The 65,151-nt window shown below is 33.4% G+C and overlaps 1 protein-coding gene, 2 long non-coding RNA genes and 1 other non-coding gene across 5 annotated transcripts; 2 read left to right on the plus strand and 2 right to left on the minus strand.

The window, feature by feature from the left end:
• The first annotated feature begins 3,779 nt into the window (after positions 1-3,779).
• Positions 3,780-5,643, plus strand: LOC112098314. Its single transcript, XR_002905428.1, has 3 exons — positions 3,780-4,599; positions 5,013-5,143; positions 5,387-5,643. It is a non-coding gene; the product is annotated as an uncharacterized LOC112098314 (long non-coding RNA).
• Positions 5,644-23,624: 17,981 nt separating this feature from the next.
• LOC112098093 lies at positions 23,625-25,376 on the minus strand. Its single transcript, XM_024183705.1, has 3 exons — positions 25,142-25,376; positions 24,270-24,664; positions 23,625-23,996 (listed from the first exon to the last, which is right to left on the minus strand). Exons 1-3 carry the CDS (start codon positions 25,374-25,376, stop codon positions 23,625-23,627), a joined length of 1,002 nt encoding a protein of 333 aa, XP_024039473.1.
• Positions 25,377-34,685: 9,309 nt separating this feature from the next.
• LOC112098697 lies at positions 34,686-34,789 on the minus strand. The gene has a single exon (XR_002905806.1). It is a non-coding gene; the product is annotated as a small nucleolar RNA R71 (small nucleolar RNA).
• Positions 34,790-61,792: 27,003 nt separating this feature from the next.
• LOC112098568 lies at positions 61,793-63,708 on the plus strand. Of its 2 annotated transcripts, XR_002905677.1 has the most exons (6): positions 61,793-61,885; positions 61,977-62,110; positions 62,561-62,615; positions 62,777-62,869; positions 63,218-63,355; positions 63,452-63,708. It is a non-coding gene; the product is annotated as an uncharacterized LOC112098568 (long non-coding RNA). The 2 variants fall into 2 exon arrangements; XR_002905678.1 differs by lacking the exon at positions 62,561-62,615.
• Positions 63,709-65,151: the final 1,443 nt, after the last annotated feature.

The raw sequence follows: 65,151 nt of genomic DNA on the forward strand, positions 1-65,151 counted from the left end.
TCCACAGAGCAACACCCAAAATACAGGGTCATTTTTCATCTCTCTCAATCATCCCCATGTTCTTAAGATCGTATTAGATCAAATTCTTTAACTCAAATTCAAAAAAATGATTCCATAAATTGTTAGGGACCAATTTAAGCGACACCTATCAAACGATATCACAATCCATGAACACATGAATGTGGTATGTTCAAGGTGGTGGCCACGTTGGTAGAAAATAGCATTTGAGGTAATGTATCTTCAAGAGAGCTCAGACTTAGTTTTTAGCCTATTACTTATAGCGAGCCACATCAAGGTTCTGATACTTTGAGGTCCATTGCATTTCTAACCACATTCTATAAAGAGTTTTTGGCCATAATACTCGTGAATTGCTCTGTATTGGAGTAAGCCTAGTCACATTGATCTTCACCACTATTAGTACAAAGAGCTTTAGCAAAGTTTAGTTCATGATTTGCAATAAAACAGTAACAAAAATCATTATAATTATCAAATACATTCCCATAAATAAATAAAAACAAGAAAATAAGATGAGAAATTGAGTTACAGCTACTTCAAATTTATTAATTAGTTAACTTACTCAGGAAGGTAAATTTTGGCGGTTTCTTTTAAGATAAATAAAAAAGCTTAAAATTGACAAGCATGTTCCCTCTATAAACTGTAAGTAATAACGCTAGGATTACGAAGTTAGGATTAGGAAAAAAATTTTGTACTCAAAATGAAGTGTCACCATTTAACGACCGTCATGTGCTAGTTAAAAATAATAATTTTTGGATTATCATTAATAAAAATAATTTCATAACACTAATTAATGTATGACACATCAATTAGGATGTAAATTTTGTATCTCAACTTTATAAATCTAATATAATTTTGTTCAAATATAGTACTCACTCCACCATCTAACCTCAATCGGACTAAATTTATTTAAATTCTTTATATTGACTTTTTTTTTTTAATTTATTTTGGTCTGGGTGTGGTTCGGATGGATGTTAGTGGTTAGATAAGTAACATTACAATTTTTTCTTTCTTTTTTTATGAACTCAATCTACTCTGATTTTCTTGCACTTTCTTACTGATTACCAATTAGGTTCGATAAAAATGTTGTGAACTTTTATATAGGTATAATATAAATAATAACAACTCAATTCTCAATTCGTACATGTGAACGAAGTTCGCAACTAGTAAATCTTACATCCCCTCTAGAGATTTTGCTAATAGAACTACCCGCTAATAATATAGTTGCTCACTCATCAATACCACAATAGTTTGTATAAGAATGCGAGTTGATATATTACTCAGGTTTCGCAAAAGCATTCAAAGTAAATGCTACCATTTTTTATGACATGCAACTGGAAAATTAAGAAATATTTCAAACCTAATAGCAAAACATATGTAAAATGTAATGTGCCTCTGGAATAACTCAATTTGCAAAATAACTTCAACAGACTTCACATAAAACGTATAACACCTATAAGAATCCACCAATATCTTGATAACATTAAACTGTTCTGTTTTTAATAAAATTATCAATTAACTACTTCCTCTTATTTTGTACACTATTGCACAATAATAAAGAGGTGTTAGCAAGTTCAGAATTCTATTGTCTGTACAGCTACATTATCACCACTACCCATCCTGTTTTCCATTTAACCCACTATTTGTTTCAATGCAGTAGCATCGCCAGTTAAAACACTTAGTGCAGCAGCATTGCCACTTAAAACACTTAGTGCAGCAGCATTGCCAGTTAAAACAATTAGTGCAGCAGCAAGGTCTCAAACATTTTGGAATGCAGCAGCAGGGTCTCAAACATTTTGGACATTTAGGCCACCGGCAACAGTTGACATAGCTTGGTATCCAACATTTTGGCCATTTAGGTTTCCAGCAACATTTCGTGCAACTAAGTTTTGGACATTCTTGGCATTTGGGTTGGCAGCATTTAATTCTACAGCACCTGTTCGCAGACCCTGTGTTGGTGTTGGACCTTATACTTAGTTTTTGTAATCTCTCTTCTTTTTTCCTTGCATCCTCTGTTGCGGCCCTCAAATCTCTCTTCTTCTCTCTGTTTTCCTTTTTGTTTTTCTCTATTATTTTTTTTGAATGACGGCCACCTCTTTTTTTTTCCCATTTGTGCTATTTTTATATCTTGAAATTAGGGCAACCAAAAGCATGTGGTTGCTTGTCTCCCATTTTTGGAAACCTTGGATCGCAATTTTTCAATTAACACGCGCAAAATCTCATCTACAATTACTACAGGATTGCTGTAACAACGGCTACGACATCTTCTCTATTCTAGACTTGTCAGCCAAGTTTTTTGCCATCTTTGCAAGTTTGCTGCAGCAGCATTCCATCCATAAAAATTTAGCTTTTTTGATCCCTTGCAATCATGCACATAATCTGAGCACAAAGTGATCTAAAACAAAATTAAATTTAAAAAAATGCTCATGCAAAATGTAATAAAAAATGTAATAAAAACGCATCATTTACTCTCTAAGTAATATTAATTTAAGTCTAAAAATGCCATGATAACTCTCATTTCACAGAGTTATCAATGACCAAGCCTTTTATGAAGCAAATCCACATTGACTAATGAGAAGACACTGTCATAGTACTTGAAGTATAAAACTCATTTTATTTAAAGAACTGAAATGACCAAAATTAGAACAAGTTGACCCGTAAACCAGACAAATAAGTAAGAAAAGGCATTAGTTTATAAAAATTTGAGTAAAACATAATAGTTGTGGATGAATGTTAAGTTGAGACAAATGTTGTTTAAACTTGATATAAGCCTTTCTGAGCAATCCTCTTAAGCAAGATATTCCCTATTTTCCTGGCCTTAATGTAACAAAAATCGGTAACAAATTCAACAAACACATTATTATCAGTGCGTAACTTGGAAACACTCAATAGGTTTTTGGCTATATGAGGAACAAAAAGAATATTTGGCAGCATAATCGGATCATGAGTAAGTAGTAAGCATAATATATTTATTATATGAAATTTGTAATCCACTATCATTAGCAACAAGCAATTGATCAGCACCAATGTAAGGTTATAAATGAAGTAACATACTTGTGTTATTAGTAACATGTGTAGAAGCTCCACTGTTAATATACTAAGAAAGATCTTCTATAGTCTAAGGTGGGGAAAGTGTAAGAGGAGAAGGTGTGACCTGCTTGGCTGCACTAGCAAATGCACTATTGTAGTAATTGAAAGTAGCTAGATTGATAGTTAAAGAAGTAGCTCCAAGATTATAAAGACAACGAGTTAAGACATGATATGAATTTGGATAAATCGTGTTGCTTTGATAGCCATACCTCTGTGATTATACTATTTCACTACAAGAAAACTGTTAATAGATGACAGACAACTTATGATAAATTATGGGTATATCATAAAATTATGATAGACTTGTGACATAATTTTCAATCTATCATAAATTAATGATGGCTTTGTGATACAATTATTTTCTATCACAGATTAATGATGGCTTTGTAATAGAATTATTTTATATCACAGATTAATGATGGTTTTATGATAAAATTATTTTTTTTATCATGGATTAATGATGGATTTGTGATAGAATTATTGTTTATCATGAATTAATGATGGTTTTATGATAGAGTTATTTTTATCACAAATTATTATTTTTTACTTAGCCATGTGTCGACTTATAATTCGTTACTTCATATGTGAACAATTACACTATATAATTTCTAAAGTATAAAATGAAAAAGTGAACCCTAAATCTAACCTAATTAAACACACGTTAAGTTGTTGCTGCTGCTCCCCTGCTGCTCTTCGATTTCATTGCCGCTTCAGGAAGGAACAAGAGGAGTCCCCGTGCGGTTTCAGTGGAGATGCCGGTGATGGCGTTGGGGACGAGAGGGAGCTTGTACGAGGTGCTGAGGGTGGAGCCAAAGGCGACGATTTCAGAGATTAAGACGGCGAAAGTTTATCATCCCGATTTGTCAGGTAACGGTCGGGATTTCACCGAGATCCACAACACTTACGAGACGCTGTTGGATCCAAAGGCCAAGGCCGTTTATGACATGTCTTTGGTGAGTAGGAGGAGGACGAGAACGACATCGTTTGGGTGTTCAGGTAGGTCTGGGTTTCACCCGACCCGTAGATGGGAAACTGACCAGTGTTGGTATGAATTTTCAATTTAGGGCCCGACATTCTTGTTTAGGATCAATACCGTTCCTCAAAGGCTTTCCAGAATTTTCCTCTCACGCTTTCCACGCTCGCTATTCTCCTTCTTCACTAACATCACTTGGGTTTTGCAGTTGTGGTGTTCTGTCACAGTCTAGTTCAGATATGCTTTTCACTGTGATGTTGATACCAATGTTATCTGGCTGTTCTAGAGTGATAAATGATAATCTTGTATGTTTGTTGTATTTAACTTTGAGTTAAAATACATGTCAATGCTATTATTTTTATATATTCATGTGCATTTTCTTTAGGTAGGGACTTTATTGCTCCTTACAAGTGCAAAGGAACATCCAAGTATGTACACCGAGAATGTTTGGATAATTGGCGAGCTGTAAGGGTATTGATGCCATCTCAATTTTCTGATTTAGAAATCTAGAACCTTTTGCAGTAAGCATAGTTTATAGTTTCTGTGTGATCTCAGTGATCTTTGCATAGCTAGCACTTGATTTATTATAGTCTGTAACTGGTTTTATATAAAAGTATACCAAAAAATAACAATGCTGTAATTTATGGACACTCTAAACTTACTTAATGGGATATAGAACATACTGTACTGTTATGCAACCTTTTGAAATGCTATCTTTTATGTTTCTTAGTTTGTCCTTGCAAACAATCTCCATATGGTAATATCATTTTCGTCCATTTAAGAATTACTGCTTTGGCCCTTTTTGGATTTTTCCCAGTAATTTCTTTTCTAGGAAGACTTTTATGATCTTAAGCTGCATTGTGGTTCTTGCTTTTATCTAGAATGGTTCTTTTTATATGTGTCCTATTTTTATTTAATCATTTTTTACTTACAGAAAGGGTTTGCATTTGCTCATTGCACAACCTGTAAAGCCCCTTACCATTTGAGAGTTCATGTTGCTGTTGATAGGCGATGAAGAACCTTGAAATTTTGTTTCTTTGTTATCTCTTCTCTCTTTTAGCACAGGTATGAAAATATTGGTATTATTGGTTATTGCTTATATTCTTCTTTGTTTTTTTAATTTTTAATGTTATCTTTTTTTTTCCTTTTTTTCTCCTGTCTCTGCGAGATGAAACTATTGCTATTACACATACAATTGAAGGTACATTGGCTAGCTTAAATTAGCCGAAGAATTCTTTAAATTCTAGACATAAAATAGTAGCTTAATGTTATTATTCTGGTTGGTGTTTGAATCAATTTTGTTCACAGGAAGCTTGCAGGTCGCTTTGTAAGTTTCAATTTCTATTTAGAGTGCTATCGGAAGATGATATTGTTGCTGGAATTTTTGTAGGACGTCTTGCTAGAAATCTTATTGTTGGAGTACTTGCATTAATTTTTGAAAGTTTTGTTGGGTAACTTGGCTTGGTGGCCAGAATTCTTATTGTTTTTCTTAGAGTTTGATTGGAGTTTGACAGTAATTTTATACTTTGGGAGACTTTTTCAATTTGGGATGTTTTATTATGTATTAGTGGAGATCACATTGGATATTAGATGTATTTATTTTGAAATTAATTTTTGGATTGAATGAATGTTAATTGATATTAATTTTTTATATTTGTTTTATTAATTAATAAAATTTGTAAATAGGAATTCATCAATAAATTATAATTATAATATAATTTAAAAAAATCAAAACTTTATGATGGAAAAAGCCATCATATATTCTATCATAAATAGTTTCCCGCCAAAATTGAATAATAAATTTTCAAATAATAATTGAATTTCCCACCAAAAATTTAAAAAAAAAATCGTACAAAAATTTAAATAAATTCAAATTTTAATTTAATTATTTTTTTACATTAAAATATTGTGTGACAGATATATGACTATGAAATACCATCATGAATTTATGACGGAAAATATTCTGTCATAAATTAATGACAGTGACATAGATGATAGATGAACTGTCTGTCATGCACCCCCTTTTATGATAGTTATTCCCGTCATTTATTGTTTGTTTTCTTGTAGTGTTTATTAAAGCCTCCGATGACATCAGTGAAAGGACTAGGAACAAATCCCCTGCCATGACCATAAGTAGGCCTAAAACCTCCTCTACCTCCTCTAATATAGTGTCTTTGAAGTACAAATGTAGGATTAAACCTATTATTGGACTTATTTATCCCACATCCAGGGATAAACCAAACTTGGCCGATGATGGAGTCAAAATTGCTGTCATTTTTATTATTTTGTCCTAGATTAGACATGTCTCTATTAAATAAATCTAGGTTTCTATTATTTTTCTAATTTCCAAAACCAAGCTTAGAGAAACCTTAATCTTTTTGGGCAAAATTAGTAGCTAAATTGGGATAACATCTGAACCGAGTTTTCCTCTCTTCTGTTCAAACCTCATTTTATGACTTAAGAATAAAGCACACAAGTTATCCAGATTCATACCTTTTTCCTCTAGCCAATAAAATTGTAATAAGTGATTCATGCTTTTGAGATTCTAATCCAGACAAAATATAAGTAAAAAGATTAGCATGTTAAACTAGTTTACCAGTAATAGTAAGTGCATCTGCCAATGTCTTCATCTTAGTAAAATAGGCACTTATAGTCATTGATCCTTTTTTAGTGGTTCTAATTGCTTCTAATAGGCATTATATAAGCTTGATTTTGAGAAAGAAACATACATGTCAAAGAATTCCACAGCCTTTGTGATGAAACAAAATGAATCCACTACAAGAAAACAGACAATAGATGACGGGAAATAAGAGGGGTTCATGACAGACAATTCTTTTGTCATCTATGTCACTGTTATTAATTCATGACGGATAAATTTATGATGGTTTTTTACTGTCATACATCTATCACACAATATTTTAATGTAAAAAAAAATTAAAATTAAAATTAATTTAAATTTTGCCATTTTTAAAAATTTTGGCGGGAAATTCGATTATCATTTGTTAATGTATTATTCAATTTCGCGGGAAATTATTTATGACAGTATTTGTGACGAATATTTTCCATCATAAAATAATAAATTTTTTTATAATTACAATTTGTTTATAAATTCCTGTTTATTAATAAAATGAATACCATTAAAAAAACCTGAAAACAATTAACACATTCATTCAATCCAATAAATTAATTTAAAAAAAATACATATATAAAAGGTCCAATGTGATACATATAATAGAGCATCTCAAAATTTAAAAAACATCTCAAAGTATAGAACAACTATTAAATTCCATTGCATGTACAACAAAAGCAACTAAAATTCCAACCATCAAGCCAAGTTTCTCAACAAAACTTGCAAAGAATAATGCAAGACTTTCAGGAGTTCTAGCACTCTTAACTCCAGTCACAAAGCCAGGTTTGTCAACATTCCAATTCCAGCCATGCTAGCAATACTCCAACCATATCCAGCAACCCACCACCTTCCAACAGCACTTCCAGCCATATATCCAGAAACAATTCAACCCAAACCCAGCAAACCATTCTATGCAAAATCAATCAAAATACCCAAAGTTATCAAATGCATAACATCTACAGTACAATCCTTAATAGCAACCATTATAATTTGATACTACAAATTCATTTCAACAATTTGTAACAGCTAACCATTTTGTTACAAATTTCATACTCAATACTAACCATTTTGCTGACGCAATGAGAATGTCAGAAAAATGGTTAGCCCACTCCAAACGAACCTCATCTAATTCATCCTGAGTGTATGATTTATTTCCATTAAACTGTTAATCGTAAGAAATAATATTGTCAAACTTTAAAAATAATGTCACATGTAGGAAATAAAAGAATGTTGACATATCTCATCATCAACTTACATTGTTGGTTAACAAACTAACATCCACTATTATTTCCTTCATGTACCTTAACACAAAATAACCACACTCTAATTTTGCGATATTTTGTTTTGGAGCCTGTTCATGAAAAAAAAAAGATGAAAATTTACAAAACCCATCCATTTTAGTTAAGGTACATAATCAATAGGCTACAAAAATACTTTTTTTCTTTTTTTTTACCTTCACAATTCTCATCTTGGTATTATAATTCCATTTTTCCTTACCATCCTCTAATGTGAAGAGTGTCATGGCGCTGGAAACAAAACTATACTGTTATCTCTTAATCATATTGAAGAAACTTAAACTATCAATTGCAGGAAATAGACTAGTATACATACATTTTAAGGAGCTGTTCTAAATCAGTTTCAGGTCTGGATTGCATAGGATCCACATAAAATACTTCCTTTTTTACCACATCAAACACAACTAATACCCAATGGTAGCTATAAAAGCCAAAAGCATAACCATTAATTAAGAAACAGCTGTGAACGTAATATGAATTTAACAGCTGTAAAAGTTTTCAATAAAATTTAAACTTACGAAGGATTGTATGGCATGAAAATGAGTTGTCCTTTTTTGGCCTTTTTCAAGCGGTCGCGAATATGCTCAACTCTCTTCGAGCGAAATTGTACTGCAGCCTTTGGATTTGTTGGGCAAACCAAACTAGGACACATGAATCCAAATGGTTTTGTTCCTTTTCTGGTTGGTAGAATGGTAGAATCCAACATCCTTGACAGAAAATCAGTGCATCAATAAAAAAGTATATCAAATTGATATTAAATAGTGTAAAGGAAAATCATAAAACCACTTACGCCATATATACTTGAATAGCATTCACTCATAGCGCTTGCATTGACAGCAGATCGTTGCAATCTTTCTTCCCAATATAAGCACAAGCCTCTGTCTGGAATACATTATCATCAATTAGATATGTCAGAACACCATCATTTTCACTAGGCAGGTATTTCTCACACAACTTCCCAAATAATTACAATATCGAATGACTATTCTGGTGCTTGAGTATCACCTTGTGTTCCTCATAGGCTGCACTACAATTTTTTTGGCTTTATCCTTCTTCAAAAGTGCCTTTTTTGTTGGGCTGTTAGGATGAATCTCGCATATACCATCAGCATAGTCAAAGTCCAATTGCTTTTTATTGCTTCCAGCTCTTTTCCTCTCATCATTTGCACAATCCTTTGGAATTAAAGGATTGAGTCTTGGACTTTTCCTTGAAATGGCTGTAGTAGCGTTTCTTGGCGAGTTTAATTATATGAATATTAATTATATGAACTAATAAGTTTATTAAACTAAATTGAATAGTAAATATACAAGGCAGTAACTATATTAAACCAAGAAAAATACAACTAATTATTTAAATAATCTAACCTTCTGTGCATGGAGTTCATTGTCATCATCGTAATCATCATTTCTGGCTGACTTCATCGGAATGGCAGAAGACTTCATCGGAACGGCAGCAGTGGTGTTTTTTGGCATCTCTTCGTTCTTCTTAGTTTCTTCCTTCTTTCTCAGTGTTGATATTCTAGGTTGCTATTCTTTCTGACTGGACATCCATTTCTTCTTCTTCTCAACTGACTTGCCTAAATTTCCTGGCTCCTGTCAGCATTATTGGCAAAAAGTAAATTAAACTGTATTGAGTGACAGATATACAAAAAAAAATAAACTAGGAAAAATTCAGTTAATTTTATAAATGAAGCAACCTGATGTACATCTTCCTCACTGTCATTATCAATGCCTTTATTATGTGGGAAATGAACTTCCCACATCTGAATGGCGAGGTGTCCTCTTCAATTCTCTACAAATTTCTTGCAACTGAGCATCAACTGATTTTTTCCAAGCATCTATCTCCCTTTCTCTATCACTTCGGATGGGTCCACGAATGGTATGAAAGTAGTTAGAAGCAGATATAAATTTGCCCAAGCCTTGCATATGACCAGTTTGAGGAAGCTTTCTCAATGCTTGTGCAAGTAAGTGATTTCTTGCATCTGAAGTGAAAAAGTCTTTTTGGTCCTTCTTTAGCTTTTTCTAAAACCACATCATAAGGAAACTAATATTATTAAATGAGCATAGTTCTAATATCATAACCATTTTTGTTCTGGTTAAACTTGATTACCAATTTCTTAATGACTTGCTCAGTCTCAGGGTTCTATCCTCCATTCTTTAGCATCCGAGCTCTCTTCCATAGCTCACTCCTATCAATTAAGTCTTCAGAAAGACCCGATTCTGCACACTGTTTCGATAAAAGAAATTAGATTAGTAAACTATTAGAAAAATGTAATAGTTAAAAATACCATTTATACCAATATATACGAACTTACAATTTCTTTCATTAATCCAACATATCCTTTTCGACTAAGATGGTGATTACACTTGTTCAAAGCTCTCCGATTCTTATTAACACGACTGATTTTCTGCATAAGAAAAAACATCCTTTTAACACAATGTAAATGTAAAGTAACTATTAGTATATTACTTGTCCTAACTTTAAAATACTTACTTCAAATAATTCGGATAAACGTTCGTCGACAAACTTTATCCAAACATGCCGCTTTATTTGAGGGTAATCAATTGGTGGTGTATACATTTTCTTTTTATCATTTGGGAACCTCCAGATATAGTTTTTCGTCAGCATATATTTGAAGTTTCGAAATGCTATTCCGATTGACTGTATTACCTGCTTCATACTTCTAGGATGAATAATGAAATGACCCTAAATATGGAGGAAGATTTTTAAAATGTCATTTAATAAAAATCCAAATCATATAACTAATAAGTGAAAAATGCAATAAGTTTTTCAAGAATTACCAAAACAGATTTCCACAAACGCTCCTTTGTCTCTGGAGGAACTTTACGTCAATCGAAATAAAGAATATAAACTGATGTACGAGCCAATACACCAAGAAAAGAAGCCAACTCAATCGCTTCATCCCCTCCAGGAACACCCATTTCATTGTATTGCACCACAATCTTTCCATTTCTTGTTTTAAGTCTTTTATTTTTCCTAGTACCCATATTCATACCTCTCCTGGAGTTACTACTTTCAGGAACATCAACATTAGGAGCAACACAACCATCTCTCTCAATACCAACTAAATCATCTCTATCCAAACCAGCACCATCAAAATCTCCTCCATCAAACTCAACTCCATCTATCTCAGCAACATCCAACTCAACAACACCATCCACACCAGCCTCATCTTTTTCACCTTCTAAATCAACGTTATTGTCAAATAAGTTGCAGTAATCATCTTTTAAATTACAATCCTGATCAGAAGCACCATCAACCACAATATGTTTTCCCTTAGCCATATTACTGCCCCTGAAATAAATAAATAAAGAACATTAGTTCAATGATTTAATCAACCTATATAACAATTAATCAGCTACACGAACAAAAAGTTAATCAATTTAATATCATATAAATTCGTAATTGAAAAATAACAGAAGGAAAATAGTTTTAAAAAAAACTTACTATAAGAAGCTAATCAATTTGTAACCCAAATTCCCTCTTTGTTGTTACGCGCATAGATCGCTCGATCGCTATTAGTGGAATATAACAAATCATTAGTTGGTAATTCTCTAGTGAATGGAGGATATTCTACTACATTATTAAATTCATCTTCGTTTATTTGATTAGAATTACTTCTAATAGGCATATGACATACAATAGACTATTTTGTTTGAATTTGATCATTTACATAAAATACTTGTTTGGCTTGAGAAACTAATATAAATGGATTAGATTTATATCTTAATCTGTTTAAGTCTACTAATATGAATCCAAGCTCATCTTTCTTGACGCAACTATTTTGAACCCAATCACACTTCAACACAAGGACTGTTAACAAATGATAGTCAAGTACCCAATTCCCATCTATAACTCCATAATATGTCAGGTCACATATTTCATAATCAACTACACTAACTCCATTGTTTTGAGTTACACGACTTGAGTCTCGGTCTCGTGTAACAAAATGGAAACCATTGATGTCGTAACCATTATGTTTAGTTACAAAAGGAAGAGGCCCTTGTGATAACCAACGTAAGGTATCCGATATGTGATCACCTTTTTCAATTAAGTCATATACCTAGCAAGAGAAAAAGGATAAGCATATTTATATTGCTAGGTAGGGGGAAAAAAGGGGTCAACAAACTTTGTAAAAATTAATGATATATATATGCTTCAACCTTATCAGCTAGCCAATCGGCAAATGTACGGTTGTGTTCCTCTTGCAACCATTTGTCATTTTGATGTGGATAACATGTTTTAAGCCAATCCATGTGGTCACTAAAGATTCAGAACATGAAAAATTAGTTTTTCATATTAGAAAAAAAAAACATCTAGATTTGATTCCAACAAATTAAGCAAATTACCTAATGTATAATACCACTTCTTGTGTGTTATGCAAGATGTACAGGTGTGCTTGATCTAGCAAATTTACAGGAATTTGCACCATTTTCCCACCACACAGTGACTTATCTTTTGATAGCTTTTGCACATCCCAACTGTACTCATGTTTAACATGTATTCTGCACAAAATTCTAATGCTTCTTCCGCAATATAACTCTCCGCTATACAACCCTCAGGACAGTTGCGGTTTCAGACATAACTTTTAAGAGTTTTCATGTATCTCTCGAAGGGATACATCCACTGAAGATAAATCGGGCCACATAATCTAACTTCATTGACTAAATGCACAGTCAAGTGCACCATAATGTAAAAGAAAGAAGGAGGAAAACATTTTTCTAACAAGCATAAAGTCACCATATGGTCTACCTGTAATTTATCCAATGTTGTCACATCAACCACATTGGAACATAACGAATTGAAGAAACAACACAGCCTTATCAAAGCTCCTTTCACATGCTTTGGCAAGACACACCTAATGGAAATAGGGAGAAGTTGTTGCATAAGAACATGGCAGTCATGTGACTTAAGGCCCTGAAGTTTAAGGTCCTTCATTGACATAAGATTTCTAATGTTTGAGGACTATCTAGCAGGAACTTTTATACTTTTCAAAGCTTTGCAGAACCTTGTCTTTTCATCTCTCGTTTATGTGTAACAAGCTGCAGGAAGGAAGGTGCGCTTGTTCTTTTGTAAAGTTGGTGCTAGTTCATCCATGATTTTCATGTCCACAAGATCATTCATTGACTTAAGACCATCTTTGGTCTTTCTCGGAATGTGGAGTAGTGATCCATAAATGCTCTCGCACACATTCTTTTCAATGTGCATAAAATCTAATTGATGACGCACAAGCAAATGCTTTCAATACTCTAAATTATAGAATATAGATTTTTTTCCACCATATGTGGTCATCATTTACTGAACTTTTATGTTTGAATGACTTGTTTTTCCCCCATTTATAATCAATAGAATCAACCAGCCCTAAAATAACGTCACCATTCAACGGTTTCAGAGCAAACTCTCTCTCTATTGTGTTGTCGAAGGCTTTATATCGGTCACATAATTCGTGATCATGAGGAAGCCAACGACGGTGACTGATATATGCATTTTTTTCATTGTGTTTAAGTCTACATTTAGTAGTGTCTACACCACAATATGGACAAGCATTATGTCCTTTAACAGTGCAACCAGCTAGATTTCCGTATGTCGAAAAGTCATTTATAGTCCATAATAACACAACCAGCATATTAAAAATCTCCTTTCGATAGGGATCATAAGCCTCCACCCTAACTTCCTACAAAGTTTGCAAATCTTCTATCAAAGGAGCCAAGTACACATCAATGTCATTGCCCGGTTGTTGAGGACCAGAAATCAGTAGGGACAACATCATGAATTTCCGTTTCATATACAATCATGGAGGAAGATTGTATGTTACTAGAATAATTGGCCAGCAACTATATGTACTACTAAGAGAGTTATGTGGATTTATTCCACAGTTGCTAAGGCAAGGCGAAGATTTCTAAGATCTAATGCAAAAGTCGGCCATTTGTTATCTACTAATTTCCATGATAGTGAGTCTGCCGGATGTCAGAGCTTACCATCATCGGCTCTCTCATTTGCATGCCAAGTCAAGTCTTTGGTAGTTTGTGAGGACTGAAACATGCGCTTAAATCTAGGTATAATAGGAAAATACCATAAAAGCTTCGCATGAACCCCTTTCTTATACTGGTCAACACTATTATCTTTTTTTTTTCCATCTAGATAAACCACAACTAGGACATTCAAAGAGGCCTTCATACTCATTCCTGTAGAGTATGCATTCATTTGGGCAAGCATGTATTTTCATATATTCTAAGCCTAAAACGGACATTGTCTTTTTGACCTCATACATAAACACGAGAATTTCATTACTTTCAGGCAACAACTTGGCTAGAAGACCTAACAACTCAGTAAAACTTGTGTCAGACCACCCAAATTTACCTTTTATATTGAACAAGCTAACCAAAGTGCCTAACTTAGTGAAATTTGTGCATCCCGAGTATAAAGGCTACTCAGTCTGTTCTAGAAGTTCTTTAAATGCTTTAGGATCTGCAGCACAATCCTTATAAGCATCATTAACCCTATCTACTGTGTTACCATTATCGTAGTCCATAAACTCAAACGGAACATCTACTTCTACATTAGGAAGTGGCGTGTCATGGACATCTTTCCCATGCCAACTCTAGGTTGTGTAAGAAACATCAAAATCATAAAAATACAGATGTTCGAGAACAACCGTATGTGTACGAAAGAATAGATTCATACATTTAGTACACGGACATCTAATGACACTACTACCTTCGGCATTAGCAATAGCAAACCTCATAAAATTTTCAACCCCATCTTCATACTCTTTTGGCATTTTACTACAATGAATCCTACAATGCATCCATGACTTATCCATTTTTAGTTTTAATTAGATCTGATCATGACACATTAAGGAGGTAGAATAAAAAAAAATTAGAATATATTACCACTACATGTATGCAAGGTACAAATTAACAATGACTTAAATACCTTTGCTGCAACATAAACAAATAAAGATGAAAAAAATCCAAAAACAAATGAAAAACACATGGAAGAATACATAAACTAAATTTTTCTTGGCACATGCTTATCTATATTTTGTTCTGATATGAATAAGACTTAAGTCTAAAAAATATCATGATCACATGTTTGGTCCAGCAAAGAACACATAGACTATTTGAGATCTATAACATTATATTATTAAAAGAAAACAATTGTTCTACTAATATTCTTTGCCAATGCAAACATGGTCAAAGTCTTAAGACTGATCTAAAACTATATGATTTGGTGATGTTTTCTGTTTCAAAACTCAAAAGCAAGGTTGTTGTTTGTTTTACATGTCTAATATTGCTTTAAACATGTGGTTTGGTGATGTTTAAGTTACTAGAAAATTGATTATAGAAGTGAAAGGATGATAATTATGGATTCTCCAAAAAATTTGAGAATTGTTGGACTATTATGGTAAGTTTTATTGTTTCAAAATGTGACTAAACTATTCTTGATTGACTTGAAATTTTGAGCAATTAAATCTGAATATGTATGTTTCAAGTTTGCAGATTTTGGAACTAATAGTTGATTTTTAATTAATTCATTAAATTGGCCAGCTGCTGTCCAAAGTTATCAAAAACTCTATATATGCCATGTTTGATGTTATAAACAAATGGTCTAATGGTATCGAAATGAGCTGCAATTTTTATACATTAAACTTTAATATGTCTTTCAATTATGGAAAATTTCATGGTAATTGAACTTGTGGTTTATTTTTTATGATTTTTAAAACTTTGCTGCTTCAATTGTAAGCCCCTTTGACAGAGGTGTTCTCTTAATTTTGATCTTATGAAACAATAGCTCAATGATATCGGAATTATATGAAATTTTAATATGTTATATAATCATAGATCTATCTATGTTCTGGAAAGTTTTATCCCAATATATTGAGTATTTTAATTTTAATAAATCACTAAATCTCAGCTGTTTCTGTGTAAATTAAAAGGTAATTTTGATTGGTTTAGTTTAATCATGTGAGACCCTGTTGTACAGTTGCCTAAATGGCTTCAAATTTTGATATGGAAATATATTATACACTAAGGCTGAGTTAGATAAAGCCCATTTTGAGTGACCGTACCATGTTTCTGGAATAATTGTTGTTGTGTTAGTTAAGCCTTAGCTGGTGTTATGTATGGGTGCCTTATGCCAAACGGATGACTAGGTTATGCTAGGGAAACACTTGTACGTGGCTTGTTACACCAGCAGTGTAAACTGATATAGTCCCCATTTAGGTTGACCATCAGAATGTATGTCACTGGTTTCCCGCCTATATATAGTGAATCCCTAAAAATCTATTTATGTTTCAGGCAAGTCACATTCAGTGCACAAACATTTACCTAAGTTTGATCCGGAATTGTACCCACACTATTAACACAATTTCCAAAAACAAACAAAATGACATCAAAATAGATACAAACTATTATTAAACAAATATAAATGAAACAGTTAATAATTTAAACCCAACAACAAAGCATTTGGTATAAAATACTGAAGAAACAAACAAACCTATTACAAAGAGCAATCACATAAGCATATGGGGTATATATAGTAACAGGAAAAATGTTACCTGCCTCGTAAAGTGTGATAAAACTAGGTCGATGAACAGAGAATTAAGTGAAGAAACCAAAGTGCATTTGATAGAAACATATAAAACATAGTCAAGTCTTTACATATAAGGCAAAGAGAATCAAAACAATGTGTTTAACCAAAGATTTACGCTACAAGACAGATAATACCGTTAATAAAAAATATTAGAAGAACATGCAGCTTCAATTTTACCCACATGGATCTATCTATCCTCCGATATCCACGACAGATAATACCAAAGATTTCCTAAATGAGAGTTAGGGTTACCTTAAGAACTAACTTAATTTTGTTTGCTTGGCTGGTGCTCTTTATGCTGCGAAGGCAATGACATACGGTTTCAAAACGAAGAGACAATGGTTTAATTAGGAAAATTTAAAACAAAATGAAAGAAATTGACGGTATTAGGAGACAAAGCGAAACTGAAGAGGTTGATGGCTTAAAAGGGGGGAGGCTGAATTTTGTATGACGGTAATGACAGTGTGTGAATGGTAGAAGAGCAGGAAGAATTAGGGGTTTCAGAAAAGGGTTTGTGAACGGCGACACAAATGAGCAAAAGAAAGAGCACTTAGGGTTAGGGATTTGGATTTCTCATCAGTATAACGTGGATGTTTAACACTTAGTAAAAAAAAAAAAAAAAAGCTTAAGTACTTCAAACGGTAGCGTTTTGATGGCTATTTTTGTTTTATTTTTAAAACACATCCTTTGTTTTTAAATAAAATAATACATCAAATTTGGGTCAAATGTAGTCAAACTCATTTTTCTATCATACTTTTTGATAGAATAAATTTATATAACAATTCTATCATAATTTCATGATAACAAATAATCCTATCATAAAACCATCATAATTTATTGATGGCAAATATTTCTATCAAAAGCCCATCATAAATCTATGATAGATTCAAAATTCTATCATAATTCTGTCGTAATTTTATGATATACCTATAATCTATCATAAAGTTTTTGTCATATATTGCCTGTTTTCTTGTAGTGATCATAAAGGAAAGCAAGTTCTCTTGAATTGAAGACATCATCTAATTGAAAAGCTGATCTGTTCTGATCCAAGCAAAGAAAGTATGATTATTATCTTGATCCAGATCCATTGTTTAAAGAGCCAAGGTCATCTATATTTTGAATAAGATACTAATACGGACACTTATTTGCACTAATAATGAATCTTTCCAAGCCATTACTTTTGATTGAAGCAGGAACTCGAGTTCTTCAAATAATGAAGTTGTTTTGATTGAGTTTTATTGGTTTTACAAAGTTATAAAAGGTGTTATTTTGATTAGAAGCATTAGCTAGCTGTGATATCATGTTTGAAATAAAGTAAAATTATGTTTGGGTACTGAGAGAATAAGCCAGAAAGTGAAAAAATAAATTCAGAGTTTATTCATTTACCTGAGCTTACAAAATAACTCTCACATATGGTATTTATACACACAATTACATATATGAATCAGTTATTGGATCCATCTAAAAATACTCATACGATCAGACCAGCTAGGCACAATTGAATCTTATTGTAACTTACTTGACATGTCAGCACAACGGAATTACTAGGCTACTGATTAAACTACCAAGCTTGTCATGCTCTGCATTTATCATGCTCTAAATCATCATCACTATATATTCTAACAATGAGTAGCTAACAAAACCCATCAAAGTATTTCACCAATGTAAAGAACATGAGAAATAAACATTATAAACCAAATAAATAAATCAATTAGCAAATATATCCTTTGATCAAATCAAAGACGCTGCTTGCTCTGCTTCTCTAGTTTTAAGCTTAGAATCAAGAAGAGGAGTGAAGATGAAATTTTCAATGGAGTTTGTAGAGAATGTAATTCTGAGGTTGATGGAGGACCCCAAAAAGAGGGACAAAAAGAACGATTCAGAGTAGATGCCTGGCAAAAGGGACCCTTACAACGATATTCTTTAACACAGCTATGATGCCACTTCCATCTCTAATTGAATGCTAGAAAATCCAAAAGCAACGGAAGAATGATTCAAGGTTTGTCAAAAAAGGATGGTGAATTAAGCTATTGTTATTAGGCCAGTGGCCAGTAGCATCATCGTCAACTAACAGAGTAGATGTTAAAAGAAAAAGAACAAGAAGTAAAATTATAGATGCCATAAAAGAACACAATCCTTAGCTAAAAAGTAAGAATCTATTTTCTGTAGTTTTAGGACCCTACAAATGAGACATATGCTAGCCCTGACATTATACTTCAAAATTGAATTTCATTTGTTTAAAAATAGAGAAGATTGGGGGGTGGAATAGGGAAGGAAGATGGTTGATTATTAAAGATTCTTTATGATGTAAACTAGAAAATCAAAAAGATCGCATATACCTCATTAAAGTTAAAATCTTGACATATTAAGTTCCCTCTGTAAATATCTGTTTAAGGTACTCAAAAGGAAAATTTTAAGATTTTAAATAGTAAGAAAATTTAAATGAGTGCTCAAAGTAATAATATTATATATGTGCATAATAAAGTGTCCTTAAAAATAATTTATGTCAGGGATATTTTTGTAGTAAATTTTTTTATAGAAATATAAATATTAAGAGTAATTTTTAGAGTACATATAGCCCTGCTAGGGATGGCAATGAAGGCAGATATGGGTTGGATTTGCTCTGCTCCAGATTCAGATTCATAATGATAATCAAAATCCGTATCTGCTCTAGATCCGTCATGAATCCATATTTCTCGCTCCATATCCAGATTAAAAAAAGAAATAAATATCTATATCTGCTCTAAATCCAAAAAAAAAAATCCAAATCTACTCTAGATCCGTCATGAATTCTAAAATTTAGCAATAAAAAAGTAATAATTTTTTAGAATGAAAATTGAAGGCCAAAATGTATTGATAACAAATAAATTATATAATTTTCTAAAAAATATAATAAATATTGTAGCTTATACTTTTACACCAAAACAACAAATAAAAAAGATTATAAAATATCATTAAAAAATAATTGCAGAAATAAGATCAATCTAATATTCTATTATCTCCTTCATCATTCTAATATCCACGACACAACCACCCTCATTCCTACAACATTAGATAATGACATAAATTAAATATAATTTATATTCAGTTTTTTATTATTTTATTATGACCATATTTGACTAAATATATGAATAACTATATTCCTTAAAAATTATTTGGCCAATATAATAAAATAAATTGTCAGGTTGTATTACTTGGCTTGCAATTTGAATATTACATGTACATGCTTTGGGGCTGGCTGACCTTTAAATTTACAAAACTAACCTTTAAGTTTTAAGAGTTTAAATGCATGGTAAATACCACTAATATGCTATGAATAAAATTTATTATCATTATAATTCCACAATTGTTAAGAAACTTTTAAAATAAAATAAAATTAAAAGATGGGTGGATATGGATATGGATTTAGATATTAAGATATATCCAAATCTGCTCCAGATTCGTGTTAGATCAGCACATCGATATTTAAATTCGATCCAGATTCATTTTAAACAAACCCAAATCCGATCCGATTAGATTTGGATCACATGGATCTTGGGTTAGATCCAATCCATTACCATCCCTAAACCGTGCCCTTAAAAGAAATATATGGTAATATTTGATTTTAAAAAATAAAAAAAGATGTTGGGAATACAATACCGTTTTGCAAGGACATAAAGGGGCACACTAATTATTCTCACTCATACCCCTTGCAACTTCTATTGGTAGCTCTAGATGATCAGATTTTAAGGGGAATGTAGATATAATTCGATTGGTTTTGAGACACATTATTGTATTCATTTATTTATTTTTCCTATGCTTTGCCTAATGAGATTCAAACCTTTCCCACTCACGTGACGGGCTCAATCAGGATCTCTTGAGTCTTGATCTATCGGCATCACTACAAGATTTTACTATTTTTTTGGATTAAAAATTTTTATTTAGTTGAAGGAAAAATCCCCTACACCCTCAAAATTTTGTTAAATGATTACATAGTCCTTTTGATTTCAAAATGATCGTATAGATTTTTTTTTCCTGTTATGTCCTTTAATAGTAGCCAAAATTTTGAAATGAATACAATTACAATACTAATATAAAACAAAAAATAAAATAGCAAATAAATATAAATAATTAAAAAAATAAACATAATAATGAAATAACATATATATTCATCTATGAAACAAACGCAAATACTCATTAAAATAAATGCATTTAAAATTGAAAATAAGTAATAAAATTTACTTATATTCTTTATATATTTTATTTATAATATTAAACAATAGATTAATATTAAAATTGTTTTTAATAATATGTTTTAATGTTATTATATTTATTATAGAATTTTATTTAAAGTCAAATTTTGGATTATCATAATTGAAGGATATATTTATAAAAAAGAGATTTACATGATCATTTATGAAACGAAGGGCTATTTATTTTTTTTGACTTTATAACTTAATTGACTTAATTTCTATTTATTAAGTCATTAAATCTGTTTATTTTTTCCTTTTAGTTAAAATTTTTAGTCGCTAAGTCATTATGTTACTAAACCAATTTTTGTTTTTAGCTTTTTACTTAATTTAAAAGTCTGAATGATATCATTAAAATATATTCTCCAAACTATCTCTATTTAATTAATTAATTTTTATTCTAACCTAAAAAAAATTTGATAATTACATCATTACCCATCCCTATAACTCGTGAAAATATAGTGCATTGATAGAATATTATTTTTTATCTTTTTATTTTAATCAAATTAGCATTATTTATCTTGATTAACGTACACTACTTAGAATATTAAAGGATTGTACTCAATTGAACATAATTTATGTTATTGTAAATATTATCTTTTTTATGTTCTTTGAGATATTTATTATTTGTTTCACATTTATAATTTGGACGAACGCAAACATAAAAATATTAGTTTTCAGATTTTTAAGTTAAAATGTAAATAACTTAATATTTATTTTTCGCTATTCGACAAAAGAATATTATTCAAATTCAGACATTAAGTTCTATTTTGAATTCAGACTAATTGAGATATGTTCAGATTTTAGACAAGAAAACAAATTTTAAGAGAATTTATGTAACTATTTAAGAAAACTTTAATGGTGGGGTGGCTACTTTCATTAATTAAATTGCTAATATCTTGAATTTTTTTGAGTTGATAATAATAGAGGTGGGTACTGTGCCCGAACCAATTGGCTCTGTTGCGTATTATATAATTCAACAATTGGATTTTGTTGAGATGATAACAGCAGCGCGCCGTGGCTTCCAACTAAGATTGGAAAAGATAAATATCTTGGTTATCTTTTGTATAATCTTCACTAAATATTAAAAAATATTAAAATAAACATAATAATGTAAAAATTCAAAAACAATTCAATATTTAAAAAATATTTTATATTTTACAATTTATTAAAATAAATTTGATTATATTTAAAGTAAAATTTATAATAAATAGAGACATATATTTACTAATTGTGAAATTTATTTAACCCAAATATTTACTTAAAATCTTTATATTAGATACAAATATATTATTTACTTTTTCTAAATCAATAAATATAATAATTTACTTTTTTAAAACTACTGTAACGTTTAAAAAATATTTTATTGTTATTAGTCTAAACAAAATGAATTATTTATATTATATTTGTTGTTGATGCGAATTCGGTGTCTGCTCGTTCGCGACAAGAATCTCTTCTCAACGCTCGAGTTCGCAGTTAACTAGAGAAACTTCACTTTGCAACTTCTAGATGAACAAAGCTATGACGCTTGCTACTTTTCTTCGGCAGACTCCTGCGCACACAAAAAATGGTCAGAAATCTCCGGCGTAAACCCTCCGACGCTCAAGTCACAAATCTGGGCTTACATTTGGAAAAACTCTACCACTAATTTTGTGGCTCTAGAATGGTTTCTAAGGTACTGAAAATCTCTATGAATTTTCCTGAGGTTCCAATTAGAATGCCCTCTGGAATTTCTTTTAATCTAAGTTTTTAGTGTTTTGTCCAACCCCTTTACCTTCTTTGATTGCCTCTTTTATAGCCTCCCTGAGAATTCGGTCCTCCTTGACTCACATTCGCCACTTCACCAGAACCCTAAAAAATGGATGCGTGAATGTGGTAGTTCACTTTCCGAATGAACCCCGCTTTCAAGAGCTTCTCCATCTCACTGTTTATGGCTTCATATCTCTCCTGTTTGAAATATCTTGTTTTCTGCCTCACAGGTCGGGCATCATTCTTTATTACCAACCTATGGCAAGCCACCTCGGGATCGATCTCTGGCATGTCATCATGCCTCCAAGCGAATATATCAGCATGAGCTTGCAAGCAATGTACCAGCTCCTACTTAAGTTCTTCTTTAAGTTTCGATCCAATTCTAACTGTTTTTCCTGAGTCACCTTGTTCCAAGTCGACTATTTCCAGCCCCTCAATTGGCTTATGTCTGCCACTCTTGACTTCTACTCGGTGTCAAGTGAGTTAATTTGCATTGCCTCCTTTGCAGCTGTAGAGTAACAGCTTCAAGTAATTCTTTGGTCTCGTCATAACACCCCAATTACCCCATTCACCCGGTACTTGAGAGTCAAGTAATGATTAGAGAGCATTGTCTTACTTACTCTCAGAAAGGGACGGCCTAGAATCATCTAGTAAAGGGCTCTCCTTATCGACAACAACAACAAAGTCCAGGATCATGGTTTTTTCTGATGGGGCAGAGCCTATCGTGATGGGTAGCTCAACCACGCCAAGGGGCTTAGCCTTCCTCCACCGAACCCCTTTAAGGATGTATTGGTGTGCTCTATCCTCAAATATGTTATTCTCATTTCCTCCATAGTTGACTTAAATAGAACATCGATCGAACTTCCGGTATCTACCAGGATTTGGTCAAACTTCTTGCTAGCGATAGTGGCTTCAATGACAAGCATGATCTCGTCTAGGAATAACACTCCTTCTTCATCTTCATCCGTCTACATGATCGGCACCTGCCTGGTCCTTGCTCGTTTGGCCGCCGAAGTGTTAAAGAATACTTATTTTCTAGTCATGGAATATCTAGCATAGTTCTTTCTAGATCTATTAGAATCCCCAGCCAACGTTGGGCCCCCAGCGATAACTCTGACAATGGGCTGCTCGTGGCCCGCATTTCTTGCACTCTGCTTTGCTCTACATGATGAGTCTGCAATCAGGATACCTCCATCTATGAATTCATCCAAGTAATGATTCCTCACTAAATCTTTCACCTGATTTTTGAGATCCTTGCATTGGGTCGTAGTATGACCATGGGTGCCATGGAATTTGCGAAACCAGTCCCTATCTCGTCTGCTGGTCATTTTTGCTATTGCAGTAGGGGGATACATCAAACCACGATTCTTTATTTCATTGTACACCTCGTCCAGAGGCACCTTCAAGAAAGTGTACCACCCATAACTCTAACTCTGATCGATCATGTGCATTGCCCTCTCTCTGTGGGAGGTGTTTTGAGCAGAATGGGGCATCGGTGCATTTGGTTTGCTAGCTCTCATACACTGTGGGTGGTGAGTCATCGTGGAATAATGATAAGGATGACTGTACATCTAGTCAAGCCTTCCCCAGGAATCTCTAGCTGGTGAACAAGGAGGCTGAATCCTACTACACTGATATTAGGGTGGCCTCTAATAAGGTTGGTAAGAGGCGACCCAGCCTTCCGCACTGCTAGCCGGGGCATGGTGGTCCTTCCGCTTAATTGGCCTACTTCTCGCTGGGACTTTCTTTTCATTTCTCCTCAACCCCTCCAACTGGTCCATCTTAATCCTCGCCGTTTTTTCCTCCTTGATTTCTATGTCCCTCTTGGCCTGTTCATAGGTCGTGGAATATGACTGAACTGTTGGATTCCTTATATTGTACCACGGGCGCCTTATCCTTACTCTTTCATTTAGCCATGTCAAGGCTTGAGGATGGTTGAAGGCTCTAAGATTGAGGACATCATGATGGTATCTTTTAATAAACTCCCAAAGAGTCTTATTTTCTCCTTGCTTCATACTCGTCAGCTCCATCATATCATCTTCTGGTGTCATTGCCCCCCGAAATTGCTCTACAAATTCTTGGCACATTTACTCCAATGTCCTGATGTTCCCCCGAGAAAGCCGTCAGTACCACTCACGTGCTTATCCCTCTAAAGTCAGCAGGAACACCCTGCATCTCTAGGCTTGGGATACTCCCTGCACTCCTGTTATGTCATTGAAACGCTCTATGCGCACCAATGGGTAGGTTCGTCCCGCGTATTTGAGGTCGAGGAAATGGAAGTCCTTGGGGATAACAGCACTCATGATTTCTGCTGAGATGGGGGATTCACTATCTAGTATTATTCTCCAACCGGGTGCTCTAGTACACCTCTACATGTCGTCTATGATTTGTACTAGTCTCCACACTTCTTTCTCTAGCTGCAATGCTTGACTAGGATCACGTGCCGCCACCTGGTCTCACTTTTGCTCGATATCACGCAGGTGTTGTCAAAGTTCCCTCTCCTCAACGTTCGCAACCCTGTCATTATTACTCGTGTTTTACCTACCTGGGGATTGATCCCCACATTTATGACTTCCTCCCCGTTGAGATTGGTCATCGACTCCACCACTAGGCCTCCCGGTGGTTCCTTCACCGTTGTTCCTTTTATTAACGTGCCCCGGTGTAACTTCACCATTTCTCATCCCTTCTTCGTGAATTCCTCTTTGTTCATTTGTTAGCTCGTGCAAGATGGTTTTCAGAGTCTCTATCTGCTCTTTTATTCGCTCCATCCACTCATGCATTGCCCTTTCTCGTGCCTCGTTAGCTATCTCTCTCAATGTTACAGACTCGTTGAGCCCCAGATCCTCTCCTTAGGCACTACTCCCACCTACGTCCATAGTCACCCCTCTCTTCTTCCCTTCCTTCTCTCTATTAACGGAAGCTTTTTGTTCAGCTCCCCACAGACAGTGGTAAAATGTTGATGCGAGATTCGGTGTCTGCTCGTTCGCGATGAGAATCTCTCCTCAACGCTCGAGTTCACAGTTAACTAGAGAAACTTCACTTTGCTCCTTCTAGACGAGCAGAGCTATGACGCTTGCTACTTTTCTTCGACAGACTCCTACGCACACAAAAACTTTGCCACTAATTTTGTGGCTCTATAATGGTTTCTAAGGCATTGAAAATCTCTATGAATTTTCCTAAGGTTCCAATTAGAATGCCCTCTGGAATTTCTTTTAGTCTGATTTTTTTAGTGTTTTTGTCCAACCCCTTTACCTTATTTGATTGCCTCTTTTATAACCTCCCTGAGAATTCGGCCCTCCTTGACTCACGTTCGCCACTTCGCCAGAACCCTCGGAAATGGATGCGTGAATGTGGTGGTTGCAGTTGAGTGGGTTTCGTGCCTGGATTCTCGAATAATAGTGCATGTCCTGTTTAACTGTCGTGGACTGGGTCTGCTGATTTAGCCCCTAGCAGGAAGTGTTCTCGACGCCTAGCAAGGAACCTACTCATATTATGGTCCCAGCAAAGGGTCTCCTCATAGACGAGGAGAAGACTTCTGCTCTTGGACGTCACATGGCTCCTCGCTTACGAGAGAGACGACTCCTCGTTTGGGTATGGCAGGTCACACCATAATGTACCCCCAAACATTTGTATTTATTTAAAATATTAAAGTTAATTTCTTTGAGTTACTATATTTAAAAGGTTTTTGATAAATAAATAAAAAAGTACTTGGTGTTCCTTTTTAAAAACATAGAGATTTACATGACTATTTTTTTAAATTGTAAGATGTAGGTAATCTTTTTCAAACAAAATGTAATCTTCATATACTTAAAAAAATTACTTAATATATAAGTAAGGCTTGTGAACATAGAATTTTTATCCAAACTATGATGAAAACAAAGAATTAATATTTCACAACCTCAATTATGTTACTCTCAACTATTCGGATAGATAGTGACATGTTCACAATTTTCTTCACTTCAATCACAAATGTTTCAATAATTATTCTCTAACATTTGCCATGATGGGTTTCTTGGATTAACTAGTCAAAAGGCCTAGATAGATGGTGTATGAACTAATCAACATATATTATGATTAGCTACATTATTGCTGCCAATTTTAAGTTGAAATATAACATTTTAGCTGTCAATTTTGACAATTTAATATGCAAGTTTACAACTCTATATTGTCTTTGTACACTTTGTAATAATATCAATAGAATTGTAAGTGTATACATCAGAGGTATTATATTAGTCATTCAACAAATAAATAATATTTATAACATATGTGTATTTATTTTGATTATTATTTATATTATTATTCAACAAATAAATAATATTTACAACATTATTTTTATTATTATTTATATTGATTCATTTTTTTCTTTGTTCTTACACTATTATACACTATAATTGCGGTCAAAATTTTGAAATGAATACAGTTACAATACTAATATAAAAATAAAAAATAAAATAGCACATAAATATAAATAATTGAAAAATAAATGTGATAATGAAATAACATATATATGTTATGCAAATTATTTTTAATATTAAGTTGTTATTATCAGTACGACAGATTTTTTTTAATACTTAAATCCATTAATCTAAAAATTAATTTTAAAATTTATGCTAATATACACATAATATTAAAAAAATAAAATAGGAAATATTGTAAACAAAATACATAATATAAATATTGTAATTTTTTTAAAATTTGAATACATTTATTTTAATAATATTAATCTATGAAACAAATACAAATATTCTTGGATTATTAATATTAAAATAAATGCATCTAAAATTGAAAATAAATTATAAAATTTATTTATAATATTAAACAATATGATGGATCATTATTAAAATTATTTTAATAATATGTTTTAATATTATATATATTCATTATAGAGTTTTATTTAAAGCTAATTTTTGGGTTATTGTTATTAAAGGGTATATTTGTAAAAAATAGATTTAAGTGATGGTCTAGAAAACCGAGAGAATTTATGTTATTATTTACGAAAACCTTAAGGGTGTGAGTGACTTTTTTTCATTAGTTAAATAATTAATATCTTGCATTATTTTGAGTAGATAATAGTAGGGGTGGGTCGCATGCCCGAGCCAATTGGCTCCTTGTGTATTATATAATTCAACAATTGGTTTTTGTTGAGATATTACTAGCAGCGCGTCGCGGCTTCCAACCAAGATTGGAAAAGAGATCTTGGTTACCTTCAAGATGAGATTAACAAACGAGAGGAATTAATAAATTTGTGATATGTGAATTGATAATTTTTAGTTATTTTATTTCCACATCTAAAGGAAAAAAAAAGGTGAATTAAATTGTCGATGAAATCATCATCCATTCATTATGTATCGCATTAGTCAATTTGGACCTACGTTTTTTAATAAGTCATTGGTAATATATTGGTAGATTTGACGGGGTGCATTGAATCCAATTCTACTAGTAAAATTCAAAAGGTGCTAAAAAAAAGTGTTTAAGTCGAATTTCATTAAGTTCCATTGTGAATAACTGTAACATATGAAAGCAAAACAAACACCTTACACACTATCAATTTTGCAGGCTCTTATCTTGGGAGCAACAGACACCACAACAATAACACTGACATGGGTTATGTCTTTGCTTCTCAATCATCGTGATATTCTAAACAAGGCTCAAAATGAACTAGATATTTAGGTGGGCAAAAAAATTAAATACTAACTAGGCAACTCAAGAGGGGGGTGAATTGAAATTTTAAAATTTAAGTTAAGCAAACCACACAACAATTTAATCTATTGCCTTAATTAAATTGAAAACAATAAATTCAATCATGCCCAATATTAAAAGAGTAAGGGAAGAGAAAACAAACACAAAGATTTTTACGTGGTCCGACAATCCCCTTCTACGTCCACGCCTCTAAGCTCACCCGCTTGAGGATTTCACTATCCAAGCCTCCTAAGGCTTCAAGTTTTTACAATTGATTTCCAAGGTGTCAAAGAACCTTTACAATCAAGAGATTATCTCCCCAATCTCTTCACCCCAAGTGTTTCTCATACTTGTACACTCACAATTTGATGAGAAATGAAAATTACAACAATAAAACTCTCTTTAAGAGTGGATATACAAATGATAGCTCAATGAAGATTTAATCTATGATGATTTTCGAATTTGAAGCTCAATATAAGTTGTGTGCACTTGTTTATGCTTGCTTAGGTTACCAAAAATGAATTGGATTTGAGTTTATATAGTTTGAGCTCAAAAACTAGCCGTTATTCACTTTTTATTCATAATCGGCTTACCATTTATGGAATCCGATTAGCCGCTTGTATGTTACCGTTACAGCCAAAATTTGAATTTCTGAACATCCGGTATGCCGCTTATGAAATCCGAATAGCCGTTTATGCTCCGTTTATGCTCCAGAAGCTTACTGCCCAACAACCGGATTACCGTTTGTCAGGATCCGGTTAGCCGCTTTCAATTCGGATAGATTCTACCCAACATCCGGCTTACCGGTTTTTCACATCCGGTTAGCCGCTTACTATAGTGAACTATTTTCCAAAATTACAATTTAGCCCCAAAACTTTTCATAACTGTACTAGGGCCCAAAACGTTATAAATTTTGTAAATAGGTCCAATTTCAGAATCTCTAAATAATACTTGCTATTCCCAAAACTTTCTAAAATTATGATATGGCCCAAAATGATATGAAACTTTTCAAATAAGTCATTTTCCAAAATTTCAAGCAATACTTGTTGATTTCAAAGTTTTCAAAATTCTTTCAATTAAACCATAAACTTGAAAAGCAACCAATTTCATAAAATCATTTTTCCATTAAATATGAAACCTTTATAATGAGAAAATAATGATTTATTTAAAAAGTATAAAAAATAATTTGAGCTTAAAAGATTAATCATTCTTAATTTTGTTTGTTATCATCAAAATCAACATTATGGAAACATATATGTTAACAATCTCCCTATTTTTTATGATGACAAACATTTCATGTATTTAAAGAATGATTCCACAAATTGCTCCCCCTAAATGTAATCTTCTCTTACAATTTGCCAATTAACTAAATTAACAAATTTAAATACATGCATATTTCTCCCCCTTCATCATCAAAAAGAAAACTTAATTGGCAAATAAAAAGAGTAGCAAATTTGTTACCCATGTTGTCCAAGTAGAAATTTTGATAGAATTTCCCCCTAACAACAAGCATCACCTCAAATACAAGTTTAGTAATATTACTCCCAAATTATTATAAATCATGATACAAGCCAACTCCATACACAAATCATCACACAAAAATATCATGAACCATTATTCCATCAATTACCAAGTCAACAACTCATAACATAAATTTATCATATAAAACACCCATGTAATCAAATCATCATCATATCTCAAAATCATCAAGTCCTCACCATAATCACATATCAATTATCAAAACAATTACTCAAAATGCATATTATTCTCCTCCTTTTGACAACATCGAAATGATATATTACTTTGTCTCCCCCTTTGGACAACAAAAAAGTTCAAAATGCATATTATCCAAAAGCATATTATATGCTCCCCCTAAATATATGGCCAATTTAAAATTTTAACCGAAATGATTTTCTCCAAAAACATATCATATTTATCTCCCCCTTCATCATAAAAAGGAAAGATAGATGCACTCGAAACAATATCATTAAAAATAATTCGATGAAGATATTACCCATTTTGTGGGAGCAAAATTTTTGACAGAGTTTTCCCTTAAAAATGAGCAAATCCCTAAATAAAAAATGGTTAAAAACACTTCCATATAAGCTTAAACAATTATAACAAATCAACAACTCCATCAATTCATCAAGTAATGCACATATAATCATCAATCATCAAAATCAAACAAATCTATCATGATGAGTTGACAAGCTATCATCATAAATATATAACCATGCATCATGATAAAGCACTCAATGTTAAACACAATGATAATTCAATCATGTAAACATACAAGTATACTTTCACAAATTCAAGCTATTATCCATTTATCATGATCCACTCAACATAATAAATAGGCAAGATAAACTTATCCACTTCATGTTAATGCACTTAATGTTATGATACCAAATGAAATGTTAAATATTTACTAAGATTAAAAGACCATCACTTATAATCAATAAAGCAATAATAGTTACCAAAACAATTAAATCATCTTGCTTCATTATTTTTGCTTAGACCATGATCAAGTGATTATCCTCATAAGCTTCATCAAGGAACTCTCCACCATTCATTGTTTGTGGTACCTACAAAACAAATATTCAAGTTGTGTGCTTTGGTACCCAAATACTCTTGGGTCCTTGAACGTTAGATTTAGTTCCTTTTGGGACCCAAATACATTTGACTCCATAATATACATTTCTCTTAACTGGACATCTAAAACTCATATGACCATTTCCATTACAATAATGACAAACAATCTTATGATCACTTGTGGAGGTAGCCTTAACAAAATAATTCTTATAATATTTTTGTTTCAAGTAAGGCTTATACCCAAGTCCTCCTTTATCAAACACACATTTTTGAGTGCTTAGTAATTTTTCTAAGTTCTTTTGACCATTTGTGAATTTTAACACAATTTCATTGAGCTCATTACTCTTTTTCTTAAGCAAATCATTTTCTTTCATCAATTTATTAACATGTGATTTTTCATGCTCATACGAAATATTTTGTTTAACTTTAAATGATGCAATTCTATCATGCAACATTTTATTATCTAACTCTAGTCCTTTAATCTTTTCATTTAATGAATCATTACATTTTTGTAAAGTATCCTTTTCATTTTTCAAGTTATCTACATGTGATTCTAGATGCTTGTGTGAAGTGCTAAATTTCTCATTTGATAATGCAACTTCATCATGCAATGTTTTATTCTCTAATTCTAATTCCTTTATCTTCTCATTCAATAAATCAATGCATTTTTGCATGGTATCCTTTTCTTCTTAAGGCATGCATTCTTTTTACCAAGTTTCATCCACTCACCATGCAATTCTTTAAAAGCGTCATGTAATTCATCATGAGTATGAAGATCATTTACCTTATCAAGTTCATCATCCGATTCATCTCCAATTGGCATAAGTGCCAAATTCGACACTTTATGAAATTCCTCGCCGTTTGTAGTCTCCTCATACACAATTTCAAGTTTTCTCCAAATTTCATAAGCATTAGAACAATTTAAAACTCTATAAAATTCCTTTTTATCTAAAGCACAAAATAAAGCATTCATAGCCTTGGAATTTAAAGACATGTTTTTCTTATCCAACTCACTTAACACATTCTTCCTAGGAATGAATGAACCATCACAAACTATTTCTCATATTTCATAATCTAAGGCTTGTAAAAACACTCTCATCCTAGTTTTCCAATAAGGATAGTCATTACCATCAAAGAATGGAGGTCTAATAGTGGATTTGCCTTCCATGAAAGTTGAACTAATTTGGGTTGCTATTAATCTTTAACTCTAGACGGTTAAGTCTACACAAGAGCGCATTGCTCTGATACCAAATGAAATACTAACTAGGCAACTCAAGAGGGGGGGTGAATTGAGATTTTAAAATTTAAGCTAAGCAAACCACACAACAATTTAATCTATTGCCTTAATCAAATTGAAAACAATAAATTCAATCATGCACAATATTAAAAGAGTAAGGGAAGGGAAAACAAACACAAGGATTTTTACGTGGTCCGGCAATCCCCGCTTACGTCCACGCCTTGAAGCTCACCCGCTTGAGGATTTCACTATCCAAGCCTCCTAAGGCTTCAAGTTTTTACAATTGACTTCCAAGGTGTCAATGAACCTTTACAATCAAGAGATTATCTCCCCAATCTCTTCACCCCAAGTGTTTCTCACACTTGTACACTCACAATTTGATGAGAAATGAAAATTACAACAATGAAATATTGAGTGTTAGAAAATGCATATTTATAAAGGAGAAAACTGTCATTTTACGTTTCAAGTCTTACTAACAACCCTTACTTTTATGTATTTAACCTTCTTGTGATGTAATTACGTGTGTGTTATTTTAATTAAGTATTTTATGTATTTTAGGGGCATTATAGTCATTTCACAATAAAGGAGAGATCAGACGGCAAAACGGACATCACTTTTGAACTCAGGACGGTCGAAAACCTTAGGAGGAGCATAAAAGGAAAAATGGCACTATTCACATGTACGGTACTATTCACGTATACGGTATTGTCTACGTTACTGTTCACGACACTGTTCACATAGACGGATCGATGACGTGGCATTGACCGATGATGTGGCATTGACTGATGAGGTGTCACGATCCTGTTGGACTAAAATTCTTATGTACTGTTGATGGTGACGTGGCAGCATATCAGTTGACAAAAAATCTCGCGTACGGTGCATGCATCACACAGGATTATTTTCAACCAAACTGCGTTACTGTTCATCCGGGTCAAACCGTGTTACTGTTCATCCACGTGGTCAAACCGTGGACTGTTGACTGATGACGTGGCGCAATCCTGAGCGTCCAAACTGTTTTTAATCCGATGGCCATGATTTACTCCATGTATCTATAAAAAGGGGGCCTCCCCCCCTAATTTGATATCTCTGAATCCATTTTTGGGATCCATTTTCTGTAATTCCTTCTCCATCTTGTATTTTCTTCGTATTTTAATAAATTTCCATTTTGCCCCTAGTTCAATTATGAGTAGCTAATTTTCTTTCAAGCTTGGGTTGAAGGTGAAGTCTCAACATGTGTCATGGGCTTAATTTGGTAAATTTATTTTCTCTTCCCCTCTAGTTTTTGTGGATGTTTTGACTTCTTGTCGACAAATAATAATAATCTTGTCTAGATACCGCCTTGGTTACACCGGCTCTCTAGTATAAGGTTATTATTATTTGGCACGATAAGCCCTTAGCACCATATTGATTAGAGCGTGGTTCATGAGGTGTGGATTCCCCCCTCATGATTTAATTGACATTAATACGGATTATTTAGCCCATGATGCATGTTGATACGGATCCAGATACCCAAGTACGTCAATTTAATCGATTTTCTCTACAATTTATTCTCGCCATTGCAATTCCAATTTTAGCATATTTTAAATCACTTCCACCACAATTCCAACCACCCATTTACAAAATTAATTCTATATAGAATTAAAAATCCACCTCCTCGTGGGATCGACACTCGTCACCATTAGTCTATACTATAATAGATTCGTGCGCTTGCGAGTACATTAAAATTTGCACAACAAGTTTTTGGCGCCGTTGCCGGGGAGGTAAGTAATTTTAATTCATAGAATTAATTTTTGTGAATAATTTCTTTTATTTGTTTTCTTGTATTTTTTATAAAAAAAAAAAAAAGTGAATCCGCATTTTGAGGTTAGTATTTCTTTTCTTTTTCTCTTCTTTAAAATTCTGTAATTTAATTTTTAATTTATTTTTCTTTGTAAGTTTTGTTTATCTTATTAATTTAATTTTTAGTTAATTTATTTCACGTATTTATTTTTTGTGTATTTTTATAGTAAGGTTGTAATAGCGCAATAAGGTTAGTATTGTAATTTCTCCCTCTTCTTTATTTTTATTTGTTTTGTTCCCATCTTTATTTTATTTGTTTTGCATGCATGGTCGTAGGTCATTATTACCTAATCTTGAACCTATAGACCTTGAACTTGAGAAAACACTTCGCACACAAAAGCACATTAATAAATTTGGAATGGATTTACAAGCACCACAGGAGAGGCCATTTAAGGATTATTTTAGTCCTTTAGCTAATTTGAGCACATCATGTATAAGATACCCAAATGTAGCTGCTAGGAGTTTTGAATTAAAACCTAGTGTGCTAAATTGTCTCCCCACATTTTATGGCCTAGAAAATGAGGACCCATATAATCATCTGAATGATTTTCATGCTATTTGTCAAACTTTTAAATACGAGAATTTTTCAGATGATGATGTAAAGCTTAGATTATTCTCATTTTCTTTAAAGGATAGAGCTCGTTCATGGCTTAATACATTGCCTGCTAATAGCATTGCATCATGGGAACAAATGGTTACAAAATTTCTAAATAAATATTTCCCAGTGCATAAAACCAATTCTATTCGCAGGGAAATTTCAGAGTTTACACAAAGAGAGGACGAGCAGTTTTTCGAAACTTGGGAGCGATTCAATGGACTACTCTTGAAGTGTCCACATCATGGGTACGAGAAATGGCACCAATGCCAATACTTTTTGGAGGGATTATTGCCGAATGTGCAAGAATGGCTAATGGCAACAAGTGGAGGAGAGCTAATGTCAAAAAGTGCATCAGAAATTTGGGAGTTTTTCCAGCGACAAGCGGACAATTCCCAACAACGGAGTCGATCACTCAGGAATACTAGAAGGATTAAAGGAGTGAATGAGGTTCACATTGGCGAGTCAACTTCGGGAATCAAAGAAGTCAAGGAGATGGTTGAAGGTCTTGCTCGACAAATAGCATCGTTATCGACTGCTAAATCAACAGAATCACATGACCCTGACTCATATCCAGATCAAGCCAATGCCATAGGTGTAATGAGAAAGCCATCTAATTACAACCCATACTCCAACACATATAACCCTGGATGGAGAGACCACCCCAATTTTTCATGGTCTCAAGGATTCCAACAAAATGGACCAGCAGCTCCAGCTCCACCAATGCAACAAATTCCTCAAAATCCTCAAGCCTCTCAGCCCCCATTTAGACCATTCAATCAAAACCAGAACTATTCTCAACTCAGACCATGGGAGGATGCATTCCAGAATTTCAGGAATGTTACTCACTCCATGATTGAGCAACAGAACCGCACCATTGATGAACTACGAAATGAGTTGAGAGCGGGCTTCAACTCACAAGCCCAATCAGTTTCAAGCCTCGAGAAGATGGTGGGACAACTCGCTTCTTCAGTTCAAACCTTGGCAATGACTATTGAGAAAGGCAAGTTTCCAAGTCAACCAGTGCCTAATCCTAAAAGAGTACATGAAGCAAGTACCAGTTCACCACAGCAGCATGGAGAGGTCAAAGCAGTCATAACCTTGCGAAAAGGAAAAGAAGTCGACAACAAAGTGGAGATGCCAGTGACCAAAGAAAATCAAATTGTACCTGTGAATGTTGAGGACTCACTACCGGAGGAAAAAGAAACCAACCCACGAGAATATGTTCCGAAAGCTCCATTTCCTCAAAGGTTAGCTAAAGGAAAAAAAGGAAAATCCACAGGTGAGATTCTTGAAATCTTCAAACAAGTAAGTGTTAACATCCCTTTACTTGATGCTATTAAACAAGTTCCATCTTATGCCAAGTTTCTTAAAGACCTTTGTACTAAAAAGAGAAATATGCATGTTCAAAAGAAGGCATTTTTAACAGAAAACGTTAGTTCTATACTCCAACATAAAATTCCTTTAAAATGCAAAGACCCAGGCTCCCCCACTATCTCATGTAGTATAGGGAACCACACAATTGAGAATGCTTTGTTGGATTTAGGAGCTAGTGTAAATCTTTTGTCTTACTCTGTATTCGTGAAACTTGGACTGGGAGAATTACACCCAACTCCAGTGGTGTTACAGCTTGCAGATCGGTCCACGAAAATACCTCGTGGTATTGTGGAGGACGTGCTTATCCAGGTAGACAAGTTTTATTTTCCTGTTGATTTCATTGTAATTAACACTCAACCAATACAGGATTCAATGAAGCACATCCCTATTATTCTAGGCCGACCTTTCTTGGCAATTGCGGATGCTCACATTCAATGCAGGACTGGAAATATGCAGTTGTCCTTTGACAACATGACTATGGAGCTAAATATTTTCAACATTGCCAAACAACCTCACAGTGCTGATGATGGAATTGTTGATGTTGATTTAATTGAAGCATTAGTTGATGACACTTTTATTTCAAACCTTAGTGATGATCCTTTACAGACATGCTTAACTCACTTTGGTTTTGATTTTGATATTAACAGATCGGTCGAAGAGGTCAACGCCTTACTTGACTCAGCACCATCCATGGACACTAATACATGGAAATCAAGAGTTGAACAACTAGCACCATCAGAAAAGAAACTCATCCCATCATCTGAATCACCACCGAAACTCGAGCTCAAACCATTACCCAACACTCTGGAATATGCATTTTTGGGAGAAGAAAGTACTCTACCAGTAATCATCTCATCATCCTTAAATGACGAACAAAAAGGTAAGTTGTTGGATGTTTTAAAAGAGCATAAAGGAGCATTAGGATGGACTATAGCGGACATAAAAGGTATTAACCCAGTAGACTGCATGCATTACATTCACCTTGATGAAAATGCTAAATCTACTAGGGAAATGCAACGTCGGTTAAATCCTAATATGAAAGAAGTTGTTAGAACTGAAGTCCTTAAGCTATTAGATGCAGGTATCATTTATCCAATTTCTGATAGTTCATGGGTCAGTCCTGTACAAGTTGTCCCTAAAAAGTCAGGAGTCACAGTAGTTACGAATGCTGATAATGAATTGATACCCACTAGAGTGACTACAGGATGGCGTGTATGCATTGATTATAGAAAGTTGAATTCTGTCACACGTAAACATCATTTTCCTTTACCATTTATCGATCAAATGCTTGATAGATTAGCAGGCCATGAATTTTATTGCTTTCTAGATGGCTACTCAGGATATAATCAGATTCCCATAGCACCAAAAGATCAGAAGAAAACTACTTTCACTTGCCCTTTTGGCACATTTGCATATAAGAGAATGCCATTTGGATTATGTAATGCACCTGCTACATTTCAACGATGCATGTTGAGCATTTTTTCTGATATGGTTGAACGATTCCTTGAAGTCTTTATGGATGATTTTTCTGTCTTTGGTGACTCGTTTGATCAATGTTTACATCATCTAACACTAGTTCTGCAGAGATGTACCGAGAAGAACTTAATCTTGAATTGGGAGAAGTGCCATTTTATGGTAAAACAAGGTATTGTTCTCGGTCACATCATTTCGAGCAAAGGTATTGAGGTTGACAAAGCCAAGGTGGATCTCATTTCTAATCTTCCTCCACCTAAAACAGTCAGAGAAGTAAGATCTTTCCTTGGGCATGCTGGTTTCTATAGACGTTTCATTAAAGATTTTAGCAAAGTTTCTAGACCCTTATGCAATTTACTTGCTAAGGATGTACCTTTTATCTTTAATGATTCATGTCTTATGGCTTTTGAAAAATTAAAGCAATTGTTGACATCATCACCCATCATTCAGGCCCCAAACTGGAACTTACCATTTGAGCTCATGTGTGATGCATCTGATTATGCAGTAGGAGCAGTATTAGGACAAAGAGTTGATCGAATTCCCCACGTTATTTACTATGCTAGTATGACATTGAATGATGCACAGTTGAATTATTCAACTACTGAAAAAGAAATGCTAGCAGTAGTGTTTGCATTAGAGAAATTTCGATCTTATCTCATTGGTTGTAAAATAATTATATTCACAGATCATGATGCTCTTAAATATCTTCTCACAAAGAAAGATGCAAAAGCTAGACTAATTCGTTGGGTGTTACTTTTGTAGGAATTCGACTTGGAATTCAAGGATAAGAAAGGCACAGAAAATGTTGTGGCGGACCACCTCTCTCGTCTCCATTTTGACACAATTACAGAGCCATTAATATTAAATGAGTCATTTCCAGATGAACAATTAATGAGTGTGGAAGTATTACCTTGGTATGCTGATATAGTTAATTATCTTGTTACAGGTAAGCTTCCAGAGCATTGGACCAAGCAAGACAAGGCTAAATTTTTTGCGGAAATAAAGAATTTATTTTGGGATGACCCATATTTGTTCAAGTATTGTGCAGACCAATTTGTTAGACGATGTGTCCCTGAAAATGAAATTCAGAATATTCTTTCATTCTGCCATGCACAAGCTTGTGGAGGCCACTTCAGTGCTAAGAAAACCGCGACTAAAGTTTTACAATGTGGTTTTTATTGGCCAACTATATTTCGAGATGCTTACACTTTCTGTTCTTCATGTGATAGGTGTCAATGAATGGGGAGCATTACACGAAGGAACATGATGCCACTAAATCCAATTTTAGTGGTTGAGATTTTTGACGTATGGGGTATTGACTTCATGGGACCCTTTCCCCCTTCTTTTGGCCATCAATACATATTGGTTGGTGTTGACTACGTATCGAAATGGGTGGAAGCAATTCCATGCAGAACCAATGATCACAAAGTGGTGATAGGATTTTTGAAAAGCAACATTGTTTCACGCTTTGGATTCCCTCGAGCGATAATCAGTGATGGTGGTGCCCACTTTGGTAACAAAGCATTCAAGGCTCTTTTGACAAAGTATTCAATCACACACAAAGTGGCGACCCCTTATCATCTGCAAACCAGTGGTCAAGTTGAGATCTCTAATCGAGAAATAAAGCACATATTAGAAAAAACAATGAGGCCAGACAGAAAAGATTGGTCATTAAGACTTGATGATGCATTATGGGCATATAGAACGGCTTTCAAGACCCCGATTGAGATGTCACCCTACAGGCTAGTGTATGGAAAAGCTTGCCACCTACCTGTGGAACTCGAGCATAGTGCATATTGGGCTATCAAGAAATTCAACTTTGACATGCAGCAAGCCAGCTCAGAAAGAAGATTACAGCTGGCAGAACTTGAAGAAATTCGCAATGATGCATACGAAAATGCCAAAATTTACAAGCAACGAATGAAAGTCTTTCATGACAAGCACATTATGAGAAAATCTTTCACTCCAGGTCAGAAAGTGCTTTTATTCAATTCTCACTTGCACCTATTCCCAGGTAAGTTACGCTCTCGATGGTCTGGTCCCTTTATTGTTCATACTGTTTTTCCACATGGGGCAATTGAAATTAAAGACCCAAAGAACGGTGTCACGTTTAAAGTTAATGGTCAAAGATTAAAGCCATATCTAGAGTACCAACCACATGGAAAAGACACCGAAATAAATTTGAGTGACCCACCAGATTTGAATTGATTTTTTTTTCTTTTCGTTGATTTGATTTTGTTTTCTTTCTTTATATTATTCTTCTGCTAATTGAAATTATTTTTGCATAAGTGTGTTTGTTTAACTATTAAGTTTTCTCTTATCATTTTTAATCATGAGTACCTTGCTTAGACCGTTCCTCCTGAACATTCTTAAACCACTTCAACGTGTCAAAACTCATCTCAAAAGGCAGATTCAATTTTGTAAAACACATCGCATTTGGGCTCTACAACCACCAGAGTTAGTAGCCTATGTTGAGAATCTAGAAAGCCAACTCCGAGATATTGAGAAAAGTGTTTACGACATCCAGTTGGAGCTTGAGGTAAATTCAATAAGAGGACGATTTTAATTTTCTTTGTGTGTTTTGATTTGTTTTTCTGTTTGTGTGCTTTAGTTTGTTACCCCGGTGAAGTGGCGGATAACGGTACTCCGTGACAATCAAGTCGGTTACTTCGGTTTCCCATAATAACTGATATTCTGAGGCAAATGTATGGACAGAAACGAGATTCTAGCGAAGCTTCACAAGCGATTCCCTTCACTTCCTCAGAATGCCCTCCTTACAATCTATAAAGCCCGGTCCGAACGCATGCGATTGCTCATGAAGAATAACATACCTGCTGACATCCGTTGGTTAATCGAGGCTAAAGTACGATCGGCAGGTGAGTTACCTCCAAAATTTATTGCATTCATGCCTGGTTGTGGTAAAGGAAATTATGCAAGAAAACGACGAGCTCGAAGAATTTATGTTGCTTGTCATAAGTGTGCCAGAATGAGTTGCGATAGAAACCCATGTTCTTTAGGAATAGTGTCTGATAACAGGGAAGATAAGATTCAATTCATTAGGGATGGCTTGAATAAGGAGTCATTGGATGATATCCTTTTGTCTCTTGAAACACATCCCAGTGGATCTGTGCAAGGAGCGATTCTCCAGTTATGGCCATTATTCCAGAAAGAGCATGCACGATATAGTCTCGGGAATCTGACTATAAACGACCCTGTTTGCCAGTTTATAAGAAAACTGGATGGGAAGCCTATCCTCGACCCATAGAGGGAGTTCAAGCCGTTTCTGGACGTAAAACCAGAGGAAGATGTGAGCCACAGTCGCAACTACGTGTAAATATCCTTTTACTTTACTGTTATTTTATTTCATTTCACTGTTGTTTTATTGTTTACATTATTTTCTTTAATAATTTTATTACTGTTTGCTTTTTTCTTTTTACTGTTTTCTTTTTGACTCGCGAGCCATGTGCTTCACGCGTTATTTGACACTGACATGTTACCTCATACACAGCTGTGACCCACTGTCACCAAGACTCTTAAATGTGATTTCTTTTGTCAAACACTCACAAATTATTTTTGAGAAATATTCCAATGGCAGCTACTCCCAATAGACAATTCAAGAACATTTGTGTGCTTTCTGGATTTACATATGGCAAACATAAAGAGTTCGTTGAGGCAGCCATAGATCTTGGTCGAAGCATAGCAGTGAGAAAATTACATTTGGTGTATGGAGGAGGTAACCGAGGGTTATCAAAAATTGTCTCAGAAGCAGCTTTTATCAGAGGAAGTCAAGTGTTAGGCATCATCCCAAGAGTCCTAAAACCATTGGGCAACTCGTCTGACTCATCAACTGGAGAAGAGTTAGTCGTCTCAGGTATGCAAGAAAGAATAACTGAAATGCTTAATCATGCTGATGCTTTTATTTTCCTTCCAGGAGATCTTGCAACACTAGAGGCACTTATGACACTAGCATCTTGGGCCCATCTGCACATCCACCAGAAACCTATTGGTTTGTTAAATGTCAATAACTTTTATGATGGCTTTATCGCATTTCTTAACCATGCAATAAAAAATTATTTCATTCCTTCTAATGTGAAAAAACTCTTTATTTGTGCTCACACTGCTAATGAGCTACTTGATATGTTACAAGCTTGATATGTTTCTAGATTTACATATGGCAAACATAAAGAGTTCGTTGAGGCAGCCATAGATCTTGGTCGAAGCATAGCAGTGAGAAAATTACATTTGGTGTATGGAGGAGGTAACCGAGGGTTATCAAAAATTGTCTCAGAAGCAGCTTTTATCAGAGGAAGTCAAGTGTTAGGCATCATCCCAAGAGTCCTAAAACCATTGGGCAGCTCGTCTGACTCATCAACTGGAGAAGAGTTAGTCGTCTCAGGTATGCAAGAAAGAATAACTGAAATGCTTAATCATGCTGATGCTTTTATTTTCCTTCCAGGAGATCTTGCAACACTAGAGGCACTTATGACACTAGCATCTTGGGCCCATCTGCACATCCACCAGAAACCTATCGGTTTGTTAAATGTCAATAACTTTTATGATGGCTTTATCGCATTTCTTAACCATGCAATAAAAAATTATTTCATTCCTTCTAATGTGAAAAAACTCTTTATTTGTGCTCACACTACTAATGAGCTACTTGATATGTTACAAGCTTATAAACCGGAGCCAGACCCATGGACCTTTGTGTTAGAGCGACCAAATAATGATGGTAACAGTAGCCGCAGTAAGAAGTACAAATTAGATTTAACTCTCCGCCTGTAAATATTTTCTTCTGTGTTGCACCACCCAGGTGATGTCTTCTAAACTCTACTTCTTTCCTTTAAACATTGAGGACAATGTTTCGTTCTGGTTGGGGGGAGGGATTAGTCGACAATTGTGGAATCTTGGTTAAGTTTTTACTGATTTTTTGTTGTAGAAACTAACTGTTGCTAATGTTTTGTGTTGAAGATGGCTGAATATGGAGTGTAGTTACTCTAGAAACGCATCTTCATCGTTTAAAAAAAAAAAAAAACATGTTTTCTTCCTCTTTCTCCTTTATAAATATATTTTTTCAAATTTTTGAGTCGAAGATGGCTGAATATGGAGTATATTGCCTCTAGAAACGCGTCTTCTTAGTTAAAAAAAAACAAAAATTGTGTTTTTTGTTTTAACATTGGATGACATGATTAATTTCAAATTTTAGTATTTGTATTATCTTTGGTCTTAAGTGATGTTACGCTATGTTTGCTACTTTACATGTTGATGTCGGAGACAAATATGAGTTGCTTGAAGGAATGAACATGTCATAAATAAGTGCCAAGTGAGTTGTTGAGCCTATCATTTTCTTAGAGAGTAACCCTTTAGCCCATTCTCTATACAGCTTAGCAGTTTATTATTTTATACACAATCTCTAGATTTCTTTTGAGTTAACCCTTTAAAAAAAATAGTAAAATTAAAAAAAAGAAAAAAAGAAAAAAATGTGTGTTGCTACATTGGGAGGCCCATCAACTAGTAGATATGGATAATTATTTAGAGCCCTAAAAGACGATGGAAAGGCCATCTTTGATCCGTTTGAGCCTTTCTAGCCATCCCTGTTATTAAATATCCATAGTTACCCCTTTTGAGCCTTTAAAAAAAAATAAAATAAAATAAAAAAACATTTTCTTTGTCAACTTATCATCTTGACCCACTCTGATTTGGAGTATTACCCGATGTCTTATAAGTTCCATCACCAATTTATGTTTGAGAAAATGTAAATAATTATGTTATTCAGTGAAGTTATGCCAAATAAAAGCAAAAAAAAAAAAACAAAAAAACAAAAGTTGTTGTTTCAAAATAATAAAATAACAATAATAGGTGAAATCCACCTTGCAACTTCAAAAAAAAAAAAAAATATTTCTGCATTTTTCTCAAACATACACTTTGTTTTCCTTATTTCCTTTCTTTGTTAGCCATATCCCTAGCCTACGTTACGTCCTAATAAAAGTCCTTCTTGATTTTAGGGAACTATAGTTTGAAGTAGAAGCTAGTTATATGGGCTAAAAAGATGTAGTGGTGCATATAAAAAAATAAATAAATAAATTGGGTTGACTAACGTTTTTTTTTATTTGACTTGAGATCGTATTATTTCTAAGCTGAGGGCATATTTATTTCATCTTGGTGAGAGCATGTGATATCACTTTTTCATTATTTTCTCTCAATTACGATTCATTGGAGTGACTATTTTTTGGGTTTAATTTCTTTGTGAGAGTGTCACTACTTCCAGTGAGATTTTGGGGTTTGACATGTCATTCTTGAAAGTAACTATAACAAAGTCTACTGGGCCGATTCATGTGGATGGTTGATGTGGGTGTGATATTGCTTTAGACTGGAGATAATGCTTATATTTTTATTTAATTGTTATCATTAATCTGATTGAATAAACACGAGTGTTTCTAAAAAATATATATATATATATTTTGAATTTGAATTTTGTTTTCGCTTTATTTGCTAGGGACTAGCAATAAGCTGGTTGGGGGGTGTGTTGAGTGTTAGAAAATGTATATTTATAAAGGAGAAAACTGTCATTTTACGTTTCAAGTCTTACTAACAACCCTTACTTTTATGTATTTAACCTTCTTGTGATGTAATTACGTGTGTGTTATTTTAATTAAGTATTTTATGTATTTTAGGGGCATTATAGTCATTTCACAATAAAGGAGAGATCAGACGGCAAAACGGACATCACTTTTGAACTCAGGACGGTCGAAAACCTTAGGAAGAGCATAAAAGGAAAAATGGCACTATTCACATGTACGGTACTATTCACGTATACGGTATTGTCTACGTTACTGTTCACGACACTGTTCACATAGACGGATCGATGACGTGGCATTGACCGATGATGTGGCATTGACTAATGAGGTGTCACGATCCTGTTGGACTAAAATTCTTATGTACTGTTGATGGTGACGTGGCAGCATATCAGTGGACGAAAAATCTCGCGTACGGTGCATGCATCACACAGGATTATTTTCAACCAAACCGCGTTACTGTTTATCCGGATCAAACCGTGTTACTGTTCATCCACGTGGTCAAACCGTTGACTGTTGACTGATGACGTGGTGCAATCCTAAGCGTCCAAACTGTTTTTAATCCGATGGCCATGATTTACTCCATGTATCTATAAAAAGGGGGCTTCCCCCCCTAATTTGATATCTCTGAATCCATTTTTGGGATCCATTTTCTATAATTCCTTCTCCATCTTGTATTTTCTTCGTATTTTAATAAATTTCCATTTTGCCCCTAGTTCAATTATGAGTAGCTAATTTTCTTTCAAGCTTGGGTTGAAGGTGAAGTCTCAACATGTGTCATGGGCTTAATTTGGTAAATTTATTTTCTCTTCCCCTCTAGTTTTTGTGGATGTTTTGACTTCTCGTCGATAAATAATAATAATCTTGTCTAGATACCGCCTTGGTTACACCGGCTCTCTAGTATAAGGTTATTATTATTTGGCACGATAAGCCCTTAGCACCATATTGATTAGAGCGTGATTCATGAGGTGTGGATTCCCCCCTCATGATTTAATTGACATTAATACGGATTATTTAGCCCATGATGCATGTTGATACGGATCCAGATACCAAAGTACGTCAATTTAATCGATTTTCTCTACAATTTATTCTCGCCATTGCAATTCCAATTTTAGCATATTTTAAATCACTTCCACCACAATTCCAACCACCCATTTACAAAATTAATTCTATATAGAATTAAAAATCCACCTCCTCGTGGGATCGACACTCGTCACCATTAGTCTATACTACAATAGATTCGTGCGCTTGCGAGTACATTAAAATTTGCACAACATGAAACTCTCTTTAAGAGTGGATATACAAATGATAGCTCAATGAAGATTTAATCTATGATGATTTTTGAATTTAAAGCTCAATATAAGTTGTGTGCACTTGTTTATGCTTGCTTAGGTTACCAAAAATGAATTGGATTTGAGTTTATATAGTTTAAGCTCAAAAACTAGCCGTTATTCACTTTTTGTTCATAACCGGCTTACCGTTTATGGAATCCGGTTAGCCGCTTGTATGTTACCGTTACAGCCAAAATTTAAATTTCTGAACATCCGGTATACCGCTTATGAAATCCGGATAGCCGTTTATACTCCAGAAGCTTACTGCCCAACAACCGGATTACCGTTTGTCAGGATCCGGTTAGCCGCTTTCAATTCGGATAGATTCTGCCCAACATCCGGCTTACCGATTTTTCACATCCGGTTAGCCACTTGCTACAGTGACTGCTACAGTGAACTATTTTTTAAAATTACAGTTTAGCCCCAAAACTTTCCATAACTGTACTAGGCTCAAAACGTTATAAATTTTGCAAATAGGTCCAATTTCAGAATCTCTAAATAATACTTGCTAGTCCCAAAACTTTTTAAAATTATGATATGGCCCAAAATGATATGAAAATTTTTAAATAAGTCCTTTTCCAAAATTTCAAGCAATACTTGTTGATTTCAAAGTTTTCAAAATTCTTTCAATTAAACCATAAACTTGAAAAGCAACCAATTTCATAAAATCATTTTTCCATTAAATATGAAACCTTTATAATGAGAAAATAATGATTTATTTAAAAAGTATAAAAAATAATTTGAGCTTAAAAGATTAATCATTCTTAATTTTATTTGTTATCATCAAAATCAACATTATGGAAACATATATGTTAACAAAAAAGGCAAGTGGATGAAGAAGATATAAAAAATTTAGTTCACTTGCAAGCCATTCTCAAAGAAGCATTCCGTTTGTATCCTGCTGTGCCATTCTTAGTTCCTCATGAGTCTATGGAAGAGTGCACAATTAATGGTTACCATGTCCCTGCCCGCACACAACTTTTTATCAATGCTTGGAAAATTCAACGTGATCCAAGTGTTTGGGAAGAGCCATCTAAGTTTCAACCAGAAAGATTTTTGACAAGGCACAAGGATATTTATGTTAAGGGACAAAATTTTGAATTGTTACCTTTTAGTAGTGGCAGAAGAATGTGTCCTAGAGTGTCATTTTCCCTCCAAGTTATGCAATTTACACTTGCTTCTCTACTTCAGGGATTTGATTTTGCAACCCGATCTAATGAACCGGTGGACATGGGTGAAGGATTGGGGTTGACCATGGAGAAATCTCAATCATTTGAAGTACTTGTTACTCCATGTCTTTCTGCTGCCTTCTACGACTAAATTGATTATATATATATAGATTGACCAATAAATAAGTGACAAGTGTGTGGTGTCACATGTAGTGAGTTGTAAAGTCAATTCCTTAAAGATAAGGATGTACTGTGTGATATAATGTAAATAAGTTATGAGTCATAAAGTAGATTCCCTAGAGATAAGATGTAATGATGTAAATAATAAAAAAAGATTCCCTTAGTGCCTATAAAAGGGACTCCCTGGGAGTGTGTTGGATCATTGAAATCTTATAATATAGAGTTATAGTAAGAATACTTGGGTGAAACCTTGTATTCTCTCTTCCAGTAATAAAACCATCCTTTGTATTTTCTGTCTTTATAACTTGGTATCAGAGCCAGTACTCCCAAAAGGAGTTTTCTAAGCCCTTCTATAATAAAGTATGCTCTGTGGTCGCCGTTGAAATGAATCTTCCACAACAGAAACATTATAGAAGACTAGAAAGCATGTGTTCCCAAAACTAGGTTATTTGATCAAGAGCTACATAGAAAAGATTTCTTTGAAAAGGCGTGGCACCTTATTTTTAGTAAGTGACAAGAGTGTTGTGTCACATGTAGTGAGTTGTAAAGTAGATTCCTTAGAGATAAGGATGTACTATGTGATGTAATGTAAAGAAGTGACAAAAGTATGGTGTCACATGTAATGAGTTGTAAAGTAGATTCCTTACAGATAAGGATGTACTGTATGATGTAATGTAAAGAAATGATGAGTCATAAAGTAGATTCCCTATAGATAAGTTGTAATTATGTAAATAGTAAAAGGAGATTCTGTCAGTGCCTATAAAAGGGACTCCCTAGGAGTGTGTTGGATCATCGAGTCCTGGAGTCTTGTAATATAGAGTTGTAGTAATAAAACCTTTGATAAGGCATGATCCATCCTTCTTTATATGGGAGTGAAACAAAATAATTTTCTCTAGATCAGAACTTGTTTGGAATATCTGCACAGCACTGTAAAAGTTCTTTGTGCTGGATTTCAAATTTCTAGAATTGAGATTTTTGGATTTACCTCTTATCACCCCTCCAAAAAATGGACTGTTGCTCAACCCATGGAATCATGAAGAAATGGACTTTTGATCAACAGGATTGGTAATTGTATAACCAAAACCTTCTGGATGGAAAGTGAATGAGGCAATAAGACTCAAGAAATCTGTTCTAAGTAGTAGATCTTCTCCTGAAGAGTTATAAGTGAAGAAACTAATCACCACTTGTTGCTGCAAAGCTAACTTGTATCAGTACATGGTACCTTTTGGGTAGATAATTTCCACAGATGATTGAAGAAACAGCTCCAGTATCAATTAAGGTAGTGAAAGCAATCTGTTTATTATCTGATAACTAGAGGATGACTTTGACATAGGGTTTGAATGCTGATGTTGACTGCATTTTTAGATCAATAGGCTATTCTTTAGAAATATTTAGAACTTGTTCATCATTTGAAGATTCTTCTGGCTCGTTTGACTCGCTGGATGTATCAGACTTTTGAGACTGTGAGTCAATTGCGAGTAATGCCTGTTTAGGATTGTCAGACTATTCATAGTACTCATCATCAAACTCTGGATCTTCAATGAGTTGAAGTAGCTTGGTCAAACTCCTCTTCTTGGGTTTGCATTATTTTGCAATAATGTCCTTTCTTGCCACAAATGAAACATCTGCATGACCTTTTCTAGAACTTTTTTCTTTTGACAAAGCGGAGCTTCTTGCTTTTGTATGGTCTCCAGGGTTTTGTTTTCTTGCTGTGAAACTTCTTCGAACAATAACATGAGCTGCTTGTTTCATGGCAACTAAATTTGTTGCGTTTGTCATTGCAGTATTTGGACAAAGAGGATTTCTTTATCTGCTTCATGTACTTCCTTAATTCTTGATTCCTGCAATGATTCTGGATCGACAACATAGTATTGTCATTGCAGTATTTGGACAAAGAGGATTTCTCTATCTGCTTCATGTGCTTTCTTAGTTATTGATTTCTCTATCTGTGGGCTTTTGGAAGATATAGTAAAGTCGTTGCTGCTCCATGTAGTATTCTTTAAGCTTTTAAACATCACAGCAATTGTTCTAGAGGAATTGTTTTTCTTGGCAACTGTGTTTTTCTTGGTCCGGATCTAAAGAAATCTGTTGTAAAAGTTTCTAAAACAACAGCACAAGGGTCTGGTCGGGATAACATACATTCTCGTTGGATTGGTGTCAAGATGTTACTCCACTATAACCTAAGCGATCCAGTAAAGCCTGCTACTAATCTATGCATAGTTGCTCTTCTGGTTAGCTGTGGTGTCTTTGGCATTCTCCTTCATACCATGCTATCATTTGTTCAATGTAAGGAATTTTGTCTTGTAGTTTGATATTATAAATATTCCAAATGACTTTTCCTTGAGGAGAATGTGAAATCTGGACTCGTGTTTCCTATTCTTAGCATTGTTCTTCTTCTTCACCCATTTGTTCTTGTTGATGTTCTTACCGAGATTGTTGTGGCTGTCTTTTTGGAGGATCTGAAGATGTTACTCCTGAGTGTTGGCCTGTCTCGAAGGTAAATGGTACTGTGAACCTTGTCCTTGTGTCAACATATCTTGGATTGGCAGGATATTGAGGTCTTCCTTCCATTATTATTGGTCTTCTAAAAGAGCAAAATGAATCTACAGTTGGATTGGATTCAGATGAACTTTCTGAATCTTCCTAACTTGTAACTATAACCGGCCATGGTTGTGCTGGTGGCATCTCATAGCTTCTTTAGAATGCTTTGGTGTTGTTGCCAATGGAGCTTTCTTCCAATATATAAGCTGGTTTGGAAGGCTTGTCATTTTTCCAGGAAGTTTTCTTTTGTTTTCTTTTATAGTAGTCCTGGTAGCATTACACGGCTCTCCTTATTTCTTCTTCACTATCGGCTCATGTCTGAGCAAACATTGTTATTCTTCTGGGTTTTTCATGCCATTCTGACAGCTGTCTGTTTGTGAATCTTTGGGCTTTTTCGAGTTTTCTTGATTTGTTTCTGCAGTTTCTGTATCCGGTTTCATGGTTAATCCATTTATCTAGACTAACACTTTTATGGTTTGAGGAAGGGTTGGCTTGTGTAGGTCAAGGGTAAAATTTGGTTCCACCTGCTCAACTACATGTCCTTGGTTGAGTCCCACCTCAACTGCTGAGATTAAAGCCTTTCCAAAAGTTTGCCATCTTGGATCAAGAATGGCGAGAAAGCAAGTGACATTTTTGCCTGCAAGAAATAAAGGCTGGATTCTAAGTCTGATTGCACCAAGATGCAATCCTCTATATCCTTCAATCATATATTTCTTGACGTCTTGAGGAGAGAGAATATAAAGATAGGTTTCTATGGAACTAGAGGAGATAGATTATACTGCAACTTCAGAAGACTTATATACAGACTTGAGTTTCGGCTGACGAAAAGGAACAACATATTTAAACAGGACATCCAAACACTTCTGGACCTTAAGCTCATCAGGCCCTCTAAATCTCATTAGGCCAGCCCAGAACAAGCATTCGGAGCAAGTTCGTGGAAAGAAAAGATTAGTGATTGACTACAGGAAGCTGAATGATTGCCTAGAATACATTAGGTATCCAATAACTTTGCTTCCACTCAACTAGTGCTGCTTCTCTCTATAGACGATGCGAGGTGACACCAATCGAACGAGAATATATGTTATCCCGAACAGACCCTTGTGCTGCTGTTTTGGAAACTCTTACAACAGATTTCTTTGGATCCGGACCAAGAGAAACACAGTTGGTAGAAAAACAATTCCTCCAAAACAAATCTATGCGTTTGTCTTCCAACCCAATTTATTCTTTCATCATGTCATTGATAAAGACACAATTTGGGGACATTATGTGATTTGTGATGCTATGCCACGAGCATATTATTCTTTCTGGCTACTCCTCAAAATGTATTCCATGGCTATTCTAGAAGAGAGAATACAAGGTTTCACCCAAGTAATCTTACTACAACTGATATAAAGACCCTAATTTCCTCCATAAAATCAGTTGTTCCTTTTCGTTAGCCTAAACTCAAGTTTGTATATAAGTCTTCTGAAGTTATTGTACAATTTATCTCCTCTAGTTCTAAAGAAACGATCAACAAGACTGGTAATTATATAACCAAATCCTTCTAGATGGAAAGTGAGTAGTGTTAGCCTAAAGGGCAACACATAATGTAATTTTGATGATAACAAACATGTGTCTTGATTGATTTAATAAATATTGTATTTCACATTTTCACTAGTTTTTGAAGGATAATATTTATGCAAGTGAAATTAAGTTGAAGACACTCAACGGATAACGATGAAATCAAGAATAAAGTTTAGAGCTCAACAAACAAATTATTGCAATAAATTCTTGTAAAGTTAGTATGATTTAATTGATGCATGATTTAACATTTGAGAAGCTCAGGAGATTAATTTAAATAATTACTTTTCATAAACTAAAAGATTTTATTTTTATAAGATAGAGTATTTTGTGGATTTAAGTAATTTGGACTTAAATGAAAAGTTTGGCAATCTTTGAATTTAATAAGTATTATTTTGAATTCCGAAGTTGGACTTTTTTGCAAACATTTGAAATATTTTGGGCCATATTATAATTTATAAAAGTTTGAGGACCCGAATATAATTCAAACATTTGAAATCCAAAATTGGACAGAGAGTGAGCAGCTAATAGCCTGAGGCTAGCGGCTAGCCGTCTGAGGAAAGTCTCATATTTTCAAATTTTGACTAAAGTGAAAGGTTTTGAGAACTTTGAAAGATATAGGTATTATGTTGAACTTTGAAAAGGACCTCTTTCAAAAGTACTACTATATTTGTGGCCATATCACAATTTCATAAAGGTTTGGTACGACAAGTATTATTTAAAAATTCCAAATTTGGACTTGTTTGCAAACGTTTATGATGATTTGGGTCATAGTATAATTATAGAAAGTTTTAGGCCAAAGTGTATTTTGGTGAACAGTGTTACTGTAGCAAAATTCAAACATAACGGTAATATCACTGTTACAAGTGGTTAGCCGGATAAATCAAACGGCTAACCGCTTGGTTGCAGGAATTTGCTTATAACGGCTAGTTTTTGGGTTTTAACTATAAAAACTCAATTCCAACTTCATTTTAAACTCTCTAGCAAGCACAAACAAGTTTGAACAACATATTTTGAGCTTTTAATTCACAAATCATCATAGATTAAATCTTTATTGTGCTATTATTTGCGTATCCACTCTAAAAGAGAGTTCTTTGTTGTAATCATTATTTTCCCATCAAATTTGTGAGTGTGTAAGTGTGAGAAACACTTGAGTGAAGAGATTGGGAGACAATTTCTTAGTTGTAAAGGTTTATTGACACCTTGGAAGTCAATTGTAAAGAACTTGAAGCCTTGGGAGGCTTGGATAGTGAAATCCTCGAGCTTGGTTTGCTTGGCGGCGTGGACGTAGGTCGGGATTGCCGAATCACGTAAAAATTATTATGTTTGCTCTCTCTTCCCTTACTCTTTTATTATTGTGCATTATTCAACTTATTGTTTTTAATTTGATTAAGGCAATAGATTAAATTATTGTGCAAATTGTTTAACATAAGTTTTAAAATCTCAATTCACCCCCCTCTTGGGTTGCATAACTTGCATTTCAAATAGGGCAATGAGACTCAAGAAATATGTTCCAAGTAGTAGATCTTCTCCTGAAGAGTCATAAGCGAAGAAACTATTTCTTTTAGCAAATGGTAAAATTCAATAGGTTTAGTGTACTTATGATTATAGAATTGATCACCACTTGCTGCTGCAAAGCTAACTTGTGTCGGTACATGGTATCTTTTGGGTAGACAATTTCCACGGATGATTGAAGAAACAACTCCGACCAAATGGCATCACGTTCCATTCATAGTGTCCATATGGCACTACAAATGATGTCTTATGCCTATCGTCATCTTTGATCCCAATATGCCAAAATCCTAACTTCAAATCGAACTTTGAATAAACTTTAGGACCCAAGTATTCTTACTACAACTATGGGATGATGTGTCCATCTTTGATGTGAAGTCCCAAAAAATCAATCTTGTCAAGTCCAATCTTCATTTTGGATTCAGATAACGCCAAGCCATGTCACCGCGCATGGTCTACAGAGAGAAGCATTGGGGACGAGACAAACCACCTCTAGTTCGAGTTTTATAAAACTTTCAAAAATCTAAAAATCTCCAATCCAGAAATTTGAAATCCAGCACAAAGAACTTCTAATGCCCACCTGTAGTTACCATATCTTTGCCAGCACGCAGTTTTTTATCAATGCCTGTCAACTTCAACGTGATCCACGTATCCGGGAAGAGCAATGTAAGGTTCAACCAGAAACATTTTTGACAAGGCACAAGGATATTGATGTTAGGGGACAACATTTTGAATTATTATCTCGTGGTGGTGGAGGAATGTGTTCTGGAGTGTCATTTTGCCCTCCAAGTTATGCAATTTACACTTGCTCCTTTACTTGAAGGCTTTGATTTTGCAACGCCATCTAATAAACCGTTGGACATGGGTGAAGGATTAGGGTTGACTGTGGAGAAATTTGCACCACTTGAAGTACTTCAAAATTGACTACAACACTTCAAAATTGAATTTCATTTGTTTAAAAATTTTGAAGATTGGGGGGTGGAATAGGGAAGGAAGATGGTTGATTATTAAAGATTCTTTATGATGTAAACTAGAAAATCGAAAGGATCGCATGTACCTCATTAAAGTTAAAATCTTAACATATTAAGTTCCCTTTGTAAATATCTTTTTAAGGTACTCAAAAGGAAAATTTTAAGATTTTAAATGGTAAGAAAATAAAACATTGATTTCAATGCCCTAAATGAGTGCTCAGAGTAATAATATTATATATGTGCATAATTAAGTGTCCTTAAAAATAATTTATCGCATGGATATTTTTGTAGTAAATTTTTTTATAAAAATATAAGTATTAAGAGTAATTTTTAGAGTACATATAGCCCTGCTCTTAACAGAAATATATGGTAATATTTTATTTTAAAAAATAAAAAAGGATGCTGGGAATACAATACCGTTTTGCAAGGACATAAAGGGGCACACTAATTATTCTCCCTCATCCCCCTTGCAACTTCTTCTATTGGTAGTTCTAGATGATCAGATTTTAAGGGGAATGTAGATATAATTCGATTGGTTTTGAGACACATTATTGTATTCATTTATTTATTTTTCCTAAGCTTTGCCTAATGAGATTCAAACCTTTCCCACTCACGTGACGGGCTCAATCAGGATCTCTTGAGTCTTGATCTATCAAGTATCACTAAAAGATTTTTACTATTTTTTTGGATTAAAAAAATTTATTTAGTTGAAGGAAAAATCCCCTACACCCTCAAAATTTTGTTAAATGATTACATAGTCCTTTTGATTTCAAAATGATCGTATAGACCTTTTTTTTCCTATTATATCCTTTAATAGTAGCCAAAATTTTAAAATGAATACAATTACAATGCTAATATAAAACAAAAAATAAAATAGCAAATAAATATAAATAATTACAAAAATAAACATAATAATGAAATAAAATATATATTAATCTATGAAACAAACGCAAATACTCATGAATTTTATTAGTATTAAAATAAATGCATTTAAAATAGAAAATAAGTAATAAAATTTACTTATATATTTTATTTATAATATTAAACAATAGATTAATATTAAATTTTTTTTTAATATTATGTTTTAATGTTATTATATTTATTATAGAATTTTATTTAAAGTCAAATTTTGGATTATCATAATTGAAGGGTATATTTATAAAAAAGAGATTTACATGATCATTTATGAAACGAAGGGCTATTTTTTTTTTTTTTGACTTTATAACTTAATTGACTTAATTTCCATTTATTAAGTCATTAAATCTGCTTAGTTTTTCCATTTAGTCAAAAATTTTAGTCGCTAAGTCATTAAGTTACTAAACCAATTTTTGTTTTTAGCTTTTTGCTTAATTTAAAAGTCTGAATGATATCATTAAAATATATTCAAAATATAATTTCCATTTATTAAGTCATTAAATCTATTTAATTAATTAATTTTCATTCTTACCTAAATAAAATTTAATAATTAGAATCATTACCCATCCCTATAACTCGTGAAAATATAGTGCATTGATAGAATATTATTTTTTATCTTTTTATTTTAATCAAATTAGCATTCTTTATCTTGATTAACGTACACTATTTAGAATATTAAAGGATTGTATTCAATTGAACATAATTTATGTTATTATAAATATTATCTTATTTATGCTCTTTGAGATATTTATTATTTGTTTCACATTTATAATTTAGACGGACGCAAACACAAAAATATTAGTTTTCAGATTTTTAAGTTAAAATGTAAATAACTTAATATTTATTTTTAGTGATTCGGACAAAAGAATATTATTCAAGTTCAGAAATTTAGTTCTATTTTGAATTCAGACTAATTGAGATCTGTTCAGATTTTAGACAAGAAAACAAATTTTAAGAGAATTTATGTAACTATTTAAGAAAACTTTGATGGTGGGGTGGCTACTTTCATTAATTAAATTGCTAATATCTTGCATTGTTTTGAGTTGATAATAATAGAGGTGGGTACTGTGCCCGAACCAATTGGCTCTGTTGCGTGTTATATAATTCAATAATAGCAGCGCGCCGTGGCTTCCAACTAAGATTAGAAAAGAGAAATATCTTGGTTATCTTTTGTATAATCTTTAGTAAATATTCAAACTTTACTAAATATTAAAATAAACATAATAATGTAAAAAATCAAAAAAAATCAATATTTAAAAAATATTTTAATATTTTACAATTTATTAAACATATTTTATTATATTTAAAGTAAAATTTATAATAAATAGAGACATATTTTACTAATTGTAAAATTTATTTAACCCAAAGATTTATTTAGAATCTTTATATTAGATACAAGTATATTATTTACTTTTTCTAAATCAATAAATATAATAATTTACATTTTTAAAACTACTGTAATGTTTAAAAAATATTTTATTGTTATTAGTCCAGAAAAATTGAATTATTTATATTGTATTTGTATTTATTAAAAAATATTAAAGTCAATTTCTTTGAGTTACTATATTTAAAATGTTTATGATAAAAAATAATACTTAGTGTTCCTTTTTAAAAACTTAGAGATTTACATGACTATTTTTTTTAAATTGTAAGATGTCGGTGATCTTTTTCAAATAAAATGTAATCTTCATATACCTAAAAAATTACTTAATATATAAGCAAGGCTTGTGAACATAGAACTGTTATCCAAACTATGATGAATACAAAGAATTAATATTTCACAACCTCAATTATGTTACTCTTAACTATTCGGATAGATAGTGACATGTTCATAATTTTCTTCACTTCAATCACAACTGTTTCAATAATTATTCTCTAACATTTGCCATGATGGGTTTCTTGGATTAACTAGTCAAAAGGCCTAGATATTGTCGATGGCGCATGAACTAATCAGTGTATATTATCATTTGGTACGTCAGTGCTGCCTATTTTCCATGTTGAAATACAATGTTTTAGCTGTAAATTTTGATAATTTAGTACGCAAGTTTACAAATCTATTTTGTCTTTGTGCACTTTTTAATTGTAATAATATATACTGATATACACACATATTGCTGCCACGATTCGCCAAAGGCAGCTGATCCGTAGCCGAAAAATCGATGTATCGAACCCCTGACCCTAACTTGAAATTGCTGTCGTTGCCAACTGAATCGCTGCTCTCTGTCTTTGCTTACATCTGGCTTCACGAATCGCTGCCGCTGCCCGCTGCCAACTGAGTTACGATCTAGCAGCTATTGCTGCTCTTCGCATCTGAATCATGATCTAGCAGCCATCGCCCATCGGTGCTCTTCATAGGTGACTCCCAACCTCCATACCTACCACTTGCCTCGGGTCTGCGGGGAAAAGCTCTCACACTCGAGATTCTCTTGCCATCAAACTCTTCGGAAAGAAAATCGCCTTCCATTTGGATGGAGAGGTTTTTGGTCATCTTTGACGATGAATTGCCGTCTCCGGCGGCCAAGGAAGAATGTAGCACAGAAGCATAAGAAGAAAAAACAGAGGAGGTATAGTTTTTATACAATTACACAAACTTTTTACGGAGTGCTTTATATTCGAGTCTTAAGGACCACCCATTTGTTAAAATGCTAAAAATATTACGGGGTCGGTTTTACTTTTTTTTTTTTTTTTCAATTAGCATGGCATGCTAAGCACTGACAGTTTGTTCTTTTATTTCTGTTTTTTATTTTTGACTTTCTGTGTTAAATTGAATTTCATTTTTTTGTGGATTTTTCTTTTTTGAAGTTGGAAAAGAATGATGGATGAAAAGCCTGAGATGCAACTCCTTACATACAAGTTGCAAGACATCCTCCCATGATGGGAAAGCATGGTGTAGCAGCTGAAGGGCTCTGGCGCCTTGACACCTTCAACTGGTGCCCAAGACCTTTAATTCAGATCAGCCAGATGCTATAGAGATGATTTGTTGGAATCTTGATTAAGAACCTAGATGGTGATGAATTAAAAGAAACAGAGAACATATCAGAATCGAAACGAATAAAGAAAAAACTAAGAATTAAAGAACAGGGGAATAACATATAAAAGAAACAGAGAACAGATCAGAATCAAAACGAATAAAGAAAAAACTAAGAATCAAAGAACAGGGGAAGATAATGTGGTTGAGCTAATTCTCATTAGCTTACATCCACGGAGGAACAAAGTGACAGACCTTTCATTGATTGATCATCAAAGTAAAGTGAGTTTTCCAGAGTACATATAATTGAATATTAACCCTTTAATCACAGAGTCTTTATTCCCTTTTGTACTCCTCAGTGTAGCGTCAGTTATTTGCACCAGAACCAGCTGCATTCAGCAGCTTGTAACAACGTAGATGCAATTTCCATAAACTCACATGTGAGGCACGTGTGATAACGGCTTCTAACGACCTGAATACAAGCTTCCTTCTCCACGTGCATCTCATGTGCTTCATTAAACCAGAAACGGCAATGTATGAAGTCGTTTCAATGATTATTAAATGTACGCATCAAAACGCTGCAGCTATTGTCGTTTTTACTGAAATAGTAAGAACCCAAAACGCACTATACACAGGCCATTTTGAAGCCATTGAAGTTGTTTCACCAGTTACAAAACACATGGTTTTTCTGGGGGCTCATATGTAAATCCAGCATCAATAGAATCCCTACTTTACCTGCTTGAGCGGGCGAAATAAAATAAGCTAGGAACCGTTGCTGAACATTTACCTAACCAAAGTCATCGATTCCGGTACATTTTTACTTTGCTTCAATACTTATCGGTTCTTTTATTTTGTCACTCGAACCAAACCGAAAATTTTAGTTTTCTCCCGACATCGAACCGACCTGAACCAATGCCCACCCGTAGTTATTATATCCTTGCCAGCACACATCTTTTTATCAATGCCTGTCAACTTCAACGTGATCCACGTATCTGGGAAGAGCAATGTAAGGTTCAGCCAGAAACATTTTTGACAAGGCACAAGGATATTGATGTTAGGGGCCAACATTTTGAATTATTATCTCGTGGTGGTGGAGGAATGTGTTCTGGAGTGTCATTTTGCCCTCCAAGTTATGCAATTTACACTTGCTCCTTTTCTTGAAGGCTTTGATTTTGCAACGCCATCTAATAAACCGTTGGTCATGGGCGAAGGATTACGGTTGACTGTGAAGAAATCTGCACCACTTGAAGTACTTGTTGCTTTACTTCTTTCTGCTGCTTTTGATAGCTAAATGGATTCACGATGTAATCAATTTAATAATTTTTTTAAAATAAGTATTGATGCTCTTTTGCTTGTATACTCTTGAATATTAGGCCTTCTTCTGCTTTGAATATAAATGTCTGAATTATCATTAGACATAAATATCCATTATTAAACATATTTTTATACCATTTTGCAAGGACACAAGGTAACAAGTACCGCCTTCAGCACTACTCAATGTCATCACAAGTTCAAGAAAACAAATGAGAAGATCATCCAGTTTTTCTTGTTAACCTAACTGGTTTATTTTTACATACAATGTGAACTATCTTATATTACTTCCTAATAGTGACTTTGCAATGGATGCTACTATTGATTTCAACGGGGAGTAATGGGGTTTGCAGCTATGATAACCAAGCCCGAATGGTTTAGTTATGGCTGCAGGGTATCCTATGGTGTTTATTCTAATGATGTGGGCATTGCTGAGGCTGAGGCCTATTATTTTGGTGTACGGTATTTGCTGAGGAAGTTAATTTATTTCCTTTGATTTTTGAGTCAGATTCATTGCGTGTTGTTCATTTCATTAAGAGGTAGCAAAGCACTCATATGAATCAATTTTATGGATTAGGATCCTCTCCTGATCTAATTTTCATCTGAGCAAATTATTTTAATATGATTGGTGGTTTATAAATTAAAAGGAAAAAGTAGTTAACTTCTAATCATCCACTAACATTAAAATACAAGTGGCACAAGATCTATAAAAGATCAGGAGTGCTCAAATCAGGAGAAGATCCTGATCCCAATTTTATATCATTTCAAAACCTCAACACGTGTTAATACTAAAGTAAGATTTCAAGATTTGTAATATTTCAAGGAATCGTAATAAAACAGGAGATGTTTTAGCTCATTTTCATTTTGCTGCCTGAACATTTGGATTGAAGACTTTCCTAACCATTTGAATTGTTATCTTCGAGATTATATATAGTTAATGTTTTCAAGAAATACATGAGTTATATATAATTCAGACAAAAAAAAAAGTAAAATAAAAAGAAGTTGGGAACACAAAACCATTTTACAAGAACATAAAATGGCACATTAATTATTCTCACTTTTATTCTCACTTGCAACGTGTGGCAACTCTAGATGATCGATTTTAAGGTCAGGCTATATTACATTGTATGTAGAGAGATTGTCAGTTTCTCCCATACTTAAATCAATATATATCACTTATTTTTTACTATTTTCATAATAATCAATAACTCTCCTGTCAATATAATTTTATAGTATTACCCTTATTTTCATATGCACATTTATTGATATTTATTATAAATTAAATAAATTATATAAAAGAAAATTAAAATAAAAAACTTAAGTACTAAAAGCAAAAAATATATGTTTCAATTTGAATAAAAAATAAATAATAAGATATTTTTTCTTGAACTTATATTTTTTAAACATTTTTCTTGTAATAAAATATATATTTTATATCTCCAAAATAAATTATTAAGCAGATGACCCATCTACCCCTCTTTTCCTTTAAATGTTTTTATGTCAGGGGAACTTTTGGATATTATGAAAATAATAAGAGTGTAAGCGGTGTATATTGATTTCAATAAGGAGAAAATTGATAATTTTATTTATATGTAAAATAAGCAATTCTTGGGTTGTCTCCCAAAAAAAAAAAAAAATTCGGCAGGTGAAACAATCAAATTGTCACGGGTGACAATTCATGGGTTTACTGTATGTTATATTTTTTGAAACATAATCCAGCCCCAAATTTAATGGTAATGTAAACACACACACACACATATATATATTCTGAGCTTTGCCTAATGAGAATCAAATCTTTCCCGTTCACATGAGGGGCTTAATGCAGATCACTTGATCTCTATTGTATCACTATAAGATTGGATCAAAAGATTTTATTAGTTGAAGGAAATAATCACCTACACCCTCAAAATTTGTTTAAATAGTCACATAATTCCTTTGATTTAAAAAATATCATATAGACCGTTTTTCTTTTTTGGTTCTTACACTATTATACCCTATAATTGCGGTCAAAATTTTGAAATGAATACAGTTACAATATTATATAAAAATAAAAAATAAAAAATAAAATAGCACATAATTATAAATAATTAAAAAATAAATGTAATAATGAAATAACACATATATGTTATGCAAATTATTTTTAATATTAAGTTGTTATCAATATGACATTTTTTTAATACTTAAATCCATTAATCTAAAAATTAATTTTAAAATTTATGCTCATATACACATAATATTAAAAAAATAAAATAGGAAATATTGTAAACAAAATAAATATTGTAACTTTTGTTAAAATTTGAATACATTTATTTTAATAATATTAATCTATGAAACAAATGCAAATATTCTTGGATTATTAATATTAAAATAAAGCATCTAAAATTGAAAATAAATTATCAAAATTTATTTATAAATTTTATTTATAATATTAAACAATCTGATGGGTCATTATTAAAATTATTTTAATAATATATTTTTTAATATTATATATGTTCATTATAGACTTTTATTTTAAGTTAATTTTTGGGTTATTGTTATTGAAGGGTATATTTGTAAAAAAGAGATTTAAGTAATGATCTAGAAATCCAAGAGAATTAGAATTTATGTTATTGTTTACGAAAACCTTAAGGGTGTGAGTGACTTTTTTCATTAGTTAAATAATTAATATCTTGCATTATTTTGAGTGGATAATAGTAGAGGTGGGTACCATGCCCGAGCCAATTGGCTCCTTGTGTATTATATAATTCAACAATTGGTTTTCCTTGAGGGCTAATGCTACAATGCCGGGCATTAAAGCCCCGGCACCATGCCGGAATTGGAAAAAAACCGTTGGATTCAATTAGATTGAATCCAACGGTTGAGATTAAATTTATAGTAAAAATAAAAATAAATGGGTTACCTGGTAAACCGTTCCCTCAAAAGAAAATCCCACAATTTTCTCTCACCTCAATCCGATTTCTTTGCTCTCTCAAAAAAGAAATCCATGAAATCTCATCTCTCTTTCAAATTCATAGTTTTTCTCATCCCCATTTTTTCACTCATCATCTAAGATCAAATCCACCGTCTCTCTCACACTAATCAACCAATCGGATCCATCTACCCAGGTATTTGGTTTGTACATGAGAGCTAGAGAGAGGCAGAGCCAGTATCGTGTCCGCTGCTTCTTTTCCAACCGTCCACCGTTACCTTTGTTGCACTATTGTCTACAACATTAGTTCTTTAGCCTTTACTGTCGTCGTCCTGGCTTTGGCCGGAATCATTGCCCCGTGAGCTGCCCCAAGCTGCCATAGAAAACCCTCAAAACAAGTTAATTTTTTTTTGGTTGATTTTTTTAGGTTTCGTTTTTTTTAAGTGTTATTTTTCTATGGGTACCCTGATTTTTTCTTGTTTGGTTTTAGGTGTTGTTTGCTTGTTTTGAGCTCTACACTCTTTGCTAGGAATACTAAAGATGGGCGCTCAATAATTTGGTAAGAACTTACCCATTGTTCTGGGTCCGGGTTTTTTTTTTTTTTTTTTTTTTTGGTTGTGAATTTTGAGTTAATTATTTTGGGGTTGCAGAGCAATCTTTAAAAATCTATGCAGTGGCGTATCCTGGAACGAAACCAAAAAAAGAGTTGAGGTTTATGTTTGGAGTCATTCTAGGACAGGAAGAGCAGCGCGGATGAGTTGCAGGAAGAGCAGTGTGGCTCGAGGTAACTCCTCTGTTCTCGTCATGTAAAGGACCTAGTGTTTTGATGCTAACTAGTAAGTCCTCGTTTTTTCTATTATTTTTTTATCATTTTGCATTTCCTCACTTGCGTTCTCAAGATTTTTGTTTGTTTCTGAGAGATGCTTATTTGAGTCCCAACGGCATCCATCAGTTTTTAATATTTATCATCAAAGAGAGGTGAAATTATTATTTAATGACTGGTATTTTGTATATCACTAGCATTATTCTTTATTTTTTGTGATTTTGCTTTTTAATTTGTTTAATTGGGTGTAGCTATTATATTGTGCCTGAATTGGGACTGGATGTGAACTAATCTTATGCATGTTGCAAGGCTATTCAAGAGTATATGGAGGCCAAATCTCTAAGTTCTTTTCAAAATATTGGATTTATTGATTCTCTAATGTTGTTTTTCTTTTTCTTTTATGTAATGCAGCTTGGTGTGGAAAAAGAACATGTTCTGCTTATTCAATCAACCAAAACAAAAATTTGTAAATTTTTTTCTGTCACTATTATTTAACAGAAATTGTTGTTTCTAGTTTTATGTTGTGCTAACGCTATTGAAGTTGATTTAGTGTATACATTTGATGCAATGTACTTTTTTCTAGTATCTTGCTAAAAGTTTAATTTTTTCTTACTGCTCTTCAATTAGGGTATGAAATATAAACTAGCAGCCAGTGCTAATAAGGATGAGGAAGATTTAGAAGGAAGGACAACGTTGCATTTTGCATGCGGATATGGTGAGGTAAAACAATCTGAGCTTTACCCATTCTTACTTATTTTTCTTGTTCCTTTTTGTTTGAGTTTTAAAGGTAGGGCGTATGATTTGGATAGAATTAAATATTACTTAACGTTTTGTGTTTTTGGTTACTTAGTTGAGGAAGTGCTAATAAAGCCAATGGAAAACTAGTATTTGTGCTAACTGGGGCTTTCTAGTGACAGTTTGAGCTAACTTATATGGTTTATGGCATCAATTGTTCATCTCCTAGGGATACTTAGGACCGCTTTCTAGTTAATTTTTTAATGAAAACTTCCTTGGCAAATTGGCCAAGTTTATGACATGGAGTTAATCAAATGCACTTGAATGCTTTAGGTGGAGTGTGCTCAACTCCTACTTGAGGCTGGAGCAAATGTGGATGCTGTGGATAAGAACAAGTACTACCGTACATTATGCAGCTAATTATGACTAGAAGGAATGTGTAGCCCCTTTGTTGAAGAACGGTGCTGCTGTGTAAGCCAACACCCAATACTATTTTAACTCCCGTCTCTATTTTATAAAATGCTATATGATTAATTCTTTCTACTATATTATATTTTGTTACCACAGAACTCTGCAGAACATGGATCGCAAGACTCCCATTGATGTTGCCAAGCTCAATAGCCAACATGACATGCTAAAGCTTCCTGCAACTCCGCATGTGAATGATGGATTTCGACAATTTTATAGGCATTTTAGTGTGTTAGATGAATCTACTCCAGTTAGGCATTAGGTTTTTATCGTAACTTGATGCTTTTGTCAATGCTCATGCTTATTAATCTGATTGCTACCACTAAAATTTGATATCATAAACAATCTCTTCCCTAGATGAGTTATCTGCGGGGAATATTCTTGTTATGGCTTCTTTAATTCTAGCTATGATATATTTTTACGTTTTTACAATTTATTGCTTGATTATGTCAAAATAAGCACTTATTTTAGGGTATCCATTTTATAGTTTGGAAAAAGCTATTCTTAGCCGAAGAAAATGTGATCTTATTTTGGGTATTTGCTATCAATTTAGATATTAATAATGCTAAACTAATGCACATGCCATATATGTGTTGCTAGTTTTGATTGCTTCCTTGATACTATTAAACTTACTTGTCTTGCCCAATTTAACTTTTGCAATTTAGTTATATAATCTATAGTTTTTATCAATACGCATTCCTTTTATGAGCTTAATTCAATTATAAGAGACTCTTTCCTTAGAAAATTGCAACAATGAATTTTACCCTTTATGCAGAATAAAAAATTTAAAAATTACCAATGGAACTAAACATTTTTGTTGTTTGGTAATATAAAATTGTCATCGTAGTTAGTTTTCGCTCGAAAAATTAGACAAATTACAAAATAAATGGTTCAAATAATAGTTAGATTGATAAATTATTACTTGGAGTATCAAACAATAATCACTTGAATTACCAAATAATTTTAACGCTAAGGCAACAATTCCATATTTGTTTCTTAATAGATTGGCTTAATTAAACTTAGTTAATAAAAAAAAATTAAAACTTAATAGATTGGGTTAATTAAACTTAATTAATAATAAAAAAATATTAAAAATAAGTTTACTTATAAATTATCATTTGAATAGTCAAGGAATTTTGAAATGCACTATTATTTTGTATTTAGTTATGAATAGAAGTGTTTGATATTTTTTTTATATTAATCAGCTTGATAGAAAATTAAATATTTGTCAAATGCTTGATAGAAAATGTAACTTGCAATTATTCTATGGAATACTCATATTTAGCCTTTGGGTTATTATAATTCCCATCCATATTACAATTAATAAATTAATAACATCAAATATGAGATAAAATATTTCATATCCATATTAGCAATAAATTGATCACATAATATATGGATTATCAAATATTCACATTCATATCAACCATCCAAGACCAAAGTATGGGTGAACATAATTCACATCCATATCCCTCCGGAATGATTCTGGAAGATAACGGTTAGCCGTTATCCAAAATCGGTTCAACGTTATCGTCGAAAATGATTCTGGACGTTAACAGTGAGCCTTTATTTGATGACAGTTCACCATTATCTTCTAGAAATAAGTGTAACTGCTAATTTGATTCTGGAAGATAACGGTCAACCGTTATCTGATAACGGCTAATTGTTATTTCCAGAATTACTCTAAAAAATATTCAGAAATATTCTTTATTTTGGCTTTATTCAGGACATGCAACATCTAACGTCAAACATGCAACCGTGACGTCCGACATTCAAGTTTTAATGTTAAACATGAAACG

The sequence above is a fragment of the Citrus clementina genome, unplaced genomic scaffold, assembly GCF_000493195.1.
Source record: "Citrus clementina cultivar Clemenules unplaced genomic scaffold, Citrus_clementina_v1.0 scaffold_5, whole genome shotgun sequence".
Classification (NCBI taxonomy): Eukaryota; Viridiplantae; Streptophyta; class Magnoliopsida; order Sapindales; family Rutaceae; genus Citrus; species Citrus x clementina.

Bases quoted from the DNA above. Each gene is read 5' to 3' on its own strand.
- LOC112098093 (XM_024183705.1), bottom strand. From the start codon at position 25,376: ATGCATGAGTGGATGGAGCGAATAAAAGAGCAGATAGAGACTCTGAAA. The intron at 24,665-25,141 runs GTAGGTAAAACA...AAGAATTTGTAG, and splicing joins ATGTGGGGATCAATCCCCAG to AGCAATTTCGGGGGGCAATG. The intron at 23,997-24,269 runs GTCGCCTCTTAC...ACTTTCTTGAAG, and splicing joins CTAGCAGTGCGGAAGGCTGG to GTGCCTCTGGACGAGGTGTA.